General features: G+C 35.0%; 1 protein-coding gene and 1 pseudogene across 1 annotated transcript; both read right to left on the bottom strand.

The window, feature by feature from the left end:
- The window catches only part of LOC115414174 (transmembrane protein 87A-like), a 31,657-nt pseudogene extending 1,176 nt beyond the window's left edge, over positions 1–30,481 (bottom strand).
- Positions 30,482–37,632: 7,151 nt separating this feature from the next.
- LOC115413932 (calpain-3-like) lies at positions 37,633–66,944 on the bottom strand. The gene is made up of 20 exons (XM_030127069.1): positions 66,693–66,944; positions 66,387–66,456; positions 64,425–64,543; positions 64,199–64,332; positions 62,240–62,408; positions 59,684–59,767; positions 57,364–57,458; positions 57,185–57,262; positions 55,814–55,974; positions 54,020–54,189; positions 52,033–52,044; positions 51,682–51,890; positions 46,773–46,809; positions 45,608–45,685; positions 45,414–45,471; positions 44,429–44,493; positions 41,827–41,895; positions 41,656–41,734; positions 39,467–39,583; positions 37,633–37,775 (listed from the first exon to the last, which is right to left on the bottom strand). The coding sequence occupies exons 1-20, from the start codon at positions 66,942–66,944 to the stop codon at positions 37,633–37,635; spliced, it is 2,199 nt and encodes a 732-aa protein (XP_029982929.1).
- Positions 66,945–72,089: the final 5,145 nt, after the last annotated feature.

Genomic DNA, 72,089 nt, shown 5'->3' with positions numbered 1-72,089 from the left:
TCCTTTAAATGCACATGAGCCACTTCAGGCCCCGCCCCCTCCAGGTTGTCGGCTGTGCTGCTCTGTCCCGTTCAACCAACAACTGAACATTTTAGCTAAGCTCCAGGTTTGGCCATATTTTCAGTCTGGACTACAACCGCTGCTGCTGACAAACAATTTTGGAGAAATACTGGAGAAATGTTGGTCTGAAGTCTGGACCTGATATGTGCAAATGTGGAGACGGAACTAGTTATAAAACAGAACAAATTAAGAAGGAATTAAAACGAGTTGTAGAAATCCACTGGATTTGTGTCCAAATGAATATAAAGACAGTTTTGCAGCAGCTGGAGGGTTCAAATTCAAACTGTATGAACTATTAGGGTCCAAATACACAAAGAAATGAACCACAGACTAAGAAAAGTGGAAAAAAAAGTTCAAAAATTCATGGGAAAGAATGCTTCTAGGACCAAAAAGTGTTTGTTCAGGTGCTCTTTGGAAAAAGGGATTCATAAAGTAGATGACAAACTGGAAGAAAACTCCAAGGCACCTTTAACATTAAAATGACTTGATTATCATGGCATGGTCATAACTAGACCTTAACACTTCAGTGCCATGGGCCGATTAAATCGGCTTTACGAAAACAACCAGTAAAGTGCCACGGGCCGATCAGATCGGCTTGGAGAACACGCCATATTTGTGTACAACAAACCATCCACCCCCATTTCTTTTTCACATTTCGATGACGTTCTTTCTGTGTCCCCTTTGAGACCAAGCAGACGGGAATTTGAGGTCACGCGACCGAATAATATTTTTATATCTTTTTAATGTTTCTTATTCTCCGGTGTTTCATCAGAGGGAGCCCTCCATGCCGGGGGGCGGCTGTGGACTCCGGGGGCTGTGGCGCCTTCTCTCACTGGGGTCCGCTCCTTTCTGGTGGGTGGGGGTCCAGTTGGCCCTCTCCCACTAGTTGGGATGCTGGGCTGTGTTGCTGGTGCCTGGTCGCCGGGGTCGGCGGCTGCCTCCTGGTGCGGGATGGCTCCCTGAGACAGCGCCTCCTAAACTGATGTTTTACTTTTACTTGTACATTTTTGTTCTGGTCTACCCGTGCTCAGTCAGTCTTCTTAAGTATGTGTGAGCTTGTGGGTTTGCATGTATATGTGTGGTGTGTGTGTGTGTGTGTGTGTGTGTGTGTGTGCGGGTGAGTGGGTGGTGTGGGTGGGGGGCGGGGTACTGATTTTAAACTGATATGTAAAGCACTTTGTGCTACAGTTTTTATGTACGAAAAGTGCTATATAAATAAAGATTATTATTATTATTATAAATTATGCAAATTACGATCAATAATGAATCGGCTGCGTCTTGGTGCGTTTTGAATCTAATAGCCAATCGGTCGGATGTTACCGAGCGGTTTCCTGCAGGATTCTTCAAATATTATAAAAAAGACGAAATACTGAAAAACGGCCAAATTCTGTGGCACTTTTAAGGCTTATTAGCCCCTTAACTGTCTGGTGCTTAAAGAGTTAAAAAATACTTCTATGCGTTTCGGCTTCAAGCCTTGGAGAAGTGTTTTGCATGTCCTTTTTTTTTTTTTTTTTTTTGCATTTTACTGTTTTATTGCTGTTTTATATTCTCCTGTTTACTGTACGGTGTCCTTGAGTGCCAAGAAGGCACTATGAATAAAATGTATTATTATTATTATTATTATTATTATTATTATTATAAACTATTCACTGATTCAGACAGATTTTATACACATGTTGAAGCTGTAAATAGTGAATATGAGTGATTTTTGTCCGTTTATGACCTTATAATGGCTGTTTATTGCATGTGTTTACTTTTTAGCAATTGCTGCTCGGATGTTTTATGGCAAAAAGAGGGAGACTGTTGTCACGGCAACCGACGAGGAGGTACATGACAACGTTCGATAACACACTGAGGTTGAAATGTTGAATTTCAGAGTATTTCAATGAGTGACCTGTAAAGGGTTAAGCAGAAGATATACACCAGTCTTACCTCTTCTTCATCGAGGATTACAGGGAGAGCTCTGTAAAAAAAGAAAAACAAGAGGGGATTCATTCACAGATCTACCAGACCCGTGCATAGTATGTTTACTGTTTACAATATTATAACTTTATTCTCTACTTTCCCTATTATTTGCTTTTTGTGCTAAAACTTACTCATAATGAGACTTCCAAGGTCATATTTCTTTACATTTAACCTTTTCTAAGTGATTTATCACCATGTATTATAATATTATCCTCTGCAATTTGCATTTTTCAGTGGAAATCATGTATTTTCCTATATTCAATTCCACTGAATCATGTAGATGGTTCATTAAAGCTCTGAGTAAATGTAATGGTTAAAACAGACAAAAACAGAGAAAAATCACAGAAAGAGTGAGTTTTTCAGCTAAATATATCATTAACTGAACATTAAAATGAGTGTCTCCATGCACTGTCATCTGTCAAACTACTATTTGCACTAGATTGAAAAGATTTCTACTCATATTTCTATCCAAACAGTCCATTTACTACCATGAGTTTCCTTCTATGTACATTGTATATTGTTTATTCCATAAACAACCTTGAAATATTTTGTAGTGACCTACAAATTATTTCTTCTCCACATTTAACTTTCTAAGTGATTTATCACCATTGATTATATTATCCTCTGGAATTTGCATTTTTTAGTGAAAATCATGTATTTCCTTCCATTAAATTCACTGATCATGTAGATGTTCATAAAAGTTCAGAGTAAATTTAGAGGTCATTATGTCAAAATAGAGAAAACTGAAGAAACAGTCACTTTTTCAGTAAAATATATCATTAACTGAATGTAAAAACAAGCATTTTCATTCACTGTCAATAGTTGCTTTTCCATTGACCTTCAAACTGTGCAAATATAACTTACACATAAAAATTTACCTAATGGAAAAATGACAATTTCGGCCAAACTCTTGTTTTTCGATGAAAAGTTTTTGCGCTGGCAAGAGGTGGTTTTTAGGGTGTAGCGCAATTGGTATATCACGCAAAACTGCAACGGAAAGACCTTTTACTGCAACTAGAGTCACGTGAATAAAAAAAAAAACAGATATTGACAAACGTTAAAACAAGCGAAGGAGTTTTAAAACATGCGGTATATGTGGACACACCAGGAAACCCAATCATTTTTTAATTTAGTACGAGATAGAGGGGGAATATATAATAATAATGAATATATCTGTAAATCAACACCATATTTACATTTGTCTCCATGTTTATGGAATGACTTCTCGTGTCATCTCGCGATAATAAACAAATCATTGCATTTGTGATTTAATGGAAAAACCAACATTACACACTTCTGTTTTTTCGACATTAAGTAAATATCGGTAAAGTTTTGCGCAGATATCCAGTAGAAAAGCAACTATTGATCCAACTCCATGGGTTTTACTGGTGAACTAATGTTGTCGAAGATGACGGCGTTTCCACGGTAACTATGGAAATTTTATGGAAATGTAATGTTTAAATGGACTCATCCCCTCTTGTACATTTATGTCATTTGTTTGTATAATATATATTCTGTTATTAAAATGAATACAGTCATCAGTATTAATACATTTCTACTATTTTACTTACACATCTGCAACAGTTGTAGGAATGTTCTCCTCGACCCACTTCAGGTCTTCATCCTGTAAAAATGACGTACGTGTTTATATTAATTATCTGTTTACAACAACATTAACTGTGTTAAAGATGACACTAAAAACAACCCACCTCTTTACTCAACAGTTTCTGGGAACCATTAATGTCAGGTTTGGAGCCTCTCATCTTCATTCCCTCTGAAACGTAATTAAATCCAATGAGATCACATAAAAGCCATTGTTTAGTAATTAGATTTGGACATAACTGGGTTAAAATGTTCTTTTTATGCTGTTACATGATTATAAGACCAGTGGTTGTCAAAGTCCTGCACATGTGTCTTAGGTTTTGGCCTCAGTACTGAAGCGTTACACAACAAAACTAAACCCAATAGAACACTGCAGATGACAGGGAGGTGACGTATGAGCAGATCTGGACACAAATGACCTGCACATGGGGGGGGGGGGGGGGGGGGGGCGCGGCTGTCATCATATCAGGGGGAGATGGGCAGTTGAAACAAACCTGGCATAAACACAACGATCCAGTACAGACGAAAACATAACATGCTGCGCAATTTTAATCCCCTTTGGCCAAATATAGTGTAAGATTACGTTGAAAGTTCCCGCCCTATAATTTAGATTAGATTGTCTTTGGGTAAAACTTATTATATACATATTCATACATATTATATTTCTTTGCACTATTTATTATTATTGTGACTTCTAATTTTTAAACGTTATGTTTTTATCCTGGTTTTTATCCACAGACTTTTTTTTTATCTTCTTGAGCTTTTTATTGTGTTTTATTGCATCTTGTTTTTATTTATTTGATCTTATTTATTTATTTTGTTCTTTTACTTATCCATGCTGCTATACTGTTGAATGGTGGAACACGGAGCACTTTCTGTCTTGTCTTGACACTCGATCAAGTACCTGCCAAACAGGTTCAATGTATGTTTTGTTGTAATGCCAAAGGCAATCGCTATGTCTGCAAAACAAATCTACCCACGGGTATAAATAAAGTAACCTTGAACCTTGATATTCATATTTTTTTTAACTTAATTTCTATTTAGTTTTGCTCATACAAATATACAAGACATTTTACATATATTAACATATCCAATCAAACATCCCCATACGGCATACATGAAAAAAAAAGAAAAAAAAAGAAAAACTGGATATCTGCAGTAAATACTGATTACAATTAATCACAAATGAAACACGAATGACAGAAAAAAAAAAACACTTCTATGACCACTTCTGAATACTTATTGCATTAAAAGTTTAATCATGGGACTCCATCTCTTTGTAAATCTCTCTCTCTGAATTCTAAATACGTAAGTAATTTGCTCCATCTGATAGACTTCCCTCACTTTCTCAATCCAAATGTTATATGTGGGAGCTTCAGGTTTTAGTGCTGCATTTAAAGGCTGCTGTTAGTAAAATTTGCAAGAGGTATTTTCAGTTACATATTTATATTTGAAAGTACTCAGAGATTATAACTGCACTCGGCCATTGGACTTGGAAAAAGTAGGCCAAGGTCACCCATTTTTTTATAGGCTTCTGCTCCATGCCAAAGTGCATCCACAGCATAAATTAGGTGCAGATATGTCAATGCATTCTTCAGATCATGCGATTACATCGTTGAATGGACAGACAGACAGACATGACAAAACGATTATAATATCCCTCGGCCAAGGGATAAAAATGGACATAATGACTTCATATGGAACAAATAAATCACCAGAAAAGACCGTTATTCAGAGTGTTTGTGCTAATATCTGTGCAATATACAGGGTTATTCAAAAAGAATGAATCGATTTCATGACGCATTGCTTCAGTTCTCAAGCATCGTCATGGAATGAGTCAGTGACCGTTTGAAAGAAGAGTTTTCTAAGTTTTGAACGGTTAACCTCGATGACCTTAAACATTGAATAACAACAGCGATCAACTCAGTGGATGGTGATACGCTGATATGTGTCTGCGAGGAATTCTCTTATGGCATTGATGTTATCTGTGCTGCAGGTGGTGGACACATTGAACACTTGGAATACAGGAAATAACAGTTGTGAGTAGAATACTTGTGACTTGGCTGGAGTTTTCTGTTGCTTTTCCTTATTAAAATATTGCATCATGAAATTGGTTCATTCTTTTTGAATAACCCTGTAGATCCTTTTATTTATTACTGATCATGGCTTTTACTACTGATAATAGTTTTTTGTTTTTTAATCACTGAAGCATATTTCTTATACTTGACATAGTTTTTATACGTATATTTATTCTATCTTGTATATATGGTGTCTGTTTTATTGAGCCAATTGCATCAAAATTTCATTTTTAGATGTAAATTTGACAAATAAAGTCCCTCTATGTCTAATGTTAAAGATATAAGCGAGAGGAAAAGTTCTCCTGAATCTCCTCAACGGTCCAAAACTAAAAGAGGAGCCAACTACAAAAAAGAAGAAATACTTAGAGCGTGAAGTAGTTTGTAAAACACCAGCTAGTTTATCGTAAATTGCTCCTTTTTCTGATACTTAATAAGGGATGGGAATCGCGAACCAGTTCTTTTTGAGAACCGGTTCCCAGTAGCTCGATTCCTTGGAATTGTTTGCCTGCCTGCTTAACGATTCTGCTTATCGATTCCGCCTTCGTTGTGCATGTGCGATGACATCACACGTACGCTGCATTGTTTTGGTTTAGAACGTAGCCAACATGGCGTTGAGGCAGAAAACGGTCTAAAGACGACACCAGGTCCACTTACTTGGAAACACTGTCAAAGCTTCCATGTCTTTAAAAGGGTGGAATCCCTCCAGTATCCTCAAACATTTGTCCACAACATGTGATTCATTTACAGGAATGTCACGTATTTGATACTCTACTTAGCGGCGCCTTGTGAATGTAGCGGCAGAGTGAACACCGGGCCGGTTCCGGTGCGGGCAACAAATGTCGTACTCCTCAAATACAGTTTACGAAGGTAAGAAGGGAAAGGAAATGAGGTGCACAACAATGGGAGACAAGCCGAGCCGAGTCGAACCGGTTCCACGTAGTAGTAGAAATACGGCAATAGAGGAATTAGTAAAGCGTCTTTAGTTTCAATTTCACTGCACCCCCCCCGAACCGGGCCTGGCGTCATCTGTTATTATTGTACATACTGTATATGCTATATTTTCTGTGCAGATGGAAATAAAGTTAATGCAAACACACCCGTTTGTACTCTTTTATTCCCCTCAACCCAATGAGAATTGATAAGGAATCGGATCGGTAAGCCAAATCGATAATAGAATTGGATTAATTAAATTCTTAATGATTCCCATCCCTATACTTAATCTCTGTGTGTGCTCAGATATGGTCCGATCTTTCAGGTTGAAACTGTTTTGAATAGTTAACACTAGGTGTGTTTCACAGGCCGACGACATCGGCTTAAAAATGCACCTGATGTGGAAGCGTTTACACTGTTGTAATACCACTAACAACCACTAGATGCTGCTCACATAGACTTACATTAACCACTAAGTTTCCACCAGATCCAGTCACCATTAAACGAAAATATCAAATACATTAAAGTTTCTAAGATAAACCCTTTGTCAATACAGACATATTATACATTGCTAGAAAGCTCAGACTCTCCTCAATGGAGTCGATAAGTGTATTAAGGAGAAAAAACTGAAGGAGTTGGTTGTCTCAACAGATCGACACAATGATTTAGTGACTGTGTCCTCACCGAAAGCTTCATTCAACATGGGCTCCTTGGCCTCTTCCTCTTCATCATCTTCATCAATCAGAGGGGAATGGGAGAACCTGAGATATAATAGGACAGGATCATATTAGCTTCTGTATTTGGCATTTTTCTGGCAAAATCTGATATTTTCCTATATTTGATTCATTGAACATGTACATGTTGATGAAATGTTATTAGAATAGAATAGAATAGAATAGAATAGAACAGAATAAGCTTTAGTGTCATTGTACTCCATGTTACAACAGAATTAGTTCAGGATGCCCTCACCAAAGTGCAACAAATAAATAGCAATAAATATAAATATAAAAATAATAAATATAAATAATTATATCAAATTAGAGAAAACTGAAAATAATGGATTGGAATTCTATAGCGCTTTTCTAGGCACCCAAAGCGCTTTACATTATTGACCCATTATTCATTCACTCTCACATTCACACTCTGGTGGTGGTAATTTGTGCCTATGGCCCCTCTGACCACTACTGAACATTCAAATGCATTCATACACCAGTTTTGTAACGGACGACAGACGACGATGACAGACGCCACATGACGACAATAGCTTACGGCCTGTCGGCTGGTAAGCTAAAAATTAAATAAGGAAAAATATAAATAAGGACAAAATAGATAAATAAATGGTACGGAAATGAACTTATCAAGCCATTTTTATATTTCTGTATATATTTCTTAATATGGCAGGTTCAGTCCTCCATACAGTGTGATGAAAAACTTTAAAACAGCCAAATAATTAGTTGGAATGTCGGTGTCGGCACACAGTTTCCCATGGTGCATCCCTAGTTTATATGTGTATATGGTTTATTTCTGTTGATTTGACTGGTGGTGTTGACCATTGCCCTAAACCAGTCCCTGTGAACTGGGTTTTGGACTGCGGGTGGTGGTTGAACCTCTGGCTGTTGGCCGACGGCCGCTAGCAGCACCATGATGACCAGCAGAATGGTGGAGAACAGCAGACGCCAGAAGGCATCGTCCACCCACAGGTCCCTCCAACCCTGCACAAAACAACACAAACACTGGAATGAACAGGACGGTGGGGTCACGGTTTGATCTGTGTATAAACAGCAGCGAGGGAAAAGCGTCAGGGTGTAATCTGATAATCTGATGATCAATAACAGGGAACAAACTGACCGTCTGACAGTCGACCAGCTTGAAGACTTTGGTGGTCCAGATGATGAAGATGATGGAGGCTGTGGACACAAAGGTACCTCAGTGTGAAGTCTGGATCCTACAGGTGCCGTGGCTTTGTGCTCTCCGGCTCAGTGCTCATTTGTTTTTGTTTACTTTTCCTTATTTTGGTTTACCACTCCTTCCTCAGTGTTTCCTCAAACCACCTCCTATAATGTGCAATAATCCTACTAATGTGAACTATGTGCAGTAAGTTGTGCAATTATCTTCTGTTCTACAGTAAGAATGCATTATTTATTCAATATTTATTAAAATATAATTGCACTATTTTTATATGGACCTGGTTCATAGGTGTACATACTGTTAGGCCCAATCCCGGTTCACCCTTCCCCCTTGAAACGGAGTTGCAGGAGGTAGGGGATGAAACATTCCCTTATGAAATGGTCCAACCCCTCCAGACCTGTTACATCATCATCATCAGTCATCGATGCCGCTATAAACACATGCGACAACTTTGTTTCTGACAGTATTCTTCATGCCATCAGCAGCTGTAACCATCTCTGTTCCATGGGCTTTGGTCGTCTTTTTACAACTATCAACTATAAACCACAGAAACACAGTCTATAACACCTCGAAACGGCAGTAAACGGTCGATCAAATGATTAAGTTGTTTATGAAGAAAATCCGTATATTTGTGTGTTTCTTTCATCACACTGCTGCACTTTTTGGCTGTGTTTACCTCTATCTTGCCGATGATTCCAACAGAATTATGGGAAATTTCTCCTATCCCTCCATTTGTAGTGTGGTCCTAAAAAAAACAAAATCACTGTTCGAGGCCTATACAACCCTCCATCTTGGGGGGGGGGGGGTGAATTGGGATTGGGCCATAGTATTGTTTAATACTGTTTCAAACATTAGTACTATGATAGATTTAATATTGTTAATATTGCTCATATATATAATATACTGCTATATGTTCCATAGCTACATACTGCTAATATTGTTAATATGTGTCATACAGATATGTATACTGCTAATATTGTTCATACACACACACACACACTCACACACACACATATATATATATATATATATATATATATATATATATATATATATATACTGCTAATATTATTCATACATATATAAACTGTTAATATTGCTTATAGATCTATATACTGTTAACTGTTGATATTGTTCATACGTGTACAGACTGTTAATATTGTTCATACTATATATACTGTAATATTGCTCATATATTACATACTTGTCACCTTCTGTTAATACTGTAAATTCTGTCTATTTATGTTTTGTCCATTTCTATTTTTTATTCTGCTTAGCTCTACTTTGTTACATTGTAAAATTTATATTCTATTTTCTTATCTTTTTTTAGTTTTTGTAATTTTATATTCACTCTATTCTTATTTTTATAGCTCTGGTGTTTGTAAATATTGTTGCACATTCTATTCTATTCTATTCTATTCTATTCTGAACAGGATGCAATGAAACGTCTCTTTACACCAGTTGAAACCAGAATTAGACCGTGAACAGAAGGTGAGTAAACAGTGGAATCTGTATGTGTTTTATAGATGAGGCCGAGGACAGACGTGAACTATAAATACTCTTATTATTGATTGAACTCACCGACCACAGAGAAGATGAGTGTGTTGGTGAAATGCTGATACAGAGACAGTTTCACCACATTTCGGCGCAGCTTCAGGAGGCGAGTGGTTTGAGACAGACTGATGAAAATGTACATGCAAATTAAGGAAAGTACAGCATTTACAGAGGTGGTGTGCAATTAAAGACGTATGCTCTAAAGTAGTTTTAATTAAAGGCTCAAAGGTGTGACTCTGACCCTAACTTGTTCTTTTGCTTTTTCTGGAATTGTATTTATTTAGAACTGGTTTTATTTATTTTATTCTATTGTATTACTCTTTTATTGTTGCTATGTTGTAAAGTGTTGTATAAATCAAATTTATTAATTTATTATGGAGGTCGAGTGCGTGTTTTTATTATGTCACACTAATGAAAATGTGGATGCAAATTAAATAAGGTTGAGCATTTACAACTCTGTTTCTATGACAAAATGCTCCTCAAATTCTTGTTTTTGCAATTAAAGATGTATGTGATAAAGTAGTTGAATTAAGTACTTTTACTGAGGTACAATAGGAGACTAGGACTGGTGCGAGTTGTTACGTTAAGATGTTTACATGTCAAATCCTCATGAACAGGACATCTTACAGCTGTAGACATGATGTGTCCCAATATTTTTGTCCATATAGTTTGTAAACATCACTATTTCCTTTACGTTTAATGGTAGATTTTTCTTCCTCAGTGAGATGTGATGAAAGTGGATGGTTAGTTGTGGCAGAAAATTATTATTTACAGTCAGAGCATGAGAAATATTTAAGAAATTTAGAGGAAGAACATTTAAAATCATAGTCATGGATTAAAAAACAAAATCAGTGTTGAAGGAAATGAAGTAAAAACCATCTCTGAGGCATTTTGGAAACAAAGATAATAACTTAAACCAAACTAATCAATGCAATGGTATTTATCCCAATATAAAACTGTTAAAAGTTCTTTTTGATACAGGAAAGCAGGTCTGATTCCAGAGGTGTTTATATGTTTACTGTACAAACAGCCATTAAATGTATGAAAAGATGTATTTCTGTTACTGGGGTTAAATTATGGAATGACATAAATATAAACTTAAAGATGTGTAATTAATTAATGGTTTTCAAAACACTGGTTTGGAAAGATGTTTTCGAGGGATACCAGCAGGAATGATTTTTACTGTTTTGATTGGTAGAATCAAACTGGTTTTGATTTGAATGTAGACGAGGTGTACATAAGCATTTAGCTTCTGCCTGAGCCTGTTCAGTCTCAACACAATTCACAGTTGGTCGACTTAAAATCAGCCTCATTGTTTATATTTTCTGTATTATGGATGATGACTGAATAAACACAAACCTGAAACATTAGTCATTACTGTTTTGTATCCCAGACCCCTGTTAGAAAAGAAACACCTGAATTCAACGTGTCCACATACTTTTGTCCATCTAGTGAATAAATGGGGGTTTATTTGGTAAAGGATATCCACCACATGACGCAGGAGTCGATGAGGGAGAGGCTGAGATTAGCCACGAGGGCGACGGTCCCGTAAAAACCCTGCAGAAATAAGAAAGAAAACACATTTAACACTGAGAACCTGGAAAATAAAAACCATGAGAAATAATCCCTGTAGTTGTAAATGTAGAGCTGCAACCGATTAATCGATTAGGTGCTTGAAGCGAACGCAAAAATTCACAATTCGATTAATCGACTCGAATTGATTGAAGGGAAATATTCTATTGCAGTTTTCCTTAATCGAATTGTGCGTCACAATAAGCGTCTGTGTGAAACACAACAGTGGAACCAATGTTTAACAGCAGGGAAATGAAGGAAACAAACCTTTGATTCAGGAGAATTGTGATTGAATGATTTTTTTGGATCACATTGAGTCGATTAATCGGTTGCAGCTCTATGTAAATGTAATAAACTCATGTAAACAGATCCCATGTGCTCTGTGGCTCCTCCCACCGCCGTCCTTATCTGATATTTGTTTGTGTGACTCTGTGTTTTTGTGGGTTTCTGATCTGGCTGTGATCACATTTGTCATTCCAGATTAGCATCAGTCCAGTGCCTCCCAGAAACCCAATCCCTGCATAACCTCCACTCTCCAATCCAATCACATTTATTTATGCAGAGCGCCTTGAAAGATGCACCAGGCGAGACTTTCATGTAAAAACACAGCGGATGATCGGCTTCAACCAGCCGACGGCGGCGGCGGCGGCGGCCTCCACAGACGCTGTCCATCGGCTGAAAGGGCAGAGGACATTCATCTGTATCTGCAGGAGATTGATGGCTTTACACCTCACAGTTCAAATATAAATTATATACCAGACATGATTCCTGCGATTTTTCTCATCTGTTCAGCGGTGACAGGTGTCAAACATACGGCCTGCGGGCCAAAACCGGTCCACCAAAGGGTCCAATCTGGCCCGTGGGAATGCAAAGATTACACCGAATATATGAACAATGATTTTAGTTCAGGTTCCACATTCAGACCAATATGATCTAAAGAGGATCAGAACCAGTAAAAGACTAAATTACATTATGACTATGACTACATTTATAAACTATCCTTTCACAAAACAGCGAATAACCTGAAACAAGAAGATATAATGTGACTAAGGATGTAAACAATTAATTGATTATCAATTAATTTTCAATAGGAATTAGCTCGATTAAATTATTAATTGTCGGTTAATTGCCCTTTGCACGGCGGGATTTGTGGTGTCGACAGTAGGGGGCGCCGCTGCCCAAACTGGACTTTATTGCTGCAACGCCACCCCTGGGATAGCCGGTCATCAAACTGGATCATGGCGTTGATGAGTTAGAATGGCTTTATGGACATGGTGAGCAAAACACAGACCGGCCCGTTCTGTTTGTGGGAGCGGTGCACCCCCGCCTAAACACACCACAAATGCGGGGTCGGTATCGGATCGAGTGGTTTTCCCTGGAGGTTGTCTAGCCCCACGGTCATCTGGACTATCTGGTTAATGAGACAGAAGTTGAAAACATCCTCCAGGCTCTTGAACTGGGCCACAGTATGTCTCGCATTATGTCCCATGGTCACCCTGGTGGCCACGGGAAACAAGCGGCAGCGGGGGGCATCTCGTCTGAAATCTCACTCCATCACGTCAGTGATGCAAAGTCAGAAATGCCATTTCTTCTAACCTGCCCAGTCTTCAGAATCCATTTATTTTATTTCTCTGCAGAATTTATTTAGTTCTGCTCCATAAATGTCATTGTCAGTACTGGATCCAATGGTTCAATAATTAACCATTAAAAAAATATGACATGCTTTTTTCACGAAGTATAGAACAACATTTAGCTTTTATTCTTATAGATCCGAGTGAAAAAGAAATCAGTTCTCAGGGAAAATTGCTGCTTATCAATTAATGTTAATCGATCGATAAGTCAACCAATTAATGATTGATACATTAATCGATAATTTGCATCCCTAAATATGACTTATTGATCCCACTGTGGGAGAAATTTCACAGTTAACAGCAACAATAAACAACAAACAATAAACAAGTGAAGAGAAAAGAGAGTCAGAAAAAACACAAATGAGTCAAAATGAAATATAAAGAGAAAAATAAGACATTAGGTATTATTTATATAAATATAGAAATAGAAGTAAAAGTAAATATTATTTATATATTGAACATATATAATATGAACAACCTGAAATGTCTGAGAAATAAATTAAATTTGACCAGTATTCTGTCTGTTATTTAAAGTTTTTAGTGTATTTGTAGATCCACTGGGATCTGTAGGTTGTAATGAACATGTGGAATGATAAACTGAGGAATAATATTGTTGAAAATTGCACTTATTTCTCTTAATAAATGTTAGTTTTTTCACGGTTGTTCATGTTATTCACATTAGTTTATAGATGTAAACATTTTTATTATATAATTTGACTTTTTTTCACTCTAAAACAAAGATAAAACTTTGGACTTGTCATCATTTATATTATTATTTTAATGTTATTATTTTACTGGTCTGATCATATTGGTCTGAATGCGGAACCTGAACTAAAATGAGCGACAGCCCTATTTCAGGGTACTCTGGGATGCTCTAAATCTTCTTACAGAGTACTGAGCTGTGTGCAGATGACTGATGCCACTGAGTCGGATCGGTCTTTGTTTTCCAGATTAATTTGCTGAGGTGATAAAAGCAGCTTAATCAGGCTTCGCTGGGTGACTGTGGACTTAAATAGAAGTGCAAATAAGAAAAATCTGATCTAGACCAAAGATTCACAAAAAGGAGAAGCTGATTTAGAGCAGTGACATGACCCGACATAGATCGACTCATGCTGCACAAGTGGCAACTTTTGGTCTAATTTACAGTTTATTAACCCTGAGGGACCTACTTTTTCACACATAAAAACCAAATACTGTACATGTTTCTCCTGCAAACCACAACTAAAACTATATGAAACTCAATAAATGATAAACCAGAAGCACTTGGAGAGCGCAGACCTCTGCCAAGGCAGATCAGTGCCATGGATTTGGATGAAAATTTCAGGAAATGTTGATACTGGCACAAGGAATAAATGATTAAATTTTGGTGGTGATTGGGGGTGGGGGGGCCACGGGGGCCCACTGATCGGCCTTGGCAGAGGTCTGCACTCTACGAGTGCTTTTCTAGAAAAGACAGCACAGACCTCCGCCAAGGCCGATCATTGGGCCCCCCGTGGCCCCCCACCCCCGATCACTACCAAAATTTAATCATTTGTTCCTTGTGCCAGTATCAACATTTCCTGAAATTTTCATCCAAATCCGTCCATAACTTTTTGAGTTATCTTGCCCACAGACAAACAGACAGACAAACCAACGCCGACAAAAACATAACCTCCTTGGTGGAGGTAATAATGTGGTCAGTAAACATGTAAATAGCTGAATAAAAACTATGAACTACCTGAGGTTCCAGATAGACATAATTACACTGCATCTGTTTATGGTACTTAACGTCAGGGGTGTCAAACATGTGGCCCGTGGGTCTAAACTGGCCCATCAAAGGGTCCAATCCAGGATGAATTTGCAAAAATTTTTATGCGTAAGTTATATTTCCTCAATTTGAGGGTCAATGGAAAAGCGACTAATAATAGTGTATTCTTACCCCTGTTACTCTCAGGACACCTTCAACAGAAGAAAAGAGCAGGTAGAGAAGGCCGACAGCGACCAGTCGATGAACTGTGGTTCCCAGTCTGGCCTAAAAAATACAAAATAAACCCTCAATTATTCGGACAAAACAGGCTGACTGGTCTGAGTCCACAGCCCAGGTATGTGCTTAATGAATACGTATGAATGTAAATGTGTGAGTTTGGTTGTTTTAAATGCATATATGCACTTATATGTTCAAGGTTCTGTCAGGATGGACCGAACAAGATGAAATGAGGCTGATATTGTCTGGTCTGAACTTGGTATTAAACTGTACAGACTGAATGTGATGCGATAAATACAAAAGTACGTGAATTAAGATTAGATTTAGATACACACTGAATGGATCAATGGGGAACTTTAATGTGGTATGGCATCCTTTAATTTCTTATGTAGAACAGCTGACAATGCACTTCGACTCTGGATAATGTGTGCTGCGTACAAAGTGATTGGGTAATTACATAATGGAACCCGTTAATTTTTTAAATTTTTAATTTAATTTAACATTTTTGTAGCGTTTATACGTCTGTTATATGGGCTCAGTGTTTATCTTACTTCTTGTATGTTTGAAAGACTGAATATGAATAAAAATACATTGATTATGAACAAATCTGACTGATATCTTTTGTTAATATTATTAGCAGGGGCAAAAAAGACATAACTCGAAAATGGTTGCGCAATGATCCCCCAACAACTGTTGTGAATGAAATTTATGACATGGAAAGACTGACCTTCTCATTAGGACTCACTACTGATAAATGTAAAACAAATATTGGGAAAAATGGAATGTGTATGTTAATCAAGAAATCCTTGAACCTGTATAATTCTATACTAATTTGTCCTGAACCTGTCTGTATTTTGTTTGTCTGGAGTTTGAACTTGGATGGTCTAATTGTTGTGGTCTGTCTTTTGTTTATTTGTTGTTGGGTTTTTTTTTCTTTTTTGTGTGTCATAAAATGTGGAGATACACATAAAGTATAAAAAAAACAATGGTTATGCAATCAAGTACTAAAAAAATATTTTAAAAAATACATTGATCAAAAAAAAGAAGTCTGTGAACTTACTTGACTATTCCATAACCGAGGCTGACGATAAGCACCAGGATGCGAGCCAGAGACCGTTTGAGAGCAGAGAGCAGCTCCGCAAAGATCACAGCACCTTGAACTGTGGGGAAAAAAACACGTATGGCGGTGAGATAAACATCGAGAAACAGCTTAATCCTTTAACCCCTGAGACGTTATTTCTGCTGTGAATCTGCACCTGTTTCAGGTTCATTAAAGCTGCTGTGAGTATGTGCTTGTGTTCCTTTTCTTCAGCGGTTTTGTTTTAGTGTGTGTTTTAGGGTCAAAACAGTTGGAAGAACAGAAAAAGACAGAGAGGAACTGAAGTTTGACAGGTTTGGACTAAATTAGGCATTAGAGTGGTACATCAGGAAGAGATCTGGGTTTTCTGCTCCTGCCCTTCTATCCAGACTTACGAGGAGGAAGTATTTAAAATCATTTCTAAAGTTTTGGGTTTTAAAATCAACACATCATTCACTTCCCTCTTTCTTGGCCATGAACCTGATGGTCTAAGTAAGAATGACGCTTACCTCAAGGTCTTGCTGGCAGCAAGTAAAAAGACCATTACAAAATACTGGCTTAGACAGAATGTCCACTGATGACTGTCTTTACTAATATAAAACATCTCCATTTATTAGAACAGATGAGCTACACCAGTGTTTTTCAACAATGGGGTCGCCTGAAATTTCGAGTAATTGATAAATATTACCAAAAAAATGATTAATAAAACAATATACGGTGAGTTGAGAGAGACTGTCACAATACATATAATTGTGAAACTGAAGCTGAAGCGCTGTGGTACTGTTTATTTTTCAAATCCATAATAATATACATTATATAGACTAAATGTCCTCTAAAATTAACGTTTATTTTGCAATATAGTATAGCAAACTATTACAAAAAAAAACAAAAACAAATTAATTTTAGCAAAAAAATGTCTCTGTTTTGAATGTCTGGGGTCACTAGAAATTGTGATGTTAAAATGGGGTCAGGAGTTAAAAAAGGTTGGGAACCACTGACCTACACAATAAAACTGGGTGAAGAACATTGGGAAAAAATGTCACGTTTACATAACCTGTGAGACAAATTTGTAAACTATTAAGTGTAAAAATTGTGTTGTTTGTCTGAGCAATGCGATCTTTGTAACCCCCTTGACCTCATGACCTGTTCTGTTTTTTGTTTTTGAATCTGTAAAAAAAAAAAAGTTCATAAATAAGAGTTAAAAAAAAAAAAAAAAAGAGAGATTTAGGATGTTGAACATGAGCTGTGAACTGGGACACACTGAACAACAGCAAGGATTCAATTTGGTCCCAGTAGTTTAGTTTTGGGCTCTTTTTTTGTAAATCAGTCCAGCTGCTTTGTGACACCTGTTTAACTCCATAAAACAGTTCAAACTGTCAAAACTCAGTAAAAACAAAAGTAGAAAAAATAAGGGAAAATCAGCACAACACTGGAAACAACAGGAAAACAAAAAAAAAACACATGGAAAATGGTGTAAAAAATCCCAAACCATCTATTTTATAGTGAGTCCGTCTCACTCACTGTTCTGTGTTTTACCCTCCATTCCACAGGTGGTGGGGGGTGAACTGAGCATGCTCAGATGTCCTATGAAAGAACAAGGTCTATTCTATCAGAACAACAGAAGTTTTCTTATTGAGCAAACAGTTGAATTTGTATGAGTATTTAAAATAAATTATACATTCAGAACGCTCAGCACAGACACGTCAGGGTTAAAGGGGTTAAACAAGACCATTCATGGACTCCACCGACCGTAGTCTCCTTTGTACGGATGCTCTGGTACTCGGAGTAGAACACGGCTTTCTCCAACATCCCCAGGATGATGACAGCTCCAATCCAGAACTGATCCGGAGCAGGTCCCTCCAGTAACAGGCGCACCAGAAGAGCCAGAGGGCCCCGAACAGGACGTAGACGATGCACATGACCATGAAGAACTGGAGGACGGACACAACGAACACAGCCTCAGGACTGGCTTCAACTACAGCTCAGGTTTAAACAGGTCACAAAAATACAACTACAGTAAAACTAGTACAAAAACTGTGATTTAACTGAAATAAAAAACAAGAAAATGAAATTAACACTAAATAGTAATGCAATACTAATTAAAATGTAACAAAAATGCAGGTAAAATCAGGTTATACTTGCATTATGATTGTTGATTATGATATAATATTTAAGAAAATGTCTTTGCACAATACTAGATTCTTAATAATCAGGGGTTTTGTAATTAATAGCTGTGAAAAGTTGTGCATTTTTTCATCTTTTTAACTTCTATAAATCAAGACTAAAGTTACAAACTAATAACTTCTTCTGCATTCCACTAATTTACTACTCCTGAGCCAAAAATATATACACAAAACAAGACTACTATAAAATCATCACAATATCAAAATTCTTTCTGCATAATCTCTTAAATGACTTCAGCTTTGCTAAAAAACTAACAAAATTCAGAATAGTCAGGATTGTAACCCTTTAAATGTCAATTTGAATATGTAATGCCAGTGTTTTATTAAAAAAAACAAAATGAGATGTTTTCCATATAATTTATGTGATTCATGGAATGTGACACTTTTAAATTATGTTATTATATATTATATGTTATATATGTTATTATCATTAACACTGATTTATTTGAACCTCATGGAAAATAATTCTTCATTGACTTACATTGAAACCACATTTTTTAATCTGACATAAAACCAACTAATGCAATGAATTCTGTGTTATTGATAATCTGACACGTCCAAGACCATGACCAATATAACCAAAACAAATGACATCATGTATTTAAACTGGCATTTAAAAGGTTAAAATCCTGAAAATGGGTAAAAAATAATGTGGTAGATTTGAGCAGAGCTGAAGTAGTTTAAAAGATTTATGCAGAAAAAAGGCTAAAAAAAATATTGCTATATGATGATTTTACAGCAGAGGTTGTAAAAAGTGTCAGTTGTGAGTATTAGACCTGTAAGAGTAACTGAGATTAGCTTAAAAAAAACATTATAGTAAAAATGAATTCTATAAGCTGTAACACAAATATAATGATCAGAAAATCACAAAGAAAAATGACAAAAATGGGTCAGTAGGGGTCATAATCTGTAGTTTAGTAAATATTTAAGTTACTTACATGAATTTTTCAGCTTTTATAAATCTAGACTTTTACTCATTAAACCTCAAAAACAATACCTACACTGAACTGAATTAAAACCTATTATATTCCTCAAACTGAACTTGTATTTGCACTTATAAAGTAAACTAAATAAACAATAAACGGAAATAAAAAGTATAAAAACTCATCTATTCCAACTGACAAAGACATTCGATATGTTTTAAATTTTATAAAACAGCATCTTAATAAAGACTTTCATGGGAGAATATTAGTAAAATTAATAACCCCCCCTCCATGGGTTTACATGATGGTACAGACCATCATCAGGGGCCAATCAGCAGGAGAGGAGTAGTCATGTGGTCCCATCATCTCCACTTTCACTGGAGAAAAGAAACAAAAAAAGTCGAGTTTAGTGCAGGGGTTGGACCAGTGAAAAAACAGGAATAATAACCTATAAATAATCATCCAAATGTTCTCTTTGTTTTAGTGTGAAAAAATTCCAATCATGTTATGAAAATATGAATAATGTGAACAACCATGTCCACATTTATTTAAAAAAATAAGTGCAATTTCAACAATATTATTTCTCAGCTTCATATTGAAATAATTACAGATGACAGTGGATCCACAAATACACAAAACATTTATTAAAAGGTAGAATATTGGTTTAACTGAACTTATTTTTCAGGTTGTTCATATCTGTTCATGTTCTTCACATTTTACTGTTAAAGAACAGTTTCTATATGTAAATATTTTCTGATGTTTCTGTCGTTTATTTCTAATTTATGTGTCTATTTCTTTGTCATTTTAGAGGTGGAATGGAGTTGTTCCTCACTCGTGAAAGCAAAGTTGAGCTGTTCGGCGCCGATTTCATCATCTTCCACTCCGCGGAACATGGGCTGAACTTTGACGATGAACAGATATGGGCTGTCCTCCCACGCTTTGGCCACCGCACTCATGTCCTGAAGGATTTTAACACAACACACCAGACGAAATAGGACTTTTAATAAGTACAGATCACAGGCTTCAGCTTACCGCACAAGGAATGTAGTTCTGACATTAATGACCCTAAAGCGCCTGGAAAAGCAAGTACATGCACCACATTCACACCAATATTATAAACAGTATGTGGACGGATAACTCAGTACGTAACAATACGATGTACGATGCAGGAGACTGGGGTTCAAATCCCGGCAAGACAGTTTATACTATTTTTTTAACAAAGATATCTACCTAAAAAAACTAAACTAAACTCCAATTTCCCAGGTTGGAATGAATAAAATACATCTATATATCTATATGACACAAGTGGGTCAGACCAGTAAAATAATACATAATGTGTATTATATTTGATGATTGTAAATAATGTGTATTATACAATGTACACATAGTTATTTAGAATGTCGTTATATAATTGTATAATGTAGGGAGGCACTGATACCGATATCAGTGTGGGGTATCGAGTCCGATACTCAGCGGGTGTACTTGTACTCATAAAAGTACTCCAATACAACCGCACCAATACCACATACCACTTTTCAAAAGAGCGACTGTGTGAGTTAGATGAAAAACTACTGACATACAGGGTGGGGAAGCAAAATTTACAATGAACATTAGTTGTTTTTTTCTCAGCAGGCACTACGTCAATTGTTTTGAAACCAAACATATATTGATGTCATAATCATACCTAACACTATTATCCATACCTTTTCAGAAACTTTTGCCCATAGAGTAATCAGGAAAGCAAACGTCAAAGAGTGTGTGATTTGCTGAATGCACTCGGCACACCAAAGGAGATTTCAAAAATAGTTGGCGTGTCCATAAGGACTGTTTATAATGGAAAGAAGAGAATGACTATGAGCAAAACTATTACGAGAAAGTCTGGAAGAGACTATAAAGAAGAATGGGAGAAGTTGTCACCCCGAATATTGAGGAACACTTGCACAAGTTTCAGGAAGTGTGTGAAGGCAAGTTATTGAGAAAGAAGGAGGACACATAGAATAAAAACATTTTCTATTATGTCAATTTCTTGTGGCAAATAAATGCTCATGACTTTCAATAAACTAACTGGTCATACACTGTCTTTCAATCCCTGCCTCAAAATATTGTAAATTTTGCTTCCCCACCCTGTATTTATGACAACTACCCTCATCAATATCAACGTTAGTATCAACATCAGTGTTACTTCTGTCGTCCCCATGTTTGTTATTACTGACTTTCTTCTTCTTCTCAAAAAACTTTACTTTTCTTCATGGTAAACTCACCTTTTCAGAATAGCCTACCCACCATAAGTTTTACTCTCCATTGTACATCTTCATTTCTATATATCGTAATTATTCTTTTATCTGTTTGTTTATTCTTTGTATTTTATGTGTTGTGTGCTTTATCTTGTTGTATAGTGTCCTTGGGTGTCTTGAAAGGTGCTTATAAAAAATTTATCATTATCATTATAATTATTTGTCCAGTATGGTTAATTAAGAGCGGCGCCCCCTGGTGGATTAATTAACAAACGCTCATTCCAACACATTAAATGTCAGTAGCAGCACTTTGTTCCAGTCAGACTAATGACAACGACAATAAAGCACATTTACAAAAGGAACTAAGAACTGGAATGGGATTATTAAGTACTCATATCAGTACTCGATATCAGCAAGTACTCAAATGTAAGTACTTGTACTTGGTCTAGAAAAAAGGGGTATCGGTACATCCCTAGTATAATGTATTAATATACTGTCGCTGTCGGGCATAGAAACCTCTTATGTCCAAAACGGTTATATTTCAAGAAAACTGTAAAAACGGCGTATATGTATATATGTATAAATTTCACATATTAAATAAATAAACAACACGTATTTCAATTCCTTTCTTATAATTCCAATTAAATGCTTGACAAATAAAAGGTCCACACATAAATTTGCTACAGTAACATGATAAGTACTGAAAACATGTCTTACCGGTTTATCAGGCCAAGTAAACGTCTGGTTTGTTGGCTCACTCTGAACAGAAACAAAAACATACTTATTATAAAATACATTCATATTTACACAACATGGTCCCACATCATATAAACTATATGGACAAAAGTATTGGGACAGATCATGTCTACAGCTATAAGATGACCTGTTCATCGAGGATTTGACATAAAAACATCAATATTTCCTTAAAGTTTAATGTTAGATTTTTCTTCCTTAGAGAGATGTGAAGAAAGTAGATGGAAATTATTATTTACAGTCAGAGCAGGAAAAAATATTTTAGAAATTTAGAGGTAGAACATTTAAAAATCATAGTCATAGGATAATAAAAAAAAAAATCTATGCTGATAGAAATGAAGTAAAAACCATCTCTGAGGCATATAAAACTATATTCTGACATTAGTCATTATTGTTTTGTATCTCAGACAGAAACACCTGAATTCCACATACTTTTGTCCATATAGTGTATCTGTCTATGATGCAACACCCTGGTATACTGTGTATTTTGTGTGGTATTTATGGTACAGTGTTGACATTAAAGGTGGATTAAGTCAGGTAGAACAACACTGAAGGACGAGGAGTGAAATGTGTGACTCACCCCGGGGCTGGTGAGGGGCTGATAAGGGTTGAAATCTGAATAATACCCCTAGAAAGAAAAGAAAAACATATACACATTATACAGTATAAGATGTAGAACATTTAGATCAGGGATGTCAAACTCATTTTAGTTCAGGTTCCACATACAAACCAATATGATCTAAAGCAAAATAATAACATAATAACCTAGAAATAATTACAACTCCAAATGTTTCTCTTTGTTTTAGCGCAAAAAAATAACATTAAATTATGAAAATATTTACATTTACAAATTATCCAAACAAAAAAGATGTGAATAACCTGAAAAAAAATGAAATTCTTAAGAAAATAAGTGAAATTTAACAATATTCTGCCTAAACTCATCATTTACACATGTACATTATCGATCAGATCTACAAAGACACAAAACATTATAACAAATAGAATATTGGTAAATTATACTTGATTTTCTTTAGACATTTCAGGTTTTTCATATCTCTTCAGGTTATTCACATTTCATTATTAAAGGATAGCGTGTAAATGTAACTGTTTCAGAATTCGATGTTATTATTTGCATTTAAAACAAAGACAAAAAAATTTGTGTTGTCATTATTTATAGGTAGAATGTACTATTATTTTATACATATTAAAACAAGAAGAAAATTTGGAGTCATTATTTATAGATTATTATTCATTAACCTAAATAAAAAAGAAGCTTTTATTTTAGCTACTTTTATTTGTATCTTTATCATCGGTTTTATATGATGTATAGATTGGATGGTGCTTTTAATTTTATTGTACATCTATTCTATTCTATTCTATTCTATTCTATTCTATTCTATTCTATTCTATTCTATTCTTCTTTTACCTTTTGATCACAGTTGGTCTGTATTGAACTAAAATGCCCTTCATTGTGAATCTCTTCACGTCCCAAATTCACCCCTTGGACCGGATCGGACCCTTTGGCGGGCCGGTTTTGGCCCACAGGCCGCATGTTTGACACCCCTGACTTCGAGTAATCATACACTATCTGTTCATACCACAGCGATGGTTGGTATTTGAGGTGTTTTGTGGGTGAACGTCACTGACCTTCGGTAGGAACAGTGAGGAGCAGTTGTCGAAGTACATGTATCCTTGGCTGTAGAAGCCGCTCCATCCGTCCCTCAACATGTGGTCCAACCCGAACATGTTCATGGCTTTGTTGTCCTGCAGCAGAACACGGGAGAAAATCAGTCACATCATACTTCAGAACACAGGGGTCAAACATATGGTCCACGGACCAGAACCGGCCCACCAAAGGGTCCGATCCGACCAATGGAATGAATTTATGAGATGCAGAAATTACACTGAACATATTAATAACACTGGTCTGCAAGGAAAATACTTCCAGAATAAAAGTAATGAAATTTTACCACATGACAGTCACTGATAAAGAAAAATCAAGTCAAAAATGCTGGTTGGCTAAACTTTCCAAGATACAGCCTTGGGTCAAAATGTGAAATTCAAGAATTAACGAGAGAATGGGTTTGACTCAAAAGGAATATTTGTCTCAGAGCGACAAGATCTACTTCAAAACACTGTCTGCACATTAGAATACATTCACTTTACAGGTTCTATTTAGTGGAAGATTTATAAAACTATTAAATAAATGTACATAAACCAATATATATGTGTAATAACACTTAATCATAGACCTTGAAAACATCAGCAAACTGGCACTTTTGTCATTTATTTTCCAATTAATCTTATTAAAATACATAACATTTAGCACATTTAATCTCTGAAGCAAATCATTTCTAAAAAATTGTAGACCAGTGTTATTATTTTAGTTCAGGTTCCACATTCAGACCAATATGATCTACAGTGGATCAGAACCAGCAAAAATACTATCATAATAACCTATAAAAAATTACAACTACCAATTATTTTCTTTGTCTTAGAGTAAAAAAAGGAAAATTACATGAAAATGTTTATACTTACAAACTATATTTTCACAAAAATATTTCACATTTTATTCCTGTTCTCTTGGTTTTGCATTTCATAAATTCATCCCAGAGTCCTGGTTGGACCCTTCCGTGGTCCGGTTTCTGACCCGCGGGCCGTATGTGTGGTGTTTGTTTCCAGACAGTGGACGCTCACCGGTGTGTTGAAAACCCCTCATTATAACAAAACAGACGACCTCAGGTACCAGCTGATTTGAAGGCCAGGTGCCGGTCACATGGACCGCTATCAGCCTGGACTGTGAAGAAAAACAAAAGCAGTCACGGATCAGAACGGCTCGAAAATCAATGCGGTTGGAGAGAAACCTCATAAGGATGAAAACAAAGCCTTTCCATTGTGTGGTTCCAACAACATTGAAGTTTAATACATAAATACATTGTTACAAATATTAAATTATTTAACTAGTAGTATTGTGACTGCCTCCACGCTACCGCTGCACAATAATTCTAGTAAATTAGGCTACTGGTATTATTAAATATTTTTGTATTACAACAGTTATTATTTTCCCCTTCACTCCCCCCTCTCTTTTTCTCACTTTCATTTACACCCCCCTCTTCCCTTATCACCCCTAACCAAACGATATGGTTTAGTTGCTATTTACATTTATGATCTTTTTCTTTGTAATATGACGTTGTTGTTGTTGTTGTTTGTCAATACTCTGTCATTGTTGTGGTTTTTGGTTTGTTTGTTTGTTTATTTCCCTTTGTTTATATGTTGTTGTTGTTTTTCTGTCCACACTGTCTTGTTAACTATCACTAATAAAAATTAAAAAAAGAAAAAAAAAAAAAACATTGAAGGTTTCAGACACTTACGTCCAGAGTGGAGTGTCAACAGAAGGTTCCTGTGGGGGGTTCTAAACTAAATGTGTTCTTCAGGAGTTCTGGAATATCTGGACTGTTTGGAGTTTCATCAACACACTGTTTATGTAACTGTATGTATGTCAGTGTCATTTTACCTGGAAAAGGAATATTCAGCTTAAATCAAAGTTAGAAAAGAAAGCACTGATAGTGGTGAAACTGATGATTTTATTCTATTTAAAGAGGCAACTTGTTTTATTTGTACTGTAAAATAAAAAACAAAGACCTAAAATTTTCATTAGTGTTTAGAATAAAGAGCTGCAAAGACCTGCTAAAGATGCCGATGTACTGGATTGTACAGATATGAGTGAATTAATTATTATTATTATTATTATTATTATTATTATTATTATTATTATTATTATTACTACTTGAGACAACTGTCCTAAATGTACCAGTTTTCAGCAAAAATGAAGAACTGATTCAAAGAACCGTACAGGAACCACAAAATGTGCCAAGTCTAACGTCTCACCCTTTGGATAAAGGTAGAAAGTAAACATGATAAAGCACCACGGGGGTGAAACTACTCACATTTCATGTAAATAGTAGTGTTGGCGTACAGCGTCTTCCGAAACACTGCATCTTGTGTCTGAAAACAAAACACGGACATGACAGTTAGAGGGTGATGGGACTCTTACAGCAGAAACAGATGACAGATCAGGAAAGATAAGGTGAAGTGAGGTGAGGTGAGGTGAGGTAAGATAAGATAAGATAAGATAAGATAAGATAAGATAAGATAAGATAAGATACGATAAAACAAGCTAAGATACGATCAGATAAAACAAAGATAAGAGAAAATAACATAACATAAAGTATGATAAGATACGATAAGATAAAGCAAGATAAGATACGATGAAATAGCATACGATAAGATACAATACGATGAGATAAACAAGGATATATTAAAATAAGATGCAATAAAATAAAACAAGTTAAGATATGATACAATAAGATAAGAAACGATACGATAAGATAAAACAAGATAAGAGAAAATAAGATACGATAAGATACAATAAGACACGATACAATGAGATAAAACAAGATAAGATACGATGACATAAAACAAAACAAGAGATGTTAAAATAAGATACGATAAGATAAAACAAGTTAAAATAAGATACGATACAATAAGTTAAGATAAGATAAGTTAAGCTACAATAAGCTACAATAAGATACAATATGATAAGATAAGATGAGATACGATACGATAAAACAAGATAAGATACGATCAGATAAAACAAAGATAAGAGAAAATAACATAACATAAAGTATGATAAGATACGATAAGATAAGATAAAGCAAGATAAGATACGATGAAATAAGATACGATAAGGTGCGATAAGATACAATACGATGAGATAAAACAAGATATGTTAAAATAAGATACAATAAAATAAAACAAGTTAAGGTATGATACAATAAGATAAGAAACAATACGATAAGATAAAACAAGATAAGAGAAAATAAGATACGATAAGATACAATAAGACACGATACAATGAGATAAAACAAGATAAGATACGATACGATGAGATAAAACAAAACAAGAGATGTTAAAATAAGATACGATAAGATAAAACAAGTTAAAATAAGATACGATACAATAAGATAAGATAAGATACGGTAGGACTTAATTGATCCCATCATGGGGAAATTACACAGCTGATAGCAACAAATACAAATACAAAGTGCAGGGAAGACAGAAAACAGAAACATCCACTAGTGAAACAAAAAATTTAAAGAGAAGAAAGAAAATCTGCCATTTTTTTAAGTACTTATATAAATCTGTATACGAACATATACATTCCACCCAACAACCACCACCTGGTACTTCATCTTCTTTCACATGCACTGAAGTAAATGTCAGAGTCCTTCTTCCACCAGTCATTAAAAACATTAGCTCTGCAGACCAAATATATTTTGAAAAAGTTTGCCACTTTGCGTTGTGCTTAAATATATCAGCTTTTCCTGCTTCATAGCTGTTTGAAACACCTACTGAACGCTGCAGCGGGCTTTTATGAGTGATGTGCAGAACTAGAACCAAAATCTGAATTAAAAAAGATCTCACATTCATTCCATCAGAACAAGAGAAATAAAATAAGGAGCCTAGATAAGTTTACAAGTGCTTTAAAACTTGATATCAGATTATATTTTTAAGATGTTTTAACTGTTGGGTTAAGTAAATATTTACCTACAGGGAGGTATGATTATGTCTATTTAAACTGTTGAGCAGACAGACTGATACTTCCTTAAGGATGATCTATTATAACTCGGGCTGTGTATCGGCAAGAATCTGGCGATACGATACAAATCATAATACTGGAATCACAATACAGTATATCACGATATATCACAATATTGTTATAAAGGCAATTTTTTATTGTTTTGTTTTGTTTGTTTGTTTTTTTTTAAGATTTTTTAAAAGTTTTTTTTTTTTTTTTTAACTATTTTTATTATCATTTATTCATTTTACATTCATTTATTCATATATATTTTAAGATTTTTATATATTTTTAAGATTTTTTCCTGGAAGAACTGAATTACACCACAAATCTGCACAAATACTAAACATATTTTTATTTCATCAAAACAGAATCGAATGCTTTTTCACAAAATGTTCCTGTGTTCAAACTTAAATTATGTTTTACAGACATTACAGTTTAAGATCCTGTTCAAATGTTCATATTCTATTAGTTCAGAACTAACATCAGAACAGTATTTTTGTGCAATCCCAAAAAAGGAATTAACATCTGCCTCTCAGACAGGAAAAAGTGCTTTTAGGATGCTTCAAATAAACATTATTTAATAAGAGTATTAATTATAATAATAAGATAAAAACAATGAAGAAAACCAAAAGACAAAATGAACCTCCACCATATCTGCATTTGAATAAATACCTAAAAATATTGATACAGTACTTTTAAATAACGATACAGTATTGCGAAATGAAATATCATGATATATTGCAGAACCAGTATTTTCTAACATCCCTAATTAGAACTGAATAAACTATGTATTATCTCCTTAAAAACACACATTTACTTCCTCCTATTCTGTGCTTTAAATCTTTCGCATAATAAACCACCTGTCCTTTTACAAAACCCAATAATACTGAGGCTGTTAGCTTGTTTCATCTCTTTTACTATTATAATTACAATAATAAGGACAGTTTGAGGTTATTACTGACAGTGTAATAATATTTAACAGTGGTACATTACTATGGAAGTAAATCGGTCTCATCAGATTTTGAATGATAAAGCAACTGAATTTCTCACACTGGAATTTTTTGCACTGAAATTAAGTATCTGAATTTTTTCGGCATCACATGACCAACCTAACGTAACTTGATTGGCTGACTGGAGGTTCCACTTGAGATAGAATCATTGCTTGTCCTTGGTGTCCTGGATGTGGGATCTGAATTTTTGCTTCTAAATTTTTTGCATCGGAATTTTTTTAATTCTAAATTTATGAACATAGTAAAATTGAGAGACAAAAATTCAGATACTTAATTTCAGTGCAAAAAAATTAAGTTACTTAATTTTAGTTGAAAAAAAAAATTAGATACTTAATTTCAGTGCAAAAAAATATCAGATACTTAATTTTAGTTGAAAAACAAATTCAGATACTTAATTTCAGTTGAAAAAAACAAATTCAGATACTTAGTTTCAGTGCAAAAAATTTCAGATACTTAATTTCAGTTGAAAAAAAAACTTCAGATACTTAATTTCAGTTGAAAAAAAAAACAAATTCAGATACTTCATTTCAGTGCAAAAAAATTTCAGATACTTAATTTCAGTTGAAAAAAAAATCAGATACTTAATTTCAGTGCAAAAAAATTCAGATACCTAATTTCAGTTGAAAAAAAATTCAGATACTTAATTTCAGTCGAAAAAAACAAATTCAGATACTTAATTCCCAGTGCAAAAAAAAAATTCAGATACTTAATTTCAGTGCAAAAAAATTTCAGATACTTAATTTCAGTTGAAAAAAACAAATTCAGATACTTAATTCCCAGTGCAAAAAAAAAAAATCAGATTCTTAATTTAAGTGCTAAAAAATTCAGTGCTAGAAATTAAACGGCTATTTTAATTCCAAATCTGATGAGACAGATATACTTCCATACATTTCATTTTGCTGGTATATTTATTCATAATATGACAGGTTAGCTGCTTTACCTGCATCTCAGTAAGTTAGCATAAGTCAGTGCTCTGTTAACTGACCTAAATGACACCTTTAACTTAAATTATTCAAGCTGGAAATGTGACAACCATAAAGCCCACCGTATCTGACAGGTGTCATATTATCAACACAGCTGGTCATCAGTAATGTCAGCTGAAGCAGACGGCTAACTGAAGCTAGCATCCCCGGCTAAAGCAGCAGCAGCTACAGCAGCTTTGACACGACAAACTGTTCCACACCCGCACCAACCCCAGAGCCGGCGGGGTCACACTGACCGAGTTGATGAACACCTTCCATACGGACACCTCCGCCGCAGCCCCGGCCCGGAAAAGAAAGGAAAAAAGCAGCAAACATAACCGGCGCGACTGTGCATCTGGCATCTTCATTTGTGCATCACATACATGGAGTTCACACTCACATCCGCGTCCAGTTCCGGGCCGGAAGCGGAAGTAGTTCACAGCCCGGGCACGAGAGGGCGGCAGAGGGCGGCCATATTGGACCGGGCAACACTGTGTTGATTAAACAGGAAAAGGCGTTGGATGGAAAGTAAACCTGTCATTAATCAGATTGGGAATTATAAAAGCCACTGAACTTTTTGCACTAAAAGTAAGTATCTGAATTTTTTTTCAACTGAAAGTAATAGTCTGAATTGTGTTGTTTTCAAGCTGAAATTAAGTATCTGAAATTTTTTTTTTCAACTGAAGCATTAAGTATCTGAATTGTTTTTTTTCGACATGCGACAATTAAGAATCTGAATTTTTTTCAAGACTTAAATTAAGGTTTATCTGAATTTTTTTTTCCTTTTTATTTTTTGCAGTGAAATTAAGTATCTGAATTGGTATTTTTTGCCAACTGAAAATTAAGTAATCTGAATATTTTTTTTTTTCATACTGAAATTACAAGTAGCTAGATTTATTTTTTTTTTTTTGCACTAGAAATTAAGTAGCTGAATTTGTTTTTTTCAACTGAAATTAATAATCTGAGTTCTTTTTTTCAACACTGAATTAAGTATCGGTTTTTTGTCTTTTTTTCGTTTTTTTGTGCACTGAAATTAAGTAGCTGAATTTGTTTTTTCTCAACTGAAATTAAGTATCTGAATTTTTTTTTTCAACTGAAATTAAGTATCTGATTTTTTTTTTTTTTTTTTTTTTTGCACTAGAATTAAGTATCTGAATTTTTTTTTCAACTGAAATTAAGTATCTGAATTTTTTTTTTTTTTTTTTTGCACTGAAATTAAGTATCTGAAATTTTTGGCACTGAAATTAAGTATCTAATTTTGTTTTTTTCAACTGAAATTAAGTATCTGAATTTTTTTTCAACTGAAATTAAGTATCTGAATTTTTTTTTCAACTGAAATTAAGTATCTGAAAAATTTTTTTTTGCACTGAAATTAAGTATCTGAATTTTTTTTGCACTGAAATTAAGTATCTGAATTTTTGTCTCTCAATTTTACTATGTTCATAAATTTAGAATTAAAAAAATTCAGATGCAAAAAATTCAGAACTAAAAAATTCAGATGCAAAAAATTGAGATCCCACATCCGGAACACCAAGGATAAGGAATGATTCTATCTCAAGTGGAACCTCCAGCCAGCCAATCAAATTACGTTAGGTTGGTCATGTGACGCCGAAAAAATTCAGATACTTAATTTCAGTGCAAAAAAATTCAGTGCAAGAAATTCAGTGGCTTTTATAATTCAAAACCTGATGAGACAGATTTACTTCCATACCCCAGTCTCCTCAGGATGTACAGACAACTCTGTCCTTTCCTGTAGATATGAGGTTCTGAATTGAACAGCTCTACCCAAACAGTACGAATATATGTTAAAATAAATGAGACAGCGGTGGTGGTTTTTGAATGTTTAATGCTGAACTATTAATAATCAGCAACTTATTACATATTCATCATTATAGATTGGTGTGTGTGTGTGTGAGAATATGTCATCAGTATGTGTTTTGTCTTGTCTTACTTGTCGTCATGTCTCTCACGTTTTATGTTTTCAACAGCAACCACTTAGATCAGGGGTCTCAAACATACAGCCCGGGGCCCACCAAAGGTTCCATTCCGGCCATGGGATGAATTTACAAAGTGTAAACATTCCACAGTCAAGGCTGTGGAACTCATTTTAGTTCAGATTCCACATACAGACCAATATGATCTACAGTCAAATAATAACAGCAGAAGAACCTGCAAAAAATAATGACTCCAGAATTTTTTTCTCAGTTTGATGTGAAATATATTACATTATGCCTACAAATAATGACAACTACAACTTCAAATATTTATTTGTCTTTGTTTTAGTGCAAAAAATAACATTAAATTATGAAAATATTTACATTTACAAACTATCCTTTAACAATAAAACATGAATAACCTGAATAAATATGAACAACCTGAAATATCTAAAGAAAATTAAGCACAATTTGAACTATTTTCTTCCTGTTCCTCAGTGTTTAGTGTCTTTGTAGATCCGATCCATAATCTACATGTAGAAATGATAAGTTGAGGCAGAATATTGTTAAAATTGCACTTATTTTTCTTAAGAAATTTCGTTTTTTTCAGGTTATTCACATCTTTTTTGTTTGGATAGTTTAGAAAAGTAAGTATTTTCATAATTTAATGGGGTTTTTTGCTCTAAAACAAAGGCAACATTTTGGAGTTGTCATTATTTATAGGTTATTGTGTTATTAATTTACTGAAATGTTTTGTGCCTTTGCAGATCTGATCCATAATGCACATGTAGTGCAGTGTGTCCATCCACTGTCATTGATCCAACTCCATGGGTTTTACTGGTGAATCAATGTTGAAGAAGATGACGGTGTTTCCATGGTAACTACCGAGCCTCTGAATGTCCAAATGGGTCATATCTGATGACCATGAAAGATGAAGAAGTGTATTTTACACCAATTATTTACATGTATTGATAGAATTAATGGATCATAATTATTAAATATTGTAGATCAGTAGATTCTGTGGGTGTCTGGGATTTGTGAAGGTAATAAATGTGCATAAAACGTCCACAGTGTGATAGAAAAACTCCCAGTTACACAGTCAAACCAATAACTACACATTCATTTATTGGGTTAAAATGGTTAAAAAATGCATTACACTCATTTGACCAAAGCCTTAAGAGGAAATCACAAAAATCCGCAGTCCAACCCATCAGCCATTTTCTATCAAATCCATACTGAAGAAAAAAAAAAAAAAAAAAAACTCTTCGTCTCCGCTGCTGCTGTTGCTGCTGGTTTTTTCCGTCTCGACTCTCGTGGATCCGCAGGCGGAAGTGAACGACTTTCAGACTGGACAGTAGAGTCAGGAGGTCAGGAAGTCGGGGGGTAGGAGGAGGAGGTGTATGTTCGTCCACCAGGGGGCGCTGTTTTCACACCGCTCCCACCCTAACAACAACCACAACTCCTGCAGGATTGAGTTTATATTGACAGTGAAAGTAAATTAAAAACACAAGTTTCAGGGGCAGAGTGACGGCCCTGCTTGTAGATGTTCTCAGATTATTCACGAGAAGAAGAAGAAAAGGAGGAAGAAGATGAAGATGAAGAAGAAGAAGGTGGAGGTGGAATACAGTACAGAGATGGGGGGAGGCTCTGAGGTATCGTGACAGAAAAATAAAAGAGGTGGTGTGTGTTTTGATGCCTGAGAAAAGTGTGTGACGGTGAAGAGAACGACAGGAGGTGCCAGGAGGAGGAGAGGAGGATGATGTATGATGATGATTAATGTGTGGTGAGGAGGTGAGATCTGAGAGCTGATGGCGGTCACTGAGGGATGAGGTAAAGGCTGGAAGGTCTGGTCCTCATGTGGACTGAGCTGAGCTGGGATGAGACGGGCCCGCTTTAGGCGTACATGGTCACGGAGCCACTGGGGAGGAGAAGAAGAAACCAGACCCGCAGCAGAAAACTGGACTAGACCTGAGCCCAGAGGTTCCCACTAGACCAGGGGGACCACATAAGACCCAACATGACCCTGAAGTGGACTAGACCTGAGCCCAGAGGTTCCCACTAGACCAGGGGGACCACATAAGACCCAACATGACCCTGAAGTGGACTAGACCTGCATAGCCCAGAGGTTCACACTAGACAGGTAAAATACTTAACATAGTAACCTAGAAATTTAGACTAGAATAGAATAGAATAGAATAGAATAGAAGAATAGAATAGGAATAGACTACATACAGAATAGACATAGAACAGCACAGAATAGAAGAGAACCAGAATCGAGAATAGACGGACTTAGAACAGAATAGAATAGAACAGCATAGAACAGATACCAGAACTCGAATTCGATACAGAATAGAATAGAACAGAACAGAAGAGAAGAGAATAGAAAGGCATAGAACAGAATAGAAGGAATCGATTAGAACAGAAGAGATATAGGAGTAGAATGACAAGAACAGAATAGAAAGAATAGAATAGAACAGAAAGAGAATAGAGTAGAAGAAAGAGAATAGAAGAGAAGAGAATAGAATAGATAGAATAGAATAGAAAATAGAAGAGAAGAGAATAGAAAGAAAGAAGAATAATAGAAAGAATAGAATAGAATAGAAGAGAAGAGAATAGTAAGGAATAGAATAGAATACAACAGAACAGACAGAAACAGACAGAATAGCACATAACAGAACAGAACAGAACAGAATTAGAATAGATAGAATAGAATAGGAACATGGAAATAGAATTAGAAAGGACATAGGAACAGAATAGAATAGAACAGAATAGAAGAGAACAGAACAGAATAGAAAAGAATAGAATCCAAAATCGGAATAGAACCAGAATAGAATAGAACAGAACAGAAATAGACTAGAACAGAAGAGAATAGAAGGAAATGAATAGAATAGAAGAGCAGAGAAGGAAGAAGAGAGAAGAATGAGAAAGAGAAAGAGAAGAGATAGAGAAGAGAAGAGAAGAGAAGAGAAGAGAAGAGGGAAGAGAGAGAAGAGTAAGAGAAGAGAAGAGAAGAGAAGAGCTTCTCCTTTTTCAGTGCAAACAGGTAACTATAATAAAATATTAGGTGCAAATGATAGTTGTACACAAATGTTTTACTTTGTTTTAGTGTAAAAAAAAAAAAAAAAAAGACAAATTACATTATGAAAATGTAAAAACCTTAAAAACCATTTACAACCTTGAACCTAAAATAGAAAGAAAAAATAAGTGCAATTTCAAGCAATGGGCTGAGACCTAAACCATGTCATAGGACTGTTTTTACAGGGTTGTCAACTGTCAGAGGAAAATACAAAACTACAAACACTATGTGGACAAAAGTATTGGGACACATCATGTCTACAGCTGTAAGATGTCCTGTTCATGAGGATTTAAGATAAAAACATCAATATTTCCTTAAAGTTTAATCGGAGGTTTTTCTTCCTCAGTCAGATGTGAAGAAAGTAGATGGTTAGTTGTGGAAGAAAAGCATTATTTACAGTCAGAGCAGGAAGAATATTATAGAAATTTAGAGGAAGAACATTTAAAAACATTGATAAAATAAAAGAGAGAAATTAAGTCAGGAAGTCAGTTGGAAGCAAAGATAATAAGTTAGTTAGTTTTTCAGTTAGTTAGTTAGTTAGTTATTTAAATAGTTATTTAGTTAGTTTGTTATTTGTTATTTATTTATTTATTTAGTTAGTTAGTTAGTTATTTAAATAGTTATTTAGTTAGTTTGTTATTTATTTATTTATTTCGTTAGTTAGTTAGTTTGTTAGTTAAATAGTTAGTTTGTTTGTTATTTGTTATTTATTTATTTATTTATTTAGTTAGTTAGTTATTTAAATAGTTATTTAGTTTGTTATTTGTTATTTATTTATGTAGTTATTTATTTATTTATTTATTTAGTTAATTATTTATTTATTTAGTTAGTTAGTTAGTTAGTTATTTAGTTAGTTAGTTAGTTAGTTAGTTAATGTAGTTTTATTTGGAGCTCATAGAATCAGATAACACAGAACCATACAACATGGCCAAACAAAATTTTTCGGTGCCCAAAAAGGAGTGGAGAGAGGTACAACTTATAGACTCCACCCCCTTTTTACAAACTGATAATTAAATTAATACCACTTCCTTTGCTTTAACACATTTTTTCTATATATATTTTTACAATAACACAAAGCATCCATACAAAAACCACTCATACATTCTTTAGTCAGCTCACACACAATCAGATTTGCATAATCAATCTTTTTTAATATAAACTAAAATATTTATATGCGCTTTCATTATTTACTACAAATATAATCATTAATAAACGTGATAATATCTCCTAATCATGATAGTCTGTATTAATTAATTGATTAATTACAAATAGGCAGTACAGAATAATATCTTATTTTATGCCTTCTTCTACAACTAGATTTTCACTTATTCAGATAACAGATAGATAGATAGATAGATAGATAGATAGATAGATAGATAGATAGATAGATAGATAGATAGATAGATAGATAGATAGATAGATAGATAGATAGATAGATAGATAGATAGATAGATAGATAGATAGATAGATAGATAGATAGATACTTTATTGATCCTTTGCAGGAAATTGCTTTGTTACAACAGCAGCAGTACAAGAAGAAAAACACTCTGACCCATCGCATGAACATCCCACAAACAGTCATCAATGGAACAAATAAATAATAAACAGAATAGAATATATATATATCTATATATATCTATATATATATGTACAATACAAGTACTGTATATAATACAATAACCTGAAAACACCTAACACACCTAAGTATGCACAGCATACAATAATAATTTATTGCACAGCGATATTAAAAATGTTAATGTTCTATATTAATAATGTTCTATATTTTGTCATTATACTGGATTTATACATCCTTTTAAACCAACTAATTAATACAATAACATTTATCCCAATATAAAACTATATTATGACATTTGTCATTAGAAAGAAAACACCTGAATTCAACGTGTCCACATACTTTTGTCCCATATAGTGTATAATATGGGGGTGACTTTTCTAAATAAAACTAGAAGCACTCGGAGAGCGCAGACCTCCACCAAGGCTGATCAGTGGCCCCCCCTGTGGAACCCCCCCCACGCCAAGGAGGTTATGTTTTGCCAGGGTTTGTTTGTTTGTCTGTCTGTCTGTTTGTCTGTCCGTTAGTGTGCAACATAACTCAAAAAGTTATGGACAGATTTTGATGAAATTTTCAGGGTTTGTTGGAAATGGGCCCCCCCGTGGGCCCCCCCATCCCCGATCACCACCAAAATTTAATCATTTCTTCCTTATCCCATTTCCAACAAACCCTAAAAATTTCATCAAAATCTGTCCATAACTTTTTGAGTTATGTTGCACACTAACAGACAGACAAACAGACAGACAGACAAACAAACAAACAAACAAACAAACCCTGGCAAAAACATAACCTCCTTGGCGGAGGTAATAATCGAGTTCTCTGGAAGAGTTGATGTGAAATGCAGGAGAGGACAGTGAGACAAAAATGACCAAAAAGTGAAAAGTGCAGCATGATAAAAACAGCAGAAAAGATCCAAACTGGAAATGATTTAAAAGTGGAAAGAACCAATGACAGGTGTTTGTTGTGACACTGGTTATATTATATTATATTAAGATGTATCTGTTACTGTTTTGGACTGACTGGTGTAATCCTGTTCAGTATTTTTGAGTGAAGTCCGAGTCCAAGCGTGGACATGTTGAGTCTTACCTCCAGGACACTGAGTCTGATGGTTCCGTCTCCGTCCTGATCGAAGGCCTGGAACGCCCCTGAGGACAAAAACAACACAACTAGGATTCAACGACAGGATTCAGCTCATGAAAGAACCACAGACACCAACCAGAACAACAGCAGGAAACACACACACACACACACACACACACATCCATCCATCCATCCATCCATCCAAACGTCTACTGTGTGCCATAGCTACACAGTTACTCAGGAAAATGATGCACACTGGTCCTTCAGTTAGGGAGTGAGTTTAGTTTCTGAAATGTGCAAAGTGTTCTTATTGGGAGATTTGAACAATTTTAATATCTTTAATGCTTTTATACTATAGATATGTGCGACATCTATGTGACAGGCACTGATGTAACTGACACTAATGGACCTTTGTGAAACATTTTTGTATGAATAAATGTTCAACAACAAATTTCCCAGAGGGGACAATAATGTATGTTGTATGATATGGTAACATATGGTATCATTTCACATACTGTATCAAATAATACTGTATCATATTATATATCATATTGTATTGGAATGTATCATATCATATTGCATCATATCATAGATCATCCTACATTATCGCATCATATCTTATTGTATAATATCATATCACATGGCATCATCATAACATAACATAACATAACATAACATAACATAACATAACATAACATAACATATTGTATCACGTATGATATCATAACATATTATATCATATCATAGGGTATTGCATCAAATCATATTGTATCATATCATATAATATTGCATCATGTCATGTATCATATTGTATCATATCATATTGCATCATATTGTAGATTATCAGATATTATTGCATCATGTCTCACCCTATAGTATCATATCACATGGTATCATATCATATATCATATCATATCATATCATATCATATCATAGAGGACTGCATCAAATCATATCGTATCATATAATATTATATCACCTTATATATCATATCACATCATGTCATATCATATTATATCGTATCATATCATTTGCATCATATTGTAGATAATCACGTTATTGCATCATATATCATCGTATGGTATCATCTCACATGGTATCATCATATCATATCATATCATATAATACCATATATATATAATGTCATATAGCATATCATATCATATCATATATCACATCATATCATATCATTTATCATATCATACCATATCATATCATATATCGTACCATATATCATATCATATCATATTGTATCATATGATATATCATGTCGTATTGTAGTGTATCACACTGCATTGTATCATATTGTATCATATCATATTGTATTGTGTCACATCACATTGCGTCCACTCATGGTATCATATTGTACGGCATCATAACATGTTGTAATGTATCATATTACATTGTATCGTAGTGTATTGCATCAAATCATATTGTATCACATGGAACCATATTGTGTCATATTATATCATATCATATCATATCATATCATATCATATCATATCATATCATATCATATCATATGTTAAATGAGAAAAGAAAACAGAGACTAGACCTTTGACCAAAGTGTCAGAAAGTGACTGGACGGGATGAGAACCAGTAAGAAACAACATTTACAGTGCTGAAAGCTGAAGTACTGTTACTGTTGCTGTAGTTGTTCTCTCCACTGGACACAGTATTCAGATTCAGACTGGTCGGCGGTTCGTGTTTCTTTGACCTGTTGTTTTCTGCGTTTTGTGCTGATGAGCGGACTTACTGAACATGGCTTCGAGGCGGACCAGACAGCTGATGAAGCTGTCGAAGTCGATGTTCATGTTCTCATTGGCGTAGCGCATGGTGATGATGTCATACAGCTGGTTGTTGAGACGGAAGCCTGAGCGGGACATAAGACACATGACTGTACAGTGACAAGAACATTTAGAGGATGAGTTCAAGGTGTAGGACCATCAGCAGTAGATCATACATCACATCCTGACTCATGTGAAGCACAAACTATATACGACAAATCCAGCCAAAGCAGCGTCTGAATTTACACTGTCTGGGTTTAGACAAAGGGAACAGGATGCAAAGTGTAGGGTCACATCTCTCAACTGTTGGATCTGAGTACTTCCTGAAAATATATAGTTAGCCTTTTAGCATAATTACCTAAATTATATACTATATGGACAAAAGTATGTGGACACGTTGAATTCAGGTGTTTCTTTACTAACAGGGGTCTACGACACAAAGCAATAATGACTAATGACATAATATAGTTTTATATTGGGATAAATATCATATTGATTATTAATATTGATGTCTCTATGTTAAATGTTACAGCTGTAGGCATGATGTGTCCCAATATTTATGTCCATATAGTTTATAAACATCAATATTTCCTTAAAGTTTAATGGTAGATTTTTCTTCCTCAGTGAGATGTGAAAAAAGTAGATGGTTGATTGTGGTAGAAAATTATTTACATAGTTTATATTGGGATGAATATTGCATTGGTTAGTTTGGTTATAAATTGTTATTTTTGCTTCCAAAATGCCTCAGAGATGGTTTGGGTTTAATTCCTAGTCTTAAAGGACAGATCTGAGATGACTAGGTCAGGGAGTTAATGAGTAAAAAAGACCAAAATAATCAACAAAATGAACTAGATAATTAAAAAAATGAACAAAAAGTGACAAAATAATCAACAAAATGAACAAGATAATTAAAAAAATGAACAAAAAATGACCAAATAATCAATAAAATGAGGGGAAAAAAGACCAAAATAATCAACAAAATTAACAAAATAATGAACAAAATAATCAACGAAATGAACAAAATCATCAAAAAAATGAACAAAAAATGACAAAATAATCAATAAAATGCATAAAAATGAACAAATCAATGAAAACATTTAAAATATTGGGACACATCATGTGTATAGCTGTCAGATGTCCTGTTCATGCACATTTGAGATAAAAACGTCAATATTTCCTTCAAGTTTAATGGTAGGTTCTTCTTCCTCAGTGTGATGTGAAGAAAGTAGATGGTTAATTGTGATAGAATATGATTATTTTCATAGTTTTACATTGGGATAAATATCATTGCATTGGTTAGTTTGCTTTAAATTGTTATCTTTGTTTTCATAATGCCTCAGAGATGGTTTGGACTTAACTCCTAGTCTTAAAGGATGAATCTGAGATGACTAGGCCAGGGAGTTAATGAGTAAAAAAGACCAAAATAATCAACAAAATTAACAAACTAATGAACAAAATGAACAAAATAATCAACAAAATGAACAAGATAATAAAAAATGTACAAAAAATGACAAAATAATCAACAAAATGAACAAGATAATAAAAAATGTACAAAAAAAATGACAAAATAATCAACAAAATGAAGAAAAAAAGAACCAAAATAATCAACAAAATGCACAAAAATGCACAAATCAATGAAAATATTTAAAATATTAGGACACATTATGTCTACAGCTGTAAGATGTCCTGTTCATGATGACTTGTGATAAAAACAACAATATTTCCATAAAGTTTAATGGAATATTTAAAGTGAAATTCAGAGGTAGAACATTTAAAATCATAGTCATGGATAAAAAAAAAAAATCAATGTTGAGAGAAATTAAGTCCAAACCATCTCTGAGGCATTTTGGAAACAAAGATAATAATTTAACCCAAACTAACCAATGCAATAATATTTATCCCATATTAAAACTACATTCTGACATTAGTCCTTATTGTTTTGTTTATTAAAGAAACACCTGAATTCAACGTGTCCACATACTTTTGTCCATTTGTGTCTGACTTAGACAGTTATGCTATGAGGCTAATGATATATTAAACTTGGCCTAAACTGCTCTTGTTACTGTTCCATCTGTAGTCGTTGTTTTAAAGCAGTGTTAAACCACTACCATGACAGATATCTGAACATCAGTCCAGTGACAGGTGGGGGTGTTTTTACCTGCGTCGTTGACGGCGTTCCTCATCTCGTAGCTGTTGATGCTTCCAGACTGGTCGGCGTTGTAGTGTTTGAAGATTCCCTGGAAGAAACGAGGAGGACGTTTAGACTCAGGGTTTGTTTTTATGGAGGAGCAGAGGAGGTCGGATGGATGCTGCTGACGAGGAGCCTGACCTGCCACTGTTTGATCTTATTCCACAGATGTCTGAACTCCTGCAGGTTGAGTCGACCCGTCCCGTCCATCTGACACCTGGAGTTAAGGCCCCAGTCCGACACTCAAACGCCTCCTGACAGTGTTTTAGTTTGACTTCGGAGGTTTACCACTCAGTTTCCTGACCTACATGTTGAAGGCTGAGCTCATATGGACAGCTGGGGGGGGGGGGGGGGGGGGGGTATCTACAGCAGGGGTGTCAAACAGAAGGTCCAGGGGCCAAAACTGGCCCCCATAGGGTCTGATCCAGCCGGTTATTTTACTGTTTTTGTTCACAATAGATTAGATTAGATTAGATTAGATTAGATGATAAAAGAATAGAATACAATAGAATAGAATAAATTAGATTAGATTAGTGTAGATTATATTATATTAGATAAGACTAGAGTATATTAGAGTAGGTTAAATTAGATTAGAATAGAATAGAATAGAATAGAATACAATACAATACAATACAATACAATAGATCATATCAGATTAGATGAGATGAGAATAGAAAAGATTAGAATAGATTAAATTAGATTGGAATAGATTAGATTAGAATAGATTAAATTAGATTAGATTAGAATAGATTAGAATAGATCACATCAGATTAGATGAGATTAGAATAGAATAGATTAAAATAGATTAAATTAGATTAGAATAAATTACATTAGAATAGATTAAATTATATTAGGTTAGATTAGATGAGATTAGAATAGAAAAGATTAGATTAGAATAGATCATATGAGATTAGATGATATTAGATTAGACTAGAATAGATTATATTAGAATAGATTAAATTAGATTAGAATAGATCACATCAGATTAGAATAGAATAGATTAGAATAGATTAAAATAGATCACAATAGATTACATTAAAATAGATTAAATTAAATTATAATAGATTACATTAGAATAGATTAAATTAGATTAGATTAGAATAGAATAGAATAGATTAGAATAGATCATATGAGATTAGATGAGATTAGATTACATTAGATTAGATTACATTAGAATAGATTAGATTACATTAGATTAGATTAGATTAACCTGAACTCTACTGATCCCTCAGTAAATTGAGGTTCCAGTAGCAGCAGAACAATGTGTGTACAGACACAAGAAAGACCACAAGAAAAAAGCAAAAGAACCAGAAAAGTAGAGGTGATAAGAACAGGCGACAGCACATTAGAACAAACTAATAAAAACAACAAGTAGGAAAGTAGGAATAAGTGGTTCCAGATACAACAAACCCCGCCCCTCGCACGGATTATATCTTATTTTGGCATCAATCCAGCTGATGTCATCATGTTTATGTGTGTGCTGATGTCATCATATCAACTGCCTCTATATATGTGCCAAGTTTGAAGTAAATTGAAACAAAATTGATGTTTTCATAGACATGTTAATTTTTGCCCATTACAAGTAAATGGAAGAAGAAAAAAGATGTAAAAAAAAAAAAAAAAAAAAAAAAGTAATAAAAAATGTGAACTTTGACCTACTTTTCCCAAAATATAATCACATCTATTCTGGGTCACTGTCAGTCTATAAACCCAGTCTGGTCTGAATTCAACCAATAGTTTTGCTGCTACAGACATGTGAAATTTCACCCATTAGAAGTAAATGGGGAAAAAAAGATTTTAAAAATTCGTAAAAAATGTGAACTTTGACCTAATGTTCCCAAAATATAATATTAGTGTTGTGTGTCTGTGTTTGTTTGTGTTAGTGTTGTGTGTTTGTTTGTGTTAGTGTTGTGTGTTTGTTTGTGCTGTTGTTGTGTTTGTTTGTGTTAGTGTTTTCGTGTTTGTACTGTTGTTGTGTTTGTTTTGTCTTGCTGTTGTGTGTTTGTGTTAGTGTTGTGTGTTTGTTTTTGCGATTTTTGTGTTTGGTTGTGTTAGTGTGATGTGTTTGTTTGTGCTGTTGTTTTGTTTGTTTGTGTTAGTGTTGTGTGTTTGTTTGTGTTAGTGTTGTGTGTTCGTTTGTGCTGTTGTTTTGTTTGTTTGTGTTAGTGTTGTGTGTTCGTTTGTGCTGTTGTTGTGTTTGTTTGTGTTAGTATTGTGTGTTTGTTTGTGTTAGTGTTGTGTGTTCGTTTGTGCTGTTGTTGTGTTTGTTTGTGTTAGTGTGATGTGTTCGTTTGTGCTGTTGTTGTGTTTGTTTGTGTTAGTATTGTGTGTTCGTTTGTGTTAGTGTTGTGTGTTCGTTTGTACTGTTGTTGTGTTTGTTTGTGTTAGTGTGATGTGTTCGTTTGTGCTGTTGTTGTGTTTGTTTGTGTTAGTATTGTGTGTTTGTTTGTGTTAGTATTGTGTGTTTGTTTGTGTTAGTTTTGTGTGTTTGTTTATGCTGTTGTGTTTGTTTGTGTTAGTGTTGTGTGTTTGTTTGTGCTGTTGTTGTGTTTGTTTGTGTTAGTGCTGTTGTGTTTGTGTAAGTGTCCTGTGTCTGTGTGTTTGTTTGTGCTGTTGTTGTGTGTGTGTGTGTGTGTTTGTTTGTTTGTTTGTGTGTGTGCGTCCATGTCAGACCCTGCGCGTGTGTTGGCAGGTTGGGCCTCCTACAGAAAACACAGCCCGATGCACTCGATACAAAGGATACGTCCATCAGAGCAATCATGCTCCTGCAGCTCTCCAGGCTGAAGCCCTCGGTGTTCAGGTCCTTATCTACGGTACCACAACACACACACACATAAGAAATACACAACACACACACAAACAAACACACAACAGGGGTGGGTCTCAGTCTATTCCGAGGATGTTAAATGTTCTTAAAGACGTCTTATTAGTACAAAAACATTAGTTAAGTATCAAGTTAAATATTATTCTAGTCCAGGGGGGTCAAACACACGGCCCACGGACCAAAACCGACCCACTAAAGGGTCCAATCCAGCCCATCAGTGCAAAAATGACCCTGAAGATATTAACAGTCTGGGGTGTTGAACTGGTTTTACTTCAGGTTTCACATTCAGACCAATATGATCAAAAGTAAATAATATAAATAACCTGCAAATAATGACAACTACAGATTTTTTTCTCGGTTTAATGTGAAAAAAAGTAAAATTACATTAGAAAATACTTACGTATAGAAACTATCCTTTCACAATAAAATGTGAATAACCTGAACAAGTAAGAACAACATGAAATGTCCAAAGAAAAAGAAGTTCAACTGTACCAGTATTCTGTCTGTTACTGAATGTTTTGTGTATTTGTGGATCCACCGTCATCTGTAAGTTGTGTTAATAATAAGATGAGACATAATATTGTAGAAATTGTACTTATTTTTCTAAATAAATATCAGGTTGTACATGGTTGTTCAAGTTACTCACATTTTCATTGTGTAATTAATTTTTTTTGACACTAAAACAGAGAGAAAACTGGATTATTATTCATTCACTTTTATATGTTGGGTTATTTTACTGGTCCCAGATCTGAACTAAACTGAGTCTGACACCCTGTTCTAGTCTAACATGAGACAGAAATGTGTTTTATTTTGTATTTTATTTCTCCTAAACTGCTCTGACTTATGTTTTAAACCGTAAAGAACCAGATAAAACTGACACCAGGGTCAGATTGGAAACACTTACGTTTGGTGATGACTCTGTTGAGGACGTTTTTCAGTTCGTTGGCTGTTATTTCCATGTCCTGAAGCCAGAGGGAACAGAACAGCGGGGGTTAACTCAGTCCGTCGGCACAGTCTGCAGCAGGTTATGGTGATCATAAAGAAAATAAAGCGTCAGCGAAAGCCTTAAACTCCGCCCAGTTTCCTCACATGACTCACATCGCCGGCTATCTCCTGAAAAATGGTCCTGAACTGCTGGTCCTCCTCGCTCTCTTCCCCTGCCGAGGCCGGCGCCGGCTGAGACGCCACGCCGCCACCGCACACAAACAGAAGAAGAAGAAGAAGAAGAAACAGACAGAACGCACAAGAAGACGACATGTTAGTCCTGGGATTATGGGATGGTACTGTCTGTTCCATGGAAAAACAGCTTTATCGGTTGTATTATCTATTTATAATAGGTTAATTAGAATCAGAATACTTTATTATAATAATTATTATGTGTTACAGTCGCTCCATTTAAGTCTAATAAAATAAAAGTAGCAGGAAAAAATTATCAATACAATAAAAAAAATATATAATATATATATATATATATATATATATATATATATATATATATATATATATATATATGCATGTTATAGATCATTATATGAACTGTATAATATGCTACAACAGTTAAAACTGTTCTAACTATTTATGAGTGCTTCTATTTGTAAACATTCTAAATATATTCATAATCTATAATAAATGATGGCAAAATAATGATTACTGTTATAATATGTGCTTTGCTTATAAAGGTTAACTCTCTTTATTATCCCTGTAGAGAAATTTTTCCGCATTTTACCCATAATGCACACAGATTAGCATTAGCATTAGCACATAATTATAGCGATGACCAAAGAACAAAACCTTCCACTTGTAAAATGCACTTTTTTGAGAATGCTATTCATAAATAATAATAATACAGTCCAAAAACAGTATTTTTTATTGAGTATTGTAAACAAATAGCATTTGGCAAAAAAGTACATTTTTCAGCAGGGAGGTTTTGTTCTTGATTAGAAATATGTCCATAATGGACTGAAAACATCCCATAAAAAAGACCAGAGTTAAATTTTCACATGGATTAAATAGTTTCAGAGCCTTTTCTGAATGATGTGGCTCAAGTTAAGTCATCCAGTTCAGACATAAATGATTAAAATTCAGTTTCTAGTGTCACATACATCTGAAATATTATTATTATCATATGCTGTACTTGTTGCAGATTATTATTATTATTATTATTATTATTATTATTATTATTATTATTGCCTTCACTGAAATAACCCCAATAATGCAGCCTTTTCATCTCCTTAAATCCGCCAAAGTGAAGGAGGACACTTACCACCGGATGGTCGGCCTCGATCCTGTTCTCTATCTCCCTGAGTGAAGACGAACAGACAGCAGTCACCATGGTGACAAGTCACAACATCCGGACATCAACCTGCGACCTAATGGTTTACCTGAATCCAATCACCTACTGCTCATCAGAAACTGAACAAAGAGTCGAGTAAGGGTTAATCTACAGGATGGATCTACTGTGTCTAAGAGTCACAAACACAAACACAATGCAGCTGGGAACAAAATGTGTTCGTTAATACCACCTGATGCTCATTCTCCTCTGTTTACTTCTTGTTTTGTCACATTTTGGGTCTTCTTGATAGTAGACGATGTCTTTTTTTGGGCTTGATGAGGTTAAATTTGTCATTAATATTTGTTTTAATGCTTCATAAATCACCAGATGGGAAAGTGACAGTTATCAGTTAATAATCTAATTCATTAACCCTTCCATTCCCACCGAATCACCAGCGATCCAGGCAACATTTTGTGTTAAATTAACCCATAAAGACCCCGTGCTACTTTGGTGAAAGTTCCAAAATGATTTTTTCTGTATATTTAACCTGTCTTAAGTGATTCATCACCATTTATTATTATATTGTCCTCTGTATTTTGCTTTTTTCAGTGTAAATCATTTATTTTCATATATTTAATTCACTGATCCTGTGGTTGTTCATAAAAGCTCAGATTAAAGTTGAGAAAGCTGAAGAAAAAGTGACTTTTTCAGCAAATATATCAGTAACTGAACATAAAAACCAGCATTTTCATCCACTGTCAATAGTCACTTTTCCATTGACCCTTAAATTGTGCGAATATAACTGGTGCATAAAAATTTGCCTGATGGAAAAACGATAATTTCGCCAAAACTCTCGTTTTTTGGTGAAAAGTTTTTGCGCTGACAAAAGGTGGTCTTTCGGGTGTAGTGAAACTGGTAAATCATGCAAAACTGCAATGGAAAGACCTTTTTGCACAACTAGAGTCATGTGAACAAAAAAAAAAAAAAAAACAGATGTTGATGGATGCTACAACAAGCAAAGAAGAAGAAGAGTTTAAAACAAACATGGTGCGGTTTGTGTGGACACACCAGGAAACCCAGTCCTTATTTAATTTAGTACGAGATAGAGGGGTAACGAGCATTCTAGACTCAACACAACAGATATTTATGTTCCTCCCCATGTTTATGGAATGACTTCTTGTGTCATCTTGCGATGATAAACAAATCATCGCTTTTGTGAATAAACAGAAAAATCAACATTATGCACTTCTGTTTTTTCGACATTTAGTAAATATCGGTAAAGTTTTGCGCAGACGTCCAATGGAAAAGTGACTAGTGATCCAACTCCATGGGTTTTACTGGTGAATCAATGTTGTAGAAGATGACGGTGTTTCCATGGCAACTACAGAGCCTCTGAACATCCAAATGAGTCATATCTGATGACCATGAAAAGACAAATAACTGTATTTTACACCAATTATTTACATGTATTGATGGGATTAATGGATCAACAGGTATTAAACAGTTTAGATCAGTACATGGTTTTGGTCAGCAGTGGATGTTTGGGTCTTTATGGGTTAAAGTTTCTTTAATTTACAGTATTCCTGAACACCAAAACATAATTAGTGAAAGAATCCTGAAGCTCATGGGACTAGTATATGTAGTTAAGTTTGTATTTTAGCTGCATAAAAAAGGAAACGTTCTGAAACTATAGAGGTTATTACCGCTCGAATCAGGTGTTATTGATTCATTTTGTCCTTGTGGTTCTTTAATTATAAACTATGGAAGTTGGTAAATCAGTGAAAATCAACACAAACGGTCACTACTATTTTTTGTTGTTTTTAATTGTACCGCTTTTTATGTCTTTTAATCTATTGTTGTATTTTATTCATTTATTTAGGTTTTATTTATTCTTCTGTACAGCACTGTTTTCTTTTTGGTACAGTTGTTCTATGTATTTTAATCTATTCTTGTATTGTATTTTTTATTTTGGTTTTCCTTTATTCTTCTGTACAGCAATTTGGTCCACTGTGGTTGTTTTAAAGTGCTTTACAAATAAAGTTGGATTGGATTAGACTTTATTTCACCATCACTTTACTGAAAATAAATTTAAAAAATTGTTAAAAAAAAAAAAAAAAAGAATCCTTTTTTTTTTTTTTTTGCACATTTTATGGTAGTTTTTATTCTACCCTATTTACCTTTTACATATTTTATCCTTTTATCTTCCTCCTGCTACAACACTGAGACCAGGGTAACTATATTTGGTTCTATTACGTACCATTGATTGAATGACATTAAAGCTGAGTCTGATAGATCAGGTGGGAATGAACAGGTTAAACTTCTTGTAATATTTGAGGATCCATATTTATCTGTTTTTTTTAAGCCCATCTGTGTTGTCTGTGCTGGTCCGTCCCAGAGCCAGCTTTGGGTGGGGGGGGGTGGGGGGGTCCATCCTGTCAGGTGGTCCAGGGCAGCCGGAGCTGGATGTTTGTGGTTGAACATGCAGGACTGAATATTATGAAAGTTTACCGGTGTATGCCCATATCTGACGTGGCTTGTCCTAAAAAAGATTCCATAACAGCTTCGAACTGGGGCCGATTTCTTCCAGCTCTACAAATCAAATCGCCGTTAAAATTGTTTGTTCTTGGTGGTTTGTGTCCCACCCGCCAAAAAAAAAAAAACAACCCCAACAAAACCAAAACCCCCATCAAGTACAACTCTGGAGAGCAATTAAGAGACCAGACCTGAACCAAGAAGTGATCAGATAGAAGAGGAAGTTAAAATGGATTATCAGGCTGTTTAAAGGGTCTGTGTGTATTATTTCTACTGTCAAATATTAAGAAAAGACCTAAAATTATCCTTAGTGTTGACAATAAAGGTATTATATGACATTTGTGTGACAAAAATAATATTCTGGTGTTTGTTAGTAATTAACTAATTAACCATTATAGGGTCAGTGTGAGGTATTTCTACTTGAAATTATCAAAAAAATAACCTTAAAATAAATATCTGTGAAGTTCTGCCAAAGATACCAATGTATTGGATTGTACAGATTTGAAATTAATTTTTTTCCAGTAACAGGGATTTATGTGACCACTAGAGGGAGTAGTGAGTCACTCAAGGCCAAGTTGAGGATGAGAACCAGAAAGAAACAACTGTCAGAGTCAAAGAAAAGAAGTGATAAAACTAGAGTTATTTTAGTCACTTTTCCATTGACCCTCAAATTGTGTGAATATAACTTATGGGTAAAAATTTGCCTAAAGGAAAACAAGAATTTCGCCAAAACTCTCGTTTTTCAATTAAAAGTTTTTGGGTGTAGTGCAAATGATATATTTCGCAAAACTGTAAAGGAGAGACCTTTTTCCGGAACTGGAGTCACGTGAATTAAAAAAAACGATGTTGACGGAGGTTACAACAAGAGAAGAAGAAGAGTTTTAAAAGAAACATGGTGTGGTATGTGTGGACACACCAGGAAACTGAATCATTTTTCAATTTAGTACGAGATAGAGGGGAAATATATAATGATAATGAATATATCAGTAAATCACCAGGATATTTACGTCCGTCACCATGTTTATGGAATGACTTCTCGTGTCATCTTGCGATAATAAATAAACAAATTATCGCATTTGTGATTTAATGAAAAAAATGACATTAAGTACTTCTGTTTTTTCTACATTTTGTAAATATCAGTAAAGTTTTGCGCAGATGTCCAATGGAAAAGGGACTTATGTTGTTTCTACTGGACTCAGCTATAAATGTAAAGAATGGAGTTTGATGGTTAAATGTCAGTGTTTCTTCTAATGTTAATGCTTATGAAGGTATAAAGTTATTATGGGATGTTCTTATCTTTGCTAAGTTGCTGTTTGTTGATCCACGGTTCAGACTAAACTGCGACAGTTCTGACCTTGTTTGTTGGATTCAAACAGATCTTTAGTTCATCTACTGACAACACAAACCAAACAGAAAACAGGTGATTAGTGGTTTCACTGTGGCTGTTTTAGTCTAAAAACAGAGCTAAGCTAACAGAGCTAAGCTAACAGAGCTATAATGTAAACTATCAGCTGATGCAGCACCTGACACATTGTTATTTTAGCAACTGTTAAAATAAGTGACTATGAGTTTTAGTTTTTGAATAAAACTTGATGATTCCATAATACAGATGTGGAAACTATGAGCTTTATCTTTTATTCAGTGACTGATTCAGTCTGTGGATACATCGGGTGGATTTGTTGGTGGCTTTGGTTTTAAGTGTGTTCTGGTACCAGACTGACCCCTGCTGGTGAGAGTTTGGAATATCAATACTACTAAATAATAATCAACAATACTTAATATCAATTCTATATATTCTTTAAATGAACATGAGCTTGATTTTTTGCATTATGTGTGATGTGAAAACCCTGTATTTTCTATCGCTTCGATCGTTTTCTCCAAATAAAAGATCTAAATGCCATTATTGTTTCTTATAATTTGGAAGAAATGTCTCTACGGTAAATAATAACTTAGACATAGAAAATAACAGTGGTCTCTTAATTGTTCCCAGGGTTGAACACATAAATCAGAACTGTAAAACAACATGAAAATCTACACAGTAGAGCTGAGTATTGTAGTAAATACATGTTCGTACTACACTAGTGATGTTTTTTTTTTACATTTGGGACAAAATCTGCATTTTGATTTGCATAAAGAATACGAACATCTATTCATTTTTAAAACAAAACTGTATTTACACCTATTTGTCATTAATGTAAAAGCCAAAATCAGAATGATTTGACTGGTTTCTGACATTGACTTGTGCTGTATTTCAATACCCAGCTCTGGTAAAACACAGAAATGCTACTAAACACATGCTGCTGCCACACGGCCGGCGCCGCCCACTGCGCCCCTTGCAGGCCAACCCTGATCGCCCTCACCCACTCACTCTGAGGTGTTCCTCTTTTCAGAGAAGACCCTGAGGATGAACTCGCCCTCCTGGTGCGGCTCGTAGGTGGAGGGAACGATGACGTACTCGCCGGGGCTCAGGCGGAAGCGCTGGCTCACCTCGCGCAGGTTGATGTAGGACTTACAGCGAGCCTTGGACGAGTTCAACAGGAAGAAGTCCTTCTGCATGTGCTGCTTGTTCCCGTGCATCTGAAAAGGATGCGAGGACGAGTCAAATTCAAGAAACGCCAATAATCACAGGTTGAATGAGTAGATATGGAAACAGCTGATGTAGGGTGTGGTGAAACTTAGAAAGTGCAGCTCCTCCGACGGACGTTCGTCCAGATCTTACCTCCTTTGGCACCTGAGAACAAACACAAAAAATGCTCACATCAAAAATAATCCAAATATAGATTCAGATTCATTTCCTTTCTTCTCATTTAACCCATAAACACCCAGAGCTACTTTTGTGTCAGTTCCCAAATCAATTTTTCTCTCTATTTAACCTTTTCTTAAGTACTTTATCACAATTTATTATAATATTAATTATAATATTATCCTCTGTATTTTGCATTTTTTGGTATAAATCATGTATTTCCCCCCATATTTAATTAGCTGATCATGTAGATGTTCATGAAAAAGAGTAAATTCAAAAGGTTTTCAGAATTTTACAAATCATGCAAAAATGAACAACTTTTGAATTCTGACCTAAAACAAATTGTTCAAAAATAATATGACATGAAGTGTAAAGTGTGCATAATATGCTCACCTAGATACCAGAAGGTTAACTTGTTTTGTTTGTTGATTAATAGTTACATTACTTTTACATTACATGACATTTTAAAGCAGCATATTGCTTTCGTCACCACTTTTTAATCAAATCTGTCAAACCCCAGTCATATCCTAAGTATCATGAATCCGAAAGTCTTTCCCGGATTACTCACCTGAATCTCTTCCCTCATGGTGAACAATTTCGAAGTGTACTCTACCATAAACAGTCCATTTGTTTACAAACAGAGCCGGGAGGTCACTCAGGCATTTTTGGAAATTTGTCGCGACGTGCATTGTGGGAAGCAGAGCTCCACGCAGCTGCAGCTGCAGCTGCAGTAACAAGAGGTAATGAAGCTGTTTCCTTGTTTGTTGCCGCTGCAGCCATAATGCGGCTGCGTAAAGCTCCACTTCCCACAAAGCATGTCGTGACAAATTTCTGAAAGTGCCCAGATTCATGATACTTAGGCTATGACTCAGGTTTTACATGTTTGCTGAAAAACTTGTGATGAACATCATACACAGCTTTAACATCCTTCAATACTTTCAAAAGACATTTTCTTCCGTCTTGGTTTCATGATACAAAATTGCTACCAGGGAGACGGATTAACATCATCTAGTCACTAGACGATGTTATATAATCCATAAAAGAATAATAATCCAGGGAGTACAGGATGAATGTGTTTTCCCACTAGACTGTAGTTGTGAAGTCAGGCTTCTTTCACTTATGGCAGCTGGCCAAAGTGAAGCCAGTCATCCCAGAGCACCACTTTGAGACGGTGTCCTTCATCACCACTGGGCTGGACTATTGTAATGCTTTGTTTTTGAGGATTAGAGGATCTTCCATCGCTTGTCTTCGAAGAGTGCAAAATGCCGCTGCGCGTCTTTTAACTGGCACTCATAAATATGTGCACATTTCTCTGGTTTTAGCGTCGCTCCATTGGTTGCCTGTCCATTTTAGAATCCATTTTAAAATACTTTTAGTTGTTTTTAAAACCTTCCATGGTCTTGCACCGCCCTACCTCTCTGAGCTCCTTCACACATACACTCCCACTCGCTCTCTCAGATCAGCTGCTGTTGATGGTTTCCAGACCAACGTGCAACCTACGAGGAGATCTGGCTTTTGCTGCTGCTGGTCCCAGACTGTGGACCAACCTGCCTCTGTAGATCACACAGGCTTCCTACTTGCCCATTTTTAAATTTCTTCTTAAAGCCCACCTGTTCTCCTTGGCCTTTTGACACTCATGCAATGTGGACATTTTGTTTCTGTTTTTATATTTTAACTTGTTTTATTTTATTTTATTTGATCTTAATGTTTTTAATGCTTTTATTAATTTGTATTGTGCTTTTAATCTTCTGTACAGTACTTTGGTCCACTGTGGTTGTTTTGAAGTGCTTTAAAAATAAAATTGGATTGGATTGGAAAACATCTTCATCCTGAGCTCCCTGGACTATTATTCTCTTATATGTAACTTCAAATAAAACACTATATTTCAGTCAATATTTTCTATTGAATGAACCTTGAAACTTGATTCTGTGTCTTTTTTTAAGGTGTAAATGAGCGTCTTCACCTCATAAATTGCGAATCCAATGGTGAAGAGGTTGGCGCCCATCTTACGTTCTTTCCGTCTGTTCTTCTGCATCAGAGCGACCACAAATGTACATCCGACCTCGTTGTCCTCGGGGTCGTCATCCTCCTCCAGTAGACGGAGGCGGTACTGAGGGTTCGTCCAGAAAGTGTCTGCAGGACGTTTAGGAAGAAGAAACCAGAGTGAACGGGATCGCTTTATAGTAAGAGACCTGTTTTTTCTTGTTTGCTTATTTTCTCATTTCATGTGAAATCACTGTGATATAGCGTTTGGTTAAAGATTCCATCTTCATATTTTGTGATGTACTGATAATTCATAACACTATTACACTGATGGTAAATTGGCAAAGATCCAAAACATCCACCAGTAACTAAAACCATCTACTGATCTAAACTGTTTAATAGATGTTCTTCCATTCATCCCATCAATACATGTAAATAATTGGTGTAAAATACCCCAATTATTCATAAGATAAAATGCACAAAAACTGAGCAAAGTACTTGAAAAATAAGGAAAAAATGAACCAAAAAACTTCGAAATATGGAATAAAAGTGAACAAATACTTCTAAACTGAGGAGAAAATGAACAAAATACTTGACAAATGAAGAGAGTTAATAGTTTCATAACATCCAGAATCTTGTATTTATTCTGTTAACCCTCAAAAACCAAAACCATCTATTGATCTAAACTGTTTAATACCTGTTGATCCACTAATCCTATCAATACATGGAGATAATTGGTGTAAAGTTACAGTTACAGTTGGACACTCAGAGGCTCTGTAGTGAACGTGGAAACACCGTCTAAACCAGTGGTTCCCAGTCTTTTTTGGCTTGTGATCCCATTTTAACTTCACAAATTTCTGGTGACCCCAGACATTCAAAACGGAGCCTTTATTTTTTATTTTTTTTACCTAAAATTAATTAGTTTTTGATCATGTAATAGTTTGCTATACTATGTTGCACATAAACATTAATTTTAGAGGACATTTAGTCTATATCATGGATATTATTATAGATGGAGGCAGAAAAGCCAGGTGTAGATTACTGCACAAAGGGAGAATTTTATTTTCCTTGGTCAGGATATGTACAGTCAGTCCAGTTTGGATTTACAAGGCTGACAATTAATACTGAACAAACAAGAACTCAAACTATGAATTATGAAAGAGCTGCAGCATCTGAAACTGACCACAATGAACATTTGACAGATAAACAGAACCACAGTGCTGCAGTTTCAGCTTCAGTTTGTCATGTCTTTTATGGATTGGGATTGTCTCTCTATACTCACCGTATATTTTTAATAAGTAAGTTTTTCATTTTTATTCTTATCAATTGCTACAAATTTCAGGTGACCCCATTTGAATTCCAGGCGACCCCACATGGGGTCCCGACCCCAAGGTTGAAAAACACTGTCTAAACCTACTAAAAGTCATAAATATAATCTATATTTTAACAATAAACCTTATTGTGTTTGTTCTAATGTACAAGATAAGCCTGTAAAACTGGTTTATACGGTTGACATGAAGTTATTGAAGGAAAATGAGCAGAAAATACAACAAAAGTAATGATGAAAATTCAATTTGGTTTTGAGTGGATTTTAGCAAAAAGCTGTAATATTGGATAATTAAAATCAGATGTTTTATCCAAATTAACCCTCACGTCCATAAAATATGGATGTTTTTTTTATGACATTACTCATGTAACAAACAATGAGAAGACCTAAGGTCAGAGTTCAGAGGCCGTTCTGGATCATCAGACGGTTCTGGACTCTCCGTGGTACCTGGGTAGTTCCTGCATCCTCCGGCCGAGCAGCCCCTCACCCACCGGCCTTCGTTCACAGAAACCGTCCACTTGTGGATCTTGTCGTCCTCCAGGGCGTCAGGGGTCAGGTTGCAGATCTCAATCTTAGTGTAGTTCTTCTTGAAGTCCTCGAATGACATCCTGAAAAAGAAGAAGGAGAAGAACAAGAAGAAGAACAACAAGGAGAACAAGAAGAAGGAGAAGAACAAGAAGAAGAAGAACAAGAAGAAGAAGAACGAGAAGGAGAAGAAGAACAAGAAGGAGGAGAAGAAGGCAAAGAAAAAGAAAAACAACAAGGAGGAGAACAAGGAGGAGAACAAGAAGAAAAAGAAGAACAAGAGGAAAAAGGAGAAGAAGAAGAACAACAACAACAACAACAAGGAGAGGAGCAAGAAGAACAAGATGAAAAAAACAAGGAGAAGAAGGAGAAGAAGAAGGTGAAGCAAAACAACAAAGAGAAGAAGGGGGAGAAGAAGAAAAACAAGGAGAAGAAGAAGAAAGAAGACGAAAGAAGAAAAAAACAACAATGAGAAGAAGGAGAAGGAGAAGAAGGAGAAGAAGAAGAAAAAGATGAAAAACAAGGAGGAGAAGAAGAAGAAGGAGAAGAAGAAGAAAAAGAAGAAAAACAAGGAGGAGAAGAAGAAGAAGGAGAAGAAGAAGAAAAAGAAGAAAAACAAGGAGGAGAAGAAGAAGAAGAAGAAGGAGAAGAAGAAGAAAAAGAAGAAAAACAAGGTGGAGAAGAAGAAAAAGGAGAAGAAGAAAAACAACAACAAGGAGAAGGAGGAGAAGAAGGAGGAGGAGAATTATATAATGTGAATTATTCAAGGATCTTATCTGATCTGAAAATGTCCTGAAAATAAACTCATAACTGATTTCATCCAGCTCTGGTCAGAATCCGAACTGGCTTCATTTCCCAAATATTTTTACAAATGTCAGGCCCTGGATTCTGTTTTTTTGTTGTTTTAAATGGATGAAGGTCAACAAACCTGAACAAATAAAGTGCAGATAGAACAAAAAAATGAGACAAAAATGAAACAAAGTGACTGAACTGAATGAACTCTATAGGAAAAGTGTCCTGAGTTAACTTTTGTTATTATGTGACTATATTAATAAATCTGTTTCATTTCATAAAGGTGTGTTTTTGCTGACATGTCTTCATATGTCTCTTAAATCTTGCTTTATTTGTTACTTTGTCTTCTTCCTGTTTCCATCTTGTTGCTTCTTTTACATAATTCTGTCTCTTTTATAACATATGATGATAGAATTTCCCATCATTTATCGCTCAGCTGTAGTTTTTCTGGGACTAAAGTTCGACCCGTTGGATTAACCTGGTGCAAACCGTTGGACCTACCAGAACTCTCCGTCCTCTGCGTTCTGATGCTGTAGTTTCTCCTTCTCGGCCTTGGACAGCGTGGCCCATTCCTTAGAACTGTCCATCAAACACAGACAGAATCACACACACACATTCCTATAAAACTGCAGAATGACTTAAACAGAGCAGGTTGCGTTCAGGTGTCGGGGTGCTCGTACTTGTCGCTCCAGGGGCCGTTCCACTCCACCTGACCCCACGGGTTCCTCAGTCTCACCAGACGGACCTTGGACTCCTTGTGTTGAGACGCTTTACACTGAAACAACAGAAGGAAAAAACAGGTGATTTGTGTTTCTTCTCCTGTTTCCGTTCATTATTAAAGTGGATCTTCATCAAACAGCTGCTGTTGTTACATTAAACCTGCAATAAAACAGCTACGAACGTTACTAGGATTAAATCTATGTCATCATGTGGGGTCAGGATTAATGATGGATAAAATGAGGTGAGGTAAAGTAAGGTAGGGTAAAGTAAGGTAAAGTTGGATTAGATTAGATTAGATTAGATTAGATTGAGTTAGGTTAGGTTAGACTAGATTAGATTAGATTAGATTAGATAAAGTTAGATTAGATTAGATTAGATTAGATTAGATAAATTAGATTAGATTAGATTAGATAAGGTTAGATTAGATTAGATTAGATTAGATTAGATTAGATTAGATTAGATAAAATTAGATTAGATTAGATTAGGTTAGATTAGATTAGATTAAGTTAGGTTAGATTAGATAAAATTAGATTCGATTCGATTCGATTCGATTAGACTAGATTATATTAGGTTAGGTTAGATGAGGTTAGGTTTGATTAGATTACATTAGATTAGATTACATTAGATTAAGTTAGGTTAGATGAGGTTAGGTTTGATTAGATTAGATTAGATTAGATTAGATTAAGTTAGGTTAGATTCGATTAGATAAAGTAAGATTAGATTAGATTAGATTAGATAAAATTAGATTAGATTAGATTAGATTAGATTAAGTTAGGTTAGGTTAGATTAGATAAAATTAGATTAGATTAGATTACATTACATTAGATTAAGTTAGGTTAGATTAGGTTAGGTTAGATGAGGTTAGGTTTGATTAGATTACATTAGATTAGATTAGATTAAGTTAGGTTAGGTTAGATTTGATTAGATAAAGTAAGATTAGATTAGATTAGATAAAATTGAACTTTATTGATCCTTCAGGAAATTTAAATTCCAGTATCAGCACAAAAACAAATATATACATATAAGTAATATTACAAGATACAAGAAATAGTATAAAAAAAATAGTAATAACAGTAGTTATAAAAACAGTAGTAAAAAAAACAGGTAATTATATATTAGCAGTAGAAACGCTAAATAATGAAGTACTAACAATAATAAATATGTAATTATGTTATAATATGCAATATGTACGTATATATATTTTTAGTGCTGCCAAACAACTAAAATTTTTAATCAGATTAATCACAGGGTTGCTGTGGATTAATCACGATTAAATATAATTCATTTTTAATCTATATTAATTGCATTTCGTTTTGCATCAGCAAATTGACTCAAGGTGGTTGTGGCTCAGTTGGTAGAGCGGGTTGTCGGTTCGAATCCTGCATCCAACTGTCCACATGTCGCAGTGTCCCTGGGCAAGACACTGAACCCTAGTGGGGTCCCAGTTGGGCTTGACAGCCGCCTACTGGTGTATGAGTGTGTGTGTGTGTGTGTGTGTGTGTGACTGGGTGAGTGGGAGGCTTTGTAAAGCGCTTTGGGCACCATAAAAGTGTGGAAAAGTCCTGTGCACCGACCATTTACTAAGAAAGAAGGGAATAAATGTGCACTTAACGTGTTTATTAAACACCTTCAACAGTTTCAATAAAACTTCAAACTAAACAGCTGTACCCAACTGTTCCGTCCTGGGGTTTTTTGTCCTCATATTTCCATCCAGAGGACCAACGTGCTGTTTCCACTCTTCCATCTTTATGGGTTGGTTCTGCTGCCTGTCACTACCGGATCAGCTGACCATGTGATCATGTGTATTAACGCTAACTCTACTGGGACAAACTGACCCAGATGTGTTGGAGGAGATGATCACAGTCATTCTGCAGATGGGTTTATGGAGTTAACATTTTTTTATCAGATTAATCACGATGATGGACTAATCTGCATTAATTTTGACGGCCCTAATATATAATTTAATAATCACTGGATAAATATTATAATAAAGTGATAATAGTATTAGTAGTCGTAACAACAATATAATAAGTAATATAAGTAAGTACTAATGCACTACTACTACTATGACTACTACTACTAATAATAATAATAATACTTAGGGGTTAAAGGGTTAACTGTTTCCATATTGTTGCATCTTCTACATGTTTCACATTATTAATCTTGTTTCCATTTTCACCCTACTGCGTCTTTTAGGAAGTATTGCCTCTTTCACATCATTTATCTCTCAGCTGTCATTTTTTAAGTTGTTTAGTATCTTAGTTTTGCGTCTGTTCTTACCTCCTCCACCGCCGTCACAGAGTAGGCGTGGCCCTTCACCAGTCCCGTCACAGTTCTGGTCTCGTATCGAGCAGGAACAAGAGCCTGAAGATGAAAGAAAAACAAAAGGGAATGGAGTGAAATGGAACCTAATTATAGAGAAAACAAAAACACATGAAAATGAACTAACCATCTACTTTCTTCACATCTCACTGAGGAAGAAAAATCTACCATGCAACTTTAAGGAAATATTGATGTTTATTTGTCATATCCTCATGAACAGGACATCTTACAGCTGTAGACATGTGTCCCAATATTTATGTCCAAATAGTTTAGAAACATCAATATTTACTTAAAGTTTAATGGTAGATTTTTCTTCCTCAGTGAGATGTGAAGAAAGCAGATGGTTACATGTGGTAGAAAATCATTATTTACAGTCAGAGCAGGAAAAATATTTTAGAAATTTAGAGGAAGAACATTTAAAATCATGATTTAAAAAAATCAATGGTGAGAGAAATTAAGAAAAACCATCTCTGAGTCATTTTGGAAACAAAGATAAGAATTTAAACCAAACTAACCAATGCAATCATATTTATCCCATAATATAAAACTATATTCCAACATTAGTCATTATTGTTTTCTTAGAAAAGAAACACCTGAATTCAAAGTGTCCACATACTTTTGTCCATATGGTGTATATATTTAAACCTGTTTAGTTGTTAATTTGATGTTCAGTTCTATATTTCTTCGTTTATTACTTAGTTTAATAGTTATCCAGTCTGAAATAGGACATTTCTAGAGATTTAAGCGGTGATTATTTTTATGTGAATTTACTTGACGGGTACAATATACACAGGTCTTATTATACGCAAATGAAATGCACAAAATGGGATGAATGTGTGACTTGTAGCTGTTATTAATTTGCAGATCTTGTCCCTGTTTTTCTAAGAAACTACACTAATGCAAAAATAGAGACTAACAGTATGGATAAAACATAAACGCTGACACAGATCAGGAAACAAACACACAATAGTGCAAAAAAAGAAAAATAACAAATACAAACACCAACAGAATAATGTCCAAATACTTTTGTCCATGTGGTGTATTTGTTTTAGTGTCAAATTAACCATAAACTATCATAACCCATCGTCATAATACTGAAGGGATGCCACAGATGGGATATTTTCTGACTTGCGGTTTATAGGGGTGTAAGAAAAGATTGGTTCCGCAATATATCGCAATATTTCTTATCACAATACTGTATCGATATTAAAAATAGGACCAATGTCCCTATAGCTTACCAGCCAAATTAAAAGCTTTGGGAAATGTATCCAGATGCCATTTATTATCACCCAGTTCTGTGTATTTATTATATTACAGAAATGGCCCATGTTTGGTCATATTCCAATCAGATCTGTAAAAAATTCAAATTCCATCTTGATATCATTGATACTTAGTGATTTATTGGATCAATCCACTTCCTATCTCTTATAATGGGAAAATTTTTTCAAAGTCGCACCAAATCCAGAATCAGATCCAGATTGAAATAATTTCAATACTTCGTGTTGACATCATCATACAGAAGCTGTATACCAAGTTTGAAGTCAATCAGAACTGGAGTTTGGGAGAAGAAGACAATTGAAATTTTTTCCCCATAAGAGCCCATGTTAAATTTTCCGTAAGTTCCTGGATCCAGAAGAAGATCCTGATCAGCATGTGGCCATTATGTTTTGGCCATCTCCCCATCAGGGCTGGACTGTAGAAATTTACACTGGATATCATTTATATTTACTGAGTTATTGCATCGATCCACTTCCTGTCTCTTATAATGGGGACATTTTTCAAAGTGGCACCAAATCCAGAATCAGATCTGGATCCAAATAATTTCTCTAACTTTTGTTGACATCATCATAAAGAAGCTGTATACCAAGTTTGAAGTCAATCGGAATTGTAGTTTCAGAGAAGAAGACGATTGAAATTTTTGTAACAGACGACAGACGACGCCGGACACCACATGACGACAATAACTTACGGCCTGTCGGCTGGTAAGCTAAAAAGTACTGTATCGATATTTTTAGATAACTATTCAAATGCAGATATGGTGAAGGTTCATTATTGTTTTTTCGATTTTCTTTTTTGTTATATTTTATTTATTATTATTTAACACTCTTTTATTAAATAATGTTAGTTCCTTTGTTGGGATTGAACTAAAATAATGTTCTGATGTTAGTTCCGAACTAATAGAATATGAACTTTTGAACAGGATCTTAAACTGTAATGTCTGGAAAACATCATTTCAGTTTTAACACAGGAACATTTTGTGATATAGCATTAGATCCTGTTGGGATCAAATAAAAATGTGTTTAGTATTTGTGCAGATTTCGGGTGTAATTCAATTCTTCAAGGAAAAAATCATTTTAAAAAAAGAAACAAACAAAAAAACTGTATTTTTAACAGTATTGTGATAAATCGTGAAATACTGTATTGTGATCCTAGTATTGTGATTTGTATCGTATCACCAGATTCTTGCTGATACACAGCCCTAGTTGTTAAATCCCAGATGTGTGTGTGACTCACGTCGATGGAACAGCCCATGAGCGATCCTCTCTGCAGAGCTTTCTTCATGATCTTGTAAAGCTCCTTGGGCGCCTCCTTCATCTCGTAGAACTCAGTGACTCCTCCGGTGAAGTCCTCCATGGCCTCGGTGGTGTTTCCTCCCTTCAGGGCCTCGTAGGAGCCGTGAAGCCTCCACGGGAGAGACGAGGAGGAGGAGGAGGAAAGACAAAGAGTTAGAGGAAGAGGAGGGTTAGTAGAGCCCAGTGGGAGAAAGAGGCTGATGTTAAGTGTCATGACATCTTCTATTTTAAAAGGGAAGTGGACTCTGTATGTGTGTATGTGTGTGTGTGTGTGTGTGTGTGTGTGTGTGTGTGTGTGTGTGTGTGTGTGTGTGTCTGTACAGAGCTGACTGCTGCAGTTTGGCATACTTTTGTATTTTTGCTCAAGGAACAGAATAACAAAAACAGCAAGCTGATAGCACCAATATTTTGGGAGATATTAGGGTTCTTCTATGAAACTGGTCCTAAAAACAGGACATGGGGCTAAAAATTCAAACCAGACTAATGTTATGAAGCAAGTTTGGAAGCACTTTGGTTCTGCTTTAAAAATAAATACTTACTGAGATAAAAGAGAAACTATTTTTCAGATAAAACATATTTTTTATATTATTTTACATTATATTTAACACAAAAATCTGCATGTAACACGATCAAAAGGACACAAAAATTACGTGCTACTATTTTTTTTTTTTATATCTTTGTTCTCTCACAGGTACATTTTCAGAATTGAACTAATTGTTCAAGACAGAGTGTTTCACAAAAATGACCGCTGTTGTAAAATCATTTGCAATTTATATATGTTTAACTGGGCAGGTTCTGCATGTAACACAAGTGGACACAATGGGTTCTACACCAAACCTGGAATGAGACTGAGACTGATGAAAAACCCACATGTGTGGATTAGAAAAAAACCACTGGGATTGACACATTTAACACAGTGTCTTTATTTATAGTCTATAGAAGACCATTTACACACGTTTTCACATCTAGTGCACTGACACCTAGAGAGATTTAATGTCCATATTTGGGTCCTATTTTTGGACCCAACATTTGATTAAAAATTCATTAATCATGGGATGGATCAGAGCAAGAGTATAATTTTATTGCAGTTATCTGAGGTCATCATTAGGTCCATCCTGAGGGGAAATATGTCTACATTTACCTTTCATTATTGGATCTAAAAAGCTGGAAAAGTGCCAGATACTAAAATAAACCCAGTTTCATAGAAGCACCCATTAGTAGTTGTGGAATTCAACAGCCTTACAATCATGTTGCTCTGCCCAGAATCATGTTGCTTACACTTCGAACAACAGGTTAACATTACGCTTTGGCGGTGACTGCTGGACAAATGTGGTACAACATGCATGAATATACAACAAATATCTGTGCTGGGGGACCAGGGTGTTGCCCCTCAGGGTCAAAATGTACATTTAGAAAACACCCCCTTTTCACATCCCACCCTCGGTATTGATGATGATGAAGTCTAGGAGGTGGAAGATCTTTTCCCATAAGTCAGCTCTCCCCAACATAAAAACAACCACATCTTGAATGCACTAGTTTTAGTATATTTTAGTCCATGTAAAAGAAATGAGGAGGTTTAAAGTGTGTGGAACCATGGAATGAAGAAGAATTTAACCATTTAGTGTCTGACATTTTTAGATGAGTGTTCCTCTGAAAAATCTCAGGATTTATTTTTCTGTGACTGAAATGTAAAGGTTGCACAGACTTGAATAAACTGGGAAAAGCTGGGATCACCATGTTACTACAGATCTAATATTGGAGGCTTTTATTTCATGTATAGACTAACCCTTAAAAATACTCTATTAAGACACACAATTAGAACAGCAGCTTGTACGTCCCTGAAATAAAGTGTAAATAAACTAAAGGTCATGATGCAGTGTAGGACAGAACGCTGACTCACTTGGCGTAGGCCTTCTCCAGCAGAGCGCTCCAGAACTCGTTCCTCTCCGCTGACTTGGTGAACACCAGCTGGTTGTTGAAGGTGGGGATGCGGTCGTCAATGACGACGTCCACCCAGTCTCCATAGCGCCAGAACTAGAGGAGACAGGGATGAGAGTTGTATTTGTGTGTGTCTGTGTTTGGTGTGTTTTGTCTGGACTCTACAGTACATGAGGGCGGGTTCAGACCTGGAAGTGGAAGATGCCAGCGTAGCTCTCAGAGAAGCTCTGCTCCTGAGGAACCACTCTGTACAGGAGCTTCTCATTCAGGGTGAGGCAGGCGATGGCAGCCAGCAGCCAGCAGTCACCTGGAAGGAAGACCATTACACAGATCAGACAGATGGAACTGATCTGAACAGAACTGATCTGAACAGAACTGATCTGAAATAGAACAGATCTGAACAGAACTGATCTGAAATAGAACAGATCTGAAAAGAACTGATCTGAACAGAAATGATCTAAAATAGAACTGATCTGAACAGAAATGATCTAAAATAGAACTGATCTAAAATAGAACTGATCTGAACAGAACTGATCTGAACAAAACTGATCTGAACAGAACTGATCTGAAATAGCACTGATCTAAAATAGAACTGATCTGAACAGAACTGATCTAAAATAGAATGAATCTGAACAGAACTGATCTATAAATGGAACTGATCTAAAATAGAACTAAACTAAAATAGAACTATTCTATAAATGGAACTGTTTATCGTTTTATTGTATGTTCATAGTTACATTGTATGTTTATAAATATATTGCATGTTTATAGTTACATTGTATGACTATTGTCATATTGTGTTTATAATCATATTGTATGTTTACAGCTACATTGTATAATTTATAGCAATATTGTATGTATATAGTTAGATTGTTGGTTTATAGTTACATTGTATGAATATAGTCATATTGTATGTTTATAGTTAAATTGTATGTTTATAGTTGCATATTTATAGTTATATGTTTATAGTTATACTGTATATTTATAGTTATATGTTTATAGTTATACTGTATATTTATAGTTATATGTTTATAGTTATATTGTATGTTTATAGTTAAATGTTTACAGTTATATTGTGTGTTTATAGCTATATGTTTATAGTTATATTGTATGTTTATAGCTATATGTTTATAGTTATATTGTATGTTTATAGTTACATGTTTATAGTTATATTGTATGTTTATAGTTACATGTTTATAGTTCTATTGTATGTTATAGTTATATGTTTATAGTTATATTGTATGTTTATAGTTATATGCTTATAGTAATATTCTACTTTCTATTTCTACTGTTCCTTGTGGTGTCGTAGGCTTTAGAGTTTATTCATTTCAGTTTTCTGTGTAACTTGTACATATGGTGAAACTGACAAATGAAGCTGAGTCTGACTTGGACTAAAGCTGTCAGATGTCGACATAGACCATATAAACCTGTAGGTAACTGTAGTATCTGAGTAAAGTATGCAGTTACTTTCCATCACTGATCACCTGAGCTTCATTCAATCGTGAAACCGTTACGTAAAGAACACACACACACACCTCACCGATTGTGCTTTGACTTAAAACAAAAACAAAGGCCGACAGGAACTCCTCTGATGGACGCGCTCTGTTTTGCTGGAGGAAAAGCCTGAGTGCTGACGGCGGTGTTTTCTGATTGTCCAGGTGTACAACAATGTAAGGTTTTCAACAGGGAACATTTAACAGGGTCTGCCAGGACTTTTGTCCCTGTGCTCCCCTTTATTTGCAGCCTGGACGGGACAACAATGAGAAATGCTGCTGGTCGGATTCCCTTCCAAAAGAGTAAGCACAATATAGGGAGGCCGCTGCAGACCGAGAGGCCGTGTGCAGGGATGGATGGGATGGATGAGATGTTCTACCAAACACTGAGCTGCATGTCCACATACCTGAAGCAAACACAACTGATGCAAAGTCCACACATGTGTCTAAGAACAGACCAAATAATGCACCAGAGAAGAGCTAATACTGCTGTTAGAGCGGTGTTTTCACTTCTGTCCACTGAATGCATGTCATTTGTCCAGAACATAATCACTTCCACTGAACAGAACTTTACAAATTCCAAGTAATCTGAGTGAACCAAAGTCATAAACAGAGGAAAATGTGGCTGAAAATGTCCAAAAAAAAAGCAACATTTACCCAGATCTCCCTGGCAGATGTCTGTCCTACTGGCTCCTCCAACAATAAACTGAGGGTTTTCACAGATTTCCTGCAACAGCAACAAACAAACATGAAGTTAAAGTTCAGCCTCATGTGTCTGATTGGAATATTACACCCAAAGAGGAAGTTGGAGATGCACTGGTTGTCTCTACATGAAGGTTTAGTGACTCCCATCGGTCCAAATATAACCACAGTGAGTATTTGAACCCCAGAGGGTCGTAAGGTGAACCCGTACCCCACCGGCCCACCTCCCCCCTGCCTGTCCGCGGTCCGACCCCCTCCTACCTTGGGCCTCTTCCAGACGATGTTCTTGACCTTGTTGGACTTGTGTCCCAGCTCCTTGAAGCCCAGAGACTCCACTGTGGCCGGGAAGGAGTCATCCTCGAACAGGCTCTTCCTCTGACTGCACTCCTGCCTCAGGGTGTTGTAGTCCTGGCCGTTGAATCGCAGCGGTTTGTTCAAAGATCCTTCCCCGTCTCTCCTTTCTCGTTCCCGGATCAACCGGTCACAGAAGAAGCCAGACGGTGTGTAGGGCATTTCGTCTCAGCCGCCTTTTTCCCCTCTTTTTTTGTTAAAAAAAAACTAACCTTTTGCAGCTTGTACTAAAGTCTTACAAGCCTAAAAGCCCTGGCATAAATCCAAACAGCTAATGTGTGATTGGCTCTTTCTTTGTGTGACGTCTCCCTCCCCTTCGTCACAGAACAGATGCAAAACCTCGGTGTGAAAGAGACGTTCGCTCCACATGCATTCACCTTTGCATTTCCATATGCACACATATGCACGCCAACCCACACATCACGTAAACGTCTATTTGTTGCGTTCCCATTGGACGAAACCAAACAATGGCGGTCCCGGGGCCGTGGCGACCCGGTACCATCATTGTTGGGTGACACAAAGGCCAGTGGGCCACGCCAGAGGGCATGTAAAGAGAGGTGAGTAGATGGCCTGCCTCAGCAGAAGGCATTCAAGCCCTTTAAACCTGGTGTCAATGGAGCTCAGCATCGAGCAGCCTCAGCACAACCACAGCAGCTAATGTTACCAACACCATTATTTTATGTTATTATATCCATAGCATCATAGCATTACTGCATAAGTCACACACAAATGGACAAAAGTATGTGGACGCATTCAATTCAGGTGTTTCTGTTCTAACAGGGCTCTGGGATACAAAACAATAATGACTACTGTCAGAATATAGTTTTATATTATGGGATAAATATCATTGCATTGGTTAGTTTGGTTTAAATTATCTTTGTTTCCAAAATGACTCAGATGTTTTTGACTTAATTTCTCTCAATATTTATTTTTTATCCATGACTATGATTTTAAATGATCTTCCTCTAAATTTGCATAATATTTTCATGCTCTGACTGTAAATAATAATTTTCTACCACTACTAACTATCTAGTTTTTACACATCTCACTGAGGAAGAAAAATCTACAAATCACCTTTAAGGAAACATTGATGTTTATAAACGATAAGATAAGATAAGATAAGATAAGATAAGATAAGATAAGATAAGATAAGATAAGATAAGATAAGATAAGACTTTATTTATCCCACTGTGGGGAAGTTTCACAGTTAACAGCAGCAACAAACAACAAGCAAGTGCAGAGAAAAAGACAAATGAGACAAAAAACAAACACAAACAAGTGTAAATTAAAATATAAAGAGAAAAAATAAGAAATTTGGTAATTATATATAATTATATTTATGTAAATAAGAATGTGAATTAAAAATTAAATATTATTTACATATTTACATCATCATGGCTGCACATGTACATAGTGTGATAAAGGGGTGGTGGACATAAATATTGGGACACATCATGTCTACAGCTGTAAGATGTCCTGTTCATGATAATTTAAAGTAAAAACATCAATATAAATAATCAATATATTTATCCCATAACATAAAACTATATTCTGACATTAGTCATTATTGTTTTGTATCCCAGACCCCTGTTAGAAAAGAAACACCTGGATTCAACGTGTCCACATACTTTTGTCCATTTGTGTATGAGTTAGACTGGATAATGATAGATTTAGCTCTGATCAGAACCTCACTCCCATATTTTGGGTTTAGTAGAAGAGCACAGACGATCATTACAAGGCTGCAAAAGATCACAGCGACGTTAAAAAAACCTAAAAGAATCATCAATGTTTGAGCAGAAAAAACTCTAAATGATGTTTAACATAAAAACAGAAAAGGGAAAATAATAAAAATATAGAATAAAAGCCTGTAGAAGTCCTTATTAATCTTATCAATATTAAGTGAAGAGGAAACGCTGTATTCAGAAACAGACAGTGATCAACAACTGATTGACTGTCATTACTGAGGAGTTATTATTATTATTCCTTTTACATTTAACCAGAATTATTATAATTAATGGAAATTATAACTAAAGCAGTATCATCAGTAAAAGTGTTGAAAATCATGCCTAGTTAATAAAAACAGTGAACAGCAGGGAAAATCGCAGTATCGCCCTTTGTTTTTTGAAGTGATGAAAAAATTTAATTGTTAATTGATTTTAGACAATATTGTACCTTTAATAAATATTTTTAAGTTTCATGTAAGTGTAAGAACTTCCTCATAATACCTCAAAAACAAAATGAAAATGCAACAACTAAATGTATATAACATTATAATGTTATTATTTTTATAATAAAAAAAGAAAAATCAACTGTTGTTAAAAGATCATTTAAATGAACCATGAAGGTGGTTTAGTGAAAAACACTGATGTTGTTGATGTGTCATTCTGTGGAATTAAATGTTATCTTTTCCATCTGTTTCATTGTGTTTTAACCATTAAAGACTTTTTAGTATTTTTGATGCAACTACCAAATGATTTTTCTCCAAATTGAAACCTTTTATACGTGATTTATCATTATTTATTATAATCTCTGTGTTTAGATTTTTCATCATAAATCATATATTTTCCTGTATTTAATTCACTGATCATGTAGATGTTCATTAAAGCTCAGAGTAAATTCAAAGGTTATTATATCAAATCAGAGAAAACTGACAAAAAAGTTACTTTTTCAGTAAAATCTCTCATTAACTGAACATAAACCAGGTGTCTCCATCGACTGTCATTGATCCAACTCCATGTGTTTTACTGGTGAGTCAATATTCAATTTTTATTCATTTGTTGCTCATTTTCTCCATGTCATTTATTATTTAATAAATTTTCTGATTCACTTTTGTTAATCTTGTTAATGTCATTTATTATTTTACTTGCTTGTGTTCATTTTTAATCCTTTTTTTCCCCCAATTTAGTTCAGTTTGTGGATTATTTTGTTAACATTACTTATAATTTTGTTTGATTTATTATTCATTTTTGTTCATTTTATCCATTACCTTGGCAGATTTTGCTCATTCTGTTGCTAATTCTATTCTCTTTTACTTTATTTTAGTAAACTTTTTGCTTATTTTTTCACATTATTTATTATTTTCTAGGTTGTTTTATTCATTTTTGTCCATTTTATCCACTGTCATTGATCCAGCTCCATGGGTTTTGCTGGTGAATCAATGTTGTAGAAGATGACGGTGTTGCCATGGTAACTACAGAGCCTCTGAACGTCCAAATGGGTCATATCTGATGAGCATGAAAAGATGAAGAACTGTATTTTACACCAATTATTTCCATGTATTGATAGGATTAGTGGATCAACAGGTATTAAACAGTTTAGATCAGTAGATGGTTTTGGTTTTTGAGGGTTAACAGAATAAATACAGGGTTCTAGATGTTATGAAATGATTAACTTTGCTATTTTTCAAGCATTTTGCAAATTTTCTCCTCACTTTAGAAGAATTTGATGACTTTTATGCCATATTTCAAGATTTTTGGTTCATTTTTTTAGTTTTTATTAGTGGATCAACAGGTATTAAACAGTTTATATCAGTAGATGGTTTACGTCTGAAGGTTTAAACTTCATTCACTTTGTTTCTGTTCTAATCATTTTATTCATATTTCCTCATCTGTACATGTACTGCTTTGGAAATAACACTTGTTTCCATTGTGAAAAAGTAGTGAGAAGCTAACATATGCTTTAGATTTAACAAAGAAATGAGCTGTATTTAATTTTATGACCTAAATAAGTAATTTAACATATGATTAAGAACATCTGATGATGGGAAACGACCTGGAAACATTATCAAAATGATGCTAGAGGAGAGTCAAGTGAAGTTTCTACAGAAAACCACGGGTGATGCAATAGTTATTTCCAAAGCTGAACATACTTTGTACATGAAAACTGAAGCTTCAACAGTAGATTTAACTGTTATTTTACTATTAAGCTTCTAAACTTAGCAAAATTATATGTTGTCTTAATATTCATTATATTATAATCTGTTCCCTATTGAGAGGATTATTCACACAAATCAAAAAAACACTTTTATTTCAGTGTTTTGACTCTACTCTCTGAACTGAGCTGGAAAAGCAGCATAAAGTGTCTTAAATTACACATAAACAGTTTAATACATATAAGTATATATAATATTTCAGTTGTAGTATTTTCATTGCCTGCTGTTTTATTTTGTCCTGTTCAATTTGTAATAAAAGTGTTTCTCCAACATTTTACAGGATGATTCACACAGACTATAATCTGTTTTTATTCCTATCTATTACAGGTTTATTCACATTAGTTTTGATAGAAATACAGAATAACAGATGACCATTAACGCTGATAAATAAGACTGATACTAAGTCTGAGAGCAAAGAACAAATGAAACAAATCAATAAGGATCTAAATGTGTTTTATTTTCCATCGTGTTACTGTCGTCGTCCCTTTTCTTATTTTTGTCCTTGTTGTTTTTGACATTTTAACACAGAAATGCAGGGATTCAGCTTGTTCTAGTGATCCTGTTGTCCCATTCTTTGTCTGGCTCTTAAGTAAACAAACATTTTTTTTAGTTTTCAGAAAAGGTCAGGTCACACATCGCAGCCGCACGACACAATGTAGGCAAACAACACACTATGGAACCCTGAGAGTCGCTTTAACACAACACTACGCCAGAATAACAGAAAGGAGGAGTGTTTTTTTTTAACAAACACTACGTCTTGTTGGTGATAATTACACTGGTCTACAATTTTTTTTTGTTTAGAAATTATCTGCTTCAGAGATTAAATGTGCTAAATGTTACGTATTTTAATCAGATTAATTGGAAACAAATGACCAAAGTGCTGGTTTGCTGATGTTTTTCAGGTATTATAATCAAGTGTTATTCCCCATACATGCTGGTTTATGTACATTTATATATTAGATTTATAAATGTTCCACTTAGGGATGTAACGATTACCGGTATAACGATAAACCGTGGTAAAATTGCAGACGGTTAGTATTACCGTTTAAATTCTAACTATCATGATACTGTGTTTGATTACTGCACTTTTAGGGGAAAAAACCCTGTGTAAAGATCTGCTTTTATGTCAAATATTTGAGTATAGTTTTAATTTATTACAATTTTAATTGTATATAGCTAATATTTGGAACCAATATTCACTTTTAAAGTCTTTGAAAAGGTTCGTTAAGCATCTTTGTGTTATTTATGCAATAAATTACATACATTTTTCAAATTGGATTTTATTTATTTTTTGTGTGTTTTCTGGCCTTTTATGTTTTCATAGTAGGTTAAAGTGAAAAAAATAATAGGCAGATGAAATAGATGAAGCTGTACTG

The sequence above is a fragment of the Sphaeramia orbicularis genome, chromosome 22, assembly GCF_902148855.1.
Source record: "Sphaeramia orbicularis chromosome 22, fSphaOr1.1, whole genome shotgun sequence".
NCBI classification, from domain to species: Eukaryota; Metazoa; Chordata; class Actinopteri; order Kurtiformes; family Apogonidae; genus Sphaeramia; species Sphaeramia orbicularis.
Note: the sequence above shows the minus strand (reverse complement) of the source record. Positions and strands in the feature narration are given on the sequence as shown.

Bases quoted from the DNA above. Each gene is read 5' to 3' on its own strand.
- LOC115413932 (XM_030127069.1), bottom strand. From the start codon at position 66,944: ATGCCCTACACACCGTCTGGCTTCTTCTGTGACCGGTTGATCCGGGAA. The intron at 44,494-45,413 runs GTAAGTGTTTCC...GTGGTACCGTAG, and splicing joins CAACAGAGTCATCACCAAAC to ATAAGGACCTGAACACCGAG. The intron at 37,776-39,466 runs GTAAGTCCGCTC...TTTTGTCCTCAG, and splicing joins CCGCCTCGAAGCCATGTTCA to GGGCGTTCCAGGCCTTCGAT.